The sequence below is a fragment of the Lepus europaeus genome, chromosome 2, assembly GCF_033115175.1.
Source record: "Lepus europaeus isolate LE1 chromosome 2, mLepTim1.pri, whole genome shotgun sequence".
Taxonomy (NCBI): domain Eukaryota; kingdom Metazoa; phylum Chordata; class Mammalia; order Lagomorpha; family Leporidae; genus Lepus; species Lepus europaeus.
In genome coordinates this window covers 56,724,513-56,796,601 of record NC_084828.1, presented here as the reverse complement: position 1 = coordinate 56,796,601, position 72,089 = coordinate 56,724,513, and positions in this window count along the sequence as shown.

Here is a 72,089-nt window from a genome sequence, read left to right as displayed (position 1 = left end):
CAGCAAAACGACACACCCTTTTCTTCGCATGAGAGTGGGAAAATGTAGGGAATAACTCCTGCTGGTTAGCATGTATATAAACAGGCATTGCCAGGTACTGGGGCTCAGCCTGTGCTTTGTTACAGCCTTTTTAAAATATAATTGGACAACACATTCAGTTAAGGAATCTAATACCTAAAAACAAACAAGCGAAAGAGCCCTGATATACAAAATTTTACAAAGAAGCTTAATGCAGCCTTGTTTATTAGCAATGAAGATTACCCGTATGTCTATCATCGGAGAGAAAGATTTGTGCACAGAGACCGGAGTCAGGAACCAAGGAGAGTGAGACAGAGTAGGTTGAAATTCTAAAATAAGAAAGGAATTTGATCACCCCTGAGAACAAACAGTTGATTCTGTCACCTGAATAACAAAGAATTGCATCCAGTGGAGGTCAGAAGGTAGAAACACCACCATTAGAGAATCTCCAAAAAAAGGGGGGGAAAAAGCAAAACACTCAAAAACACATGCTTGATGGAAGATACTGTGAGTCCAAGTCACTTCTACCTTTGCATGGAACTGAGCACTTCAAGTGTGGATGAAATTAGGAGTAACCCTAGAGGACACGTTAAAAAATCTCCAGATATGAGGGAGCGGGATATGGGAGGGGTGAGGGTGGAAGGGAAGTTATGGGTGGGGGGAAGCCATCGTAATCCATAAACTGTACTTTGGAAATTTATATTTACTAAATAAAAGTTTTTAAAAAAAAGAAGAAAGGGAAAAAAATCTCAGATATAATGCCTATCAATAGGTGAATGCTTGAATAAATTATGGTATATCACTTATATAAGAAATGATGCCTAAAACAAGCATTTAGCCTAGCAGTTAAGATTCCTGCCTCCCATATCCAAGTACCTGGGTTCAATTCCTGGCTCTGGCTTCTGATCCCAGCTTCCTGCTAATGCAGACCCTGGAGACATCAGTGATAACTCAAGTAATTGAGTTCTTGCTACTATATGGGAGACCTGGACTGTGGTCCTAGTTCCCAGCTTAGCTGCAATCAAGTGCTGGCCATTTTAGACACTTAGGATATGAATCAGTGGATGGGATCTCTCTCTCTCTCTCTCTCTCTCTCTCTCTCCACCTTTCTCTCTCTCCCTGGCCCCACCCCTTTCCTTTCTCCCTCTCAAATTTTTTAAATCTAAAGAAACAGAAAAGTATGCAGCCATTTAAAAATGAGTAAGATATACATCTATTGACCTAGAATGATACCCATAGTACATCAGTATGTAAAGAAAAATAAACTGTGGAACACCTTTTATTTCCTGATCTACTTTTTCAAATTGAAAAGATTTATGGAGTGGGGGGATTTATGTATCTTTGCATGAACATAGAGGAAAGTCTGGATGGATACATACCAAGTTGTTAACACTTTTTAAATCAAAGATGAGCAGTGGAAGAGAGAAAAGTATTAAATATCCCTTAATGCAATTCAGCGCTATCTAAATCGTTACCTTAAAAAAATAATCATTGCTTTTTAAAAAGATAAGTAAATGAGGATCATTAAAATCAAATAATCTATTTCTTTTTTAAAAAAGATTTATTTATTTATTTGAAAGTTAGAATTACACAGAGAGAGGAGAAGCAGAGAGAGAGAGATGTCTTCCATCCGCTGGTTCACTCCCCAGATGGCCAGGAGCCAGGAGCTTCTTGCGGGTCTCCCACCTGGGTACAGGGGCCCAAGGACTTGAGCCATCTTCTACTGCTTTCCCAGACCATAGAAGAGAACTGGATTGAAAGTGAAGCAACCAGGACTAGAACTGGCAGCCATATGGTATGCCAGCATTGCAGGCGGCAGCTTTACCCACTACGCCACCACACCGGCCCCTCAACTTATCTATTTCTAGCTTAAGCCTCAGTCTCACTCAGAAGTTTTTTCTAGAAGCACATTTCATAACTGGACAATTATATAATTTTTAATTGTTAATAAAAATAATCAGGGCCAGCACTGTGGCGCAGCGGGTTAAAGCCCTGGCCTGAAGCGCTGGCATCCCATATGGGCACCGATTCTAGTCCCGGCTGCTCCTCTTCCCATCCAGCTCTCTGCTATGGCCTGGGATAGCAGTGGAAGATGGCCAAGTCCTTGGGCACCTGCACCCAAGTGGGAGACCCAGAAGAAGCTCCTGGCTCCTGCCTTCGGATCCACACAGCTCCAGCCATTGTGGCTATCTGGGGAGTGAACCAGTGGATGGAAGATCTCCCTCTCTGTCTCTACCTCTCTCTGTAACTCTTTCAAATAAATAAAATAAATCTTTAAATAAATAAATAATCATATTTTAAGACAAAAATATCTATTTGATTTGTTCTATTTCTATTCTTTAGATTGGCACTGCTCATTATGACCAGCAGGTACAAGCCCTAGTAAGTATTTGAAATGCAGCTAGTCCAAATGGAGATGGGTTTGAAGTGTACAATATATACCACTACACAAATATACATGCAAGTGTCAAATAATATTACATATATATCATATATATACACATAATGTACATGAATTGTCTTTGAAGACTTAGTGTCCAAAAATGCAGACATCTCATTAATAAATTATGTTGGCTATATACTGAATAGACCATATTTTGTACATACTGACTCAAATAAAATACACTAAAGTTTATTTCCCCACATTCTTACTTTTTTACTAAGAGATCAGTTTGAAAAGAGCTCTTACAGGAAAAACATTAATTTACTAAAAATAAATTTAGTGTTTGGTGAAGCTTAGGTGAAAGAATTGTAAAATCATTGATGCACATTGAAAAGTTTATGAAGACAATACCCTTAAGGAAATTAGCAGTTTACAAGTGGATAACTGATTTTTTTTTTAAGAAAGGACAGATGATGTTGAATATGATGCCTATGGCAACAGACCATCCACATTAACTTGTGAGGAACAAATTAATTTCATCCATGTCAATATTAGTCAGATTTTCATTATTTTTACTAAAATGGCTGAGAGGAGAGTCTTAGTTAACAAAAAAGAAAGAAAGAAAAAAAAAGATTTATTTCAGCTTACCATTTTGGAGGTCCACAGTCTAAGATCAAGTGGCCCCACTAGGGACCAGGATTAACTCAGCTTAAATAACCAAACCTGTCATGAAAACAAACTTCCAATACTCCAATGACATTAATACCTCCCACTTGGCCAGCCTCTAAGAGGCTATAGTTAGATCAAGTATCCACCCTTAATCCATTAATGTATTGGTTATTAATATTATAGTTTGGGGGCCAAGTATACAATACATGGTCCTTTGCAGGACACCAAGACTATTATCCAAAGCATAACATGCTGTAATTGAAGAGACCAATAAATAACAGCAGAAATAATAACCAACCACATAGATATCTCAATTAGTTCAGAACACCACTGTGACCAAAAAATTAAAATGGAACAAATTTCTTGCACAATGTGTGCCAAAACTGTTACACCCAGATCAATTACAGAAAAGAGCAGAAATTTCAATGGAAATTTTCAACAAATGAAATCTAGATACTGAAGCATTTCTTTGAAGCATTGAAAGAAATGAAATATGGCTTTCCTAGAATGATCCTGAAGACAAAGCACAATCAAAACCATGGCTACCAAGAGATGGAGGAGGCCCAGTCAATTCAAAAGTAGACTAATCAAGAACAAAGGTGTGGCCACATTTTTGGGGGGTGCTCAAGGCATTTTGCTTGTTAACTTTCTGGAGTGCCAAGGAATGATAATAACTACTTATTTGGAGAGTATTTTGAAAAAGTCAACCAAAACTTTACCAGAGAGTACTTCTCCACAGTCCTGATTATTCCTTTCATTAAACAATTTTTCATGAATTTTGATGGGAAATCATTAGTCATCTACTTTACAGTCCCAATTTGGCTCCTTCTGAATTTTTGTTTCCTAATCTTTAAGAAAAAAAAAAAAACTGGAGTAAGCATTATGCTGTAACAAGTAAAGCCATTGCCTGCAACCCATGCCCATATGGGATGCCAATTTGTATCCCAGTTGCTCCACTTACAATACAGCTCCCTGCTAACGGCCTGGGAAAAGCAGCAGAATATGGTCTAAATGTTTGGGTCCCTCCCACTCACATGGGAGACCTGGAAGAAGCTCCTGGCTCCTGGCTTTGGTCTGGTCCAGCCCTGGCCATTGCTACCATCTGGGAAATGAACCAGCAAATGGAAGATCTCTCTTTGTAACTCCCTCTCTTGCTCGGACTCTGACTTTCAAACAAACAAAAATCTTTAAAAAAAAAATAAAAGAATCTTTAGGGCCCGATGTTGTGATGCCATGAGTTAAGCCACGGCCTGCGATGCCAGCATCCCATATAAGGCCTGGTTTGAATCTTGGCAGTCCAACTTCTTCTGATCCAGCTTCCTGATAATGTTTAGGGAATGTAGCAGAAGATAGCACAAGTGCTTGGGTCCCTGTTATTCATGTGGGAGATCCAATGGAGTTTCAGTATCCTGGCTTCAGCCTGGCCCAGCCCCAGTCACTAAGGCCATTTGAGAGAAAACCAGTGGATAAAACCTCTCTCTCTCTCTCTCTCTCTCTCTCTCTGCTCTCTGCCCCTCTGTAACTCTCTTTCAAATAAATAAATACATAACTCTTTTTTAAAGAAAATTTTAAGGGAATCACATTTTCTCTGACTACTAATGCTAAAAAGACTGCATTGACATGATTAAATTCCCAGGCCCTCAGATCTTTAAGAACGGACTAAATGGCTGATACCATTGCTTAAAAACATGTCTTGAATTTGGTAGAGTTCATGTTAGCAAATAAAGTTTATATTTTTATTAATTTCATTTTTCTATGTACTGCCTGAAGTCTATTTGTATGTGGCTTCCATTTTGTTTCTATTGGACAGTGTTGCCCTGGAAGAGTATTAGTTTTTCTTCATGTCAATTCATTTAATCTTTACTTCTCAGAGTTACATCTGAAGTTTCTTCAGTCATCTACCAGCTATTATCTTAGTCTTCATACCCTAGTGTAGCCGTTGAATTCTCTACAATGTAGCAGTGGGTTCGTTTCTGAGAAGAGCAGCGTGGTGGGGGCAAGAGGCGCGGAGTCAATACACAGACCCCGGGAGTCCGGTGAGAGCAGGCTTGAGGCGAGCAGCCTGCAGACTCGTTTATTACAGTTGATACAAAGCTTATATAGCCAAGACCAGCCAATCTGGTCAAGGGGCGGTCTATATCCCAACCAATCACAGCCTGTTGCCAGGCAGTTTCCAGAGCCATCCAATCACAGCCTGTCGCCAGGCAGTTTCAAATCCATCCAATCACAGCCTGTCGCCAGGCAGTTTCCAGAGCCATCCAATCACAGCCTGTCGCCAGGCAGTTTCAAAGCCATTCCTGACTAACTGACGCTCACTTGCCAGTGGCCACCTTGGCATGGCCTTCTCATTCCACTACACCCTAGGTTATACCTGACACTTAATAACTACTCAATATAAATTTGCTATTGCTGGGACCAGAGTGTGGCACAGGAGATAAAACCACTGCCTGGGATATTAGCACCCTATATAGGCACCAGTCAGTGTCCTGGCTGTTCCACTTCCAATCTAGCTCTATGCTAATGGCCTGGGAAAGCAGCAGAAGATGGTCCAAGTATTGGGCCACTGCCACCCAAGAGGGAGACCCAAATGAAGCTCCCGGCTACTGGTTTCAGCCTGGCCAAGACCCAGCCATTGCAGCCATCGGGGGAGTGAACCAACCCACTGAAGATCAAGCTTTCTCTCTCTCTGTTGCTCTCATTCTCATTCTCTCTGTAACTCTGACTCTCAAATAAATAAGTAATTAAAATATTTGTTTAAAAATTGCTGAGTTTGGAAGCTAGGAGGAGGTGTTTTTCAGGAAAGACCTGCCATATGATGTAGATGCTATAGAGAGGATTTGGTGATTAAGAAATCATGAGCATTCTTGGGAGCCACATGCTGTTTATGACGTGTATGCAGGACAGAAGTCATGCTGCATGAGGTTATGAAATGAATGGATGGTGATTACATGGAGGCTGTGAACTTAGATTTATTGGTTGACAGAGATTGTGTTCTATTTTTAAAAATAAAAACTTGTAATTCCTGAGTGTCATTCCATTATTACAACCACCCATTTCTCCTTTTGCCTTTTATTTGACTTTAAATCAGCTAAAAAAATTTTATGTGAATACCAATAATTAACAACAGATTGCTCAAAATGAAAAATATTCAATGATTTCACATGTATTCCATTTTAGGCCACCTTTCAGAATGCTATGGGTGCTGCACTACCCAACCCAAAAGGCACCATCCACAAGGCATTCCTGATTTAAGCTGGTGGGTATAAGGAATGGGTAAAGACCAAAGAAAAGGTGGGATCCAGAAATAAGGTAATGCCAATTCTGATGGGTAATTCAAAAATCTAAATGTTTACTATGGGAAAAAATTTCATGATATAGATCTTGACAATGAATTCTTTTTTATGGCACCGAAAGCATTAGAAATAGAAGCAGAAATAGACAAATGGTATTATAGCAAATTCGAAAGCTTTTTCATAGTAAAGGAAACAACTAACAGAATAAAAAGACAACCTCAGAATGGGGGAGAGGAGGACTTTCAAGTCACTGGTCTAATACATAGTTAATATCCAAAATACAAGAAATCATACAACTTTGCAAAACAGAAAACAGCGATAACCCAATTTCAAAATGGGAACATGATTGGATAGACATTGCTACAAAAAAGACATACAAGTGTCTAACAGATATATGAGAAGACACTTAACATCACTACTCATCAGGGAAATTCAAATCAAAATAGGTATGAGCTACCACCTCATACCTATTAGAATGATTATTACAACACGAACTAAAAATAGCAAGTGTTGGCAAGGATATAGAGAAATTGGAACCCTTAAGCACTATGGATTGTATTCTAAGATGGTGAAACTGCTATAGAAAAAAAATATAGATGGTTTTCAAAAAGTTACAGCTAGAACTGCCATATGATCAGCACTGACATTTTTAGATATTTATCGACAGGAAATAAAATCACTATTTCAAAGAGATATCTGCACTCACGTGTTCATAATCAAGATCTCTAAGATATGGAAGCAACATAAATGTCCATCAACAAACAAATGGATAAGGAAAACATGGTATGCACATACAATGGAATATTATTCAACCTTTTACACTATGTTCCTAAATTTATATTTATTAAATGCATGACGTTTGTGTATCTTAAGTTAAAAAATATATATTAAACTATATAAAAAGGAAATCTTGTTATATGCCATAACATAGATGATCCTAGAGGACAGTAAGCTAAGCAAAACGAGCCAGTCACAGAAGGATAAACACTGCATGCTTCTACTTTTATGAGGTTCCTAAAGTAGTCAAACTCATAGAAACGGAAAATAGAGTGGTGGTTTTCAGGACATCAGGAAGAGGATGAAATGGGAAATCACAATTCAATGGGTATAAAATTTCAGTTACACAAGATGAAAAAGCTGCAGAGATTTTCTATACAACATTGTACTTATACTTAACAATGGTGTACTGTACACTTAAAAATTCTTAAGAGGGTAGATTTCATGGTTTTTTTAACCACAATAAAAAGGAAAATAATATATCAGTTTCTTTATAATTTAACCTGTGACTTTTTCCTGATGAAATGCATTGTCCAGTGCTACTGGCATACAGTATTCAAACTGACCATGCTGTTCAATTCCTTGTAGTGGAATTGAATAAAGACTTGAATTTAAGAAATCATCATTAAAATATGCATCATAAATTCACTGACCAAAAAGCTAAAAAATGTCTACAAGCCTTTCAGTGGATAGAGAGGATAATGAATTAAATGTGAAATCATTTAGCATTTTCTGCTGATTCCAAAGTTTTGTAATGAGACAGAATTTTTTTAGTTTCCATAGCATAGTATAAGAATTCTTATTATGGGAGAAGTTGTTTTTGTTTACAAAGTGTTTTGAAAAACTCACATGGGGTATAAGCAAAGCCTCATGGTCCTTGACATTGGGTAATGAAAAATCTTTGTTGAAAGATAGAAATTGTTCTGTACAACTGAGAAACATGTATTGGCAGCTCCAGGAGAAAATCAGAATGTAGGGATGGAAAATTCAGAGAGAGAGGAAAGAAAGCAAAGCAAATGATGGGTTTGCTATATGACGTGATTCTTCCTAGGACTCACCAAATCTTTATGAAAGTCTACAAAAACATGTAATGCATATGCATTACACTCTTGTGGAGTATGATAAATTCAGCTGCATTTTAAAACCAAGATAGGTTTATGGAATAGTCATTTCTGAAATAAACTAGATACATTATTTCTATCTACTGAGTGAAATGTCAAATTAATGGAAACTATCTCAGTAATATGGGGTTGTGTGCTTTTATGTTACTTAAATTAGTCAAAAATTGAAGAAAGATAAATATTTATGTCTAAATTCTATAAACTTTCTGCCACAATTCAACTGCAGTATATTATTCACATCTTTGGGGATTTATGCTGAGTTTTTTTGTAAACACTAACTAAATTTTAGACCATTTTTATGTTTAAATTTCTTTTTGTTATTCAAAATGCCAAATTAATTTTCTGTTCCTGAACTATCAAAACTTTACTTAGCAACGATCTCTAGTTGCCAAAATCAGATACCTTCTGGGGCAGGGAGTTCAAAGTACAAACCATCCTAGATGGAGCAAGGGGTGGGCAAGATGTAAACCAGGTTGACGTTGGCAATTCCCAGCTCCCTTTCCTTCAACAATTCTTTGAGCACCTTTGCCCAATACCTTTCTCAATGAACTGATACAGTATAATTCTATAATTTAGAGAAGCCATTTTCATTACTAATCTAATTCAAGCTCACATATTTTTCTAGAAATAATTGAATTCTAAGGGAGATAACTAGAAATGGGCAGTGCTAAGCATAACAGAATGAATCATAAATAGATCATCCAGTACCAGACGGAGTCCAATGCGAGAAATACATACTGAGTAAATCCTGTATAACTGACTTTCTGGTCTCCTTATGCCTTAGTCTAATCTTTATTATTTGAGCATCCCTTATGTCTCAGGAAGAATAAGGGAGAAAATATGGAATTTTGAAAGGTCAAAATTCTCTCAAATGATCAAAAATGCTTCTTCATTCCCACTCATTTGAACAAAAGATGAATAACCCAGCAAACAGAGATCAGCTTTTGGGTCTGATCAGTGGAGAGCGGCCTGCTGTGAAACGCTTTCATGACAAATAAGTTTGGGGGGCTGGCACTGTGGCGTAGCAGGTAAAGCCAATGCCTGCAGTGCCGGCATCCCATATGGGCACTGGTTCAAGTCCCAGCTACTCCACTTCCCATCCAGCTCTCTGCTGTGGCCTGGGAAAGCAGTAGAAGATGGCCCAAGTCATTGAGCCCTGCACGCGAGTGGGAGACCTGGAGGAAGCTCCTGGCTCCTGGCTTCAGATTGGCGCAGCTCTGGCTGTTGGGGTCAATTGGGGAGTGAACCAGTGGATGGAAGATCTCTCTCTATGTCTGCCTCTCCTTCTCTCTGTGTAACTATGACTTTCAAATAAATAAATAAATCTTAAAAAAAAAATAAGTAAATTTGGTTCCCTGATTAGCCTGTCAAATAGGCAAAGCACCAGAGTTACTCCTGGAGAGCAGAGGCTATGTCCTTATATTGCCGTAAAGTACTTAACCACTAACAATGCTCAATGAAGTTTGCCAAACAGGTTATTTAGAGAATCATTTAATAAAACTTTCTACCATATATAGGAAGTAATTCCTACTACAACAAACAAAGATCTCCACTCAAGTGAAAATGTCAAGAAAATAATGTGTTCACCATTACTGGCAAAATGTCTGGAAAATAGTGGGATTTAAAAAAAACGTCAGGGCTGCCGCTGTGGCACAGCGGGTTAACGCCCTGGCCTGAAGTGCCAGCATCCCATATGGGCACTGGTTTGAGACCCAGCTGCTCCACTTCCAATCCCACTCTCTGCTGTGGCCTGGGAAAGCCGTACAAGATGGTTCAAGTCCTTGGGCCCCTGCACCCTAGTGGGAGACCTGGAGGGAGCTCTTGGCTCCTGGCTTTGGATCAGCACTGCTCCAGCTGTTGCAGCCAATTGGGGAGTGAACCAGTGGATGGAAGACCTCTCTCTCTCTCTCTCTCTGCCTCTCCTCTCTCTGTGTAACTCTGACTTTCAAATAAACAAATAAATCTTTAAAAATAAATAAATGAAAATAAAATAAAAATTTTAGAAACCTTGAATGAATAAAAAAAATTAAAATATACTGACTGGCCAGAACAACATATAACATTCAGAATTTAATATAAAATAAATTCACATATACTGTAGCCTATTCAAGAAGTAAATGATTAAAGAATAGATTTCAGGCCGGCACCACAGCTCAATAGGCTAATCCTCCACCTGTGGCGCCGGCACACAGGGTTCTAGTCCCAGTCGGGGTGCTCCTCTTCCAGTCCAGCTCTCTGCTGTGGCCCGGGAGTGCACTGGAAGATGGCCCAAGTACTTGGGCCCTGCACCCGCATGGGAGACCAGGAGAAGCACCTGGCTCCTGGCTTCAGATCGGCACGGTGCACCAGCCACAGTGCGCCGGCCACAGCGGCCATTGGGGGGGTGAACCAACGGAAAAAGGAAGACCTTTCTCTCTCTCTCTCTCTCACTGTCCACTCTGTCAAAAAAAAAAAAAAGAAAAGAAAAAAAGAATAGATTTGAGGAGTGGGCATTTAGACTTGCAGCTAAGATTCCAGTTAAGGCTCCAGGATTGTGGCACAGCAGGTTAAACCAATGGCATCCCATATCAGAGCACTGATTCTAATCCTATATACTCTGCTACTCACGCACCAAGGAAGGTAGTGGAAGATGGCCTCTAGCACCCATGTGAGAGATCCAAATGGAGTTCCAGGCTATTTCCTTCAGTGTGGTCTAGCCCTGCCTTTGAAGCCAGTTGAGTAAACCAGTGAGTGCAAGATCAGTCGACGGATTGACCAATCAATCTTTCTATCTATAACTGTACCTTTCAAACAAATAAATAAGTGTTTAAAAAATGTTTCCAAGAGTTAGCACTGTGACATAGCAGAAATCACTCCTGCAACACCAGAATCCCACATGGAAGGTAGTTCATGTCCTGGATGTTCCATTTCCAATACAGCTCCCTGCTAATGGCCTGGGAAAAGAGGTAGAAGATGGTCCAAGTGTTTGGACCCCTACCACCTACATGGGAGACCCAGATGAAGCTTTTGGCTCCTGGCTTTAGCCTGGCCCTGTCCTAGCCAGTGCAGCCATCTAGGGAGTTAACAAATGCATGGAATGTCTGTCTGTCTGTCTGTCTGTCTCTCTCTCTCTCTCTCTCTCTCTCTTCTTCTCTCTCTCTCTTCAAATAATTTTAAAAAATAGACTTTGGAAGACATGACATACTGTACTTCTAAAGGACTATCTTATGTGAAAGGAGCTGGGCCTAATCTGTGTGGATCCAGAAAGCAGAATAGAACCAATGAATATGAGAAATTTTTTTAAAAAGATTTTCTGGTAATTAAAGCCGATCAATGGAAGATACTATTTCTATTCCAATATTGTAGTTCACTTGTTGATTCTATATGGAAGAATGTCAAACTTTTGGGACAGATGCTGTGGCACAGTGAATTAAGCTACCCCCACTTGGAATGTCACATACCATAGCTGAATTCTGGTACAAGTCCCAGCTACTCCACTTCTGATGCAGAATTTCTGATAATTCATTCTGGGAAGGCAGTGGATGATGGTCTACTTACTTAGGCCCCTGGAACCCATCTGGGAGACCCTAATAGAGTTCCTGGCTCCTGGCTTCAGCTTGGTCCAGTCCTGACTGTTGTGGGCATTTGGGTATGAACTAGTAAATGGAAGACATCTCTCTCCCCACTTCACTCAGTGTGTGTGTGTGTGTGTGTGTGTGTCTGTGTGTCATTCTGACTTTAAAGCAAATGAAAATTAAAAACAATTTTAAATAACTTCAATCCAAAAGCCACTGTAATCTATAAGCTGTACTTTGGAAATTTATATTTATAAATAAAAGTTTAAAAAGGTAAAAAAAAAAACACAAAAAAGACATTACAGGGAAGTAAAAAAAAGAACTTCAATCCTTTCTCTTACTTAACTTTTAGATTATATCTGCATAATTCCAATTTATGAGTGAAAAGTTCAAATTTCATTCAGTATTACATAAAATATTAATTAAATTTTTCTTTTTATCCAGCTGCCTTAGTATCATGTACTTTCAAACTTAATTTGCCTCATTCTAACCAGATTTTTTTTAATTTCAAGAGTATCAGGATTTTAAGAATCACCTAACACAATAACCTATAAAATCTCCCTTCATTATTCTTGCTGATTAGATATTCTCCTTAATGAGTTTAAATCACTGGCTCCCAAGGCAAATCGTTCCACCTCTAAAACCACATACCTACTCTGGCAGGCAGAACAATGGCCCTCCAAAGAGTCTACATCCTATTCCACAAAACCTACAAATATGTTATGTTATATGACAAAAAGAACTTCCCATATATCTGATAAAATTAAAGAATTTGAGAAGGGGAGATTATTTTGGATTATCTAGATAAGCCCAATGTAATCATAGAGTCCTAATAAGAGACAGACAGGAACATCAGAGTTAGGGAGACTGGAGATGCTACAATGCTGGCACTGCAGATGGAGGAAGGAGTACTAGCCAAGGAATTCTGGTAGCCTCGAGGAGTTGGGAAAGGCAAAGAAACAGATGCTTTCCTAGAGTATCCAGAGGGAATGCAGCCCTGACAACACCTTGATTTTAGACCACCAAGACTTATTTCAAACTTTCACCTTCAAAATTGTAAGATGATAAAATGGTATTGTTTTCAGCCTTAAGATTCTGGTGATTTGTTACAGTAATAAAAAGAAAGCTAATATGTCTTCTATTAAACCAAAATGACCTTCCCTGATATCTCCAATCATTTATTTCTGAACCACATTTTCCTTTCCATAGGAAAGATCTTCAACAATTTGAATATCAAAATATTGGCCTCACTAAAACTTTCCTTCTCCAGCTTTTGCATACTTAATTCCTCATCCTTTTCCTATATGACCAGACTAGACTTGGGTTTGATTCACTTTACTATTCACTCTCTTCTGAAGTAGTCTCTTTAAGATTTGTAGCTTAGACGACAACCTTCCTATCCAAATAACTGACCAGAACAATGTATATGGTGGCAACAAATCCTTCTGCCACATACCACATTTACTCTATCCTCTCTTTCCCTTTTAAATTTTTATTGAGCCGGTGCCACAGCTCACTTGGCTAATCCTCCACCTGCAGCGCCAGCACCCTGGGTTTTAGTCCCAGTTGGGGCGCTGGTCCTGTCCCAGTTGCTCTCCTCCAGTCCACCTCTCTGCTGTGACCCCAGAGTGCAGTGGAGGATGGCCCAAGTGCTTGGATCCTACACCCTCATGGGAGACCAGGAGGAAGCACCTGGCTCCTGGCTTTGGATCGGCGCAGCGCCAGCCATAGCGGCCATTTGAAGGGTGAACCAACACAAGGAGGACCTTTCTCTCTGTCTCTCTCTCTCTCTCTCACTGTCTAAAAAATTTTATTGAGCACTGATACAGAATGTAGCACAACTTATTAAGTGTTATGTTTAGTAGTTTGTGTTAGACACAGAAAAAGTCATTCTTATATTACAATAAACATTCCATGAAATTCCCTAAAATATGGTCTCAGAAACAAATTCAATTAATAAATTGGTTTATAATTATTCACCCACTATTACTCATGTCCACTTTGTATTCTTGAGAGACTCAATGGCATTCTGGCTCTGATTCTTCATACATGTGACCAGCTTTTGTTCTCTGTGTTTCTCATTCTCTCTGGAATATGTAAGAGCAGCTCGTATTTTCCAGTGTTCTGGAATTTATCATGATTTAGTGTGTTATTCTTTCTGTTATAATAAGTACTTTACAAAATTTCTAAACATTGTTTTCTTATTTTTTTCTTTCTTTTTATCTTTTCTCTTCAGGAGGCCTTGGTCCACTTAGACTATCTGCCTAATTGTCTTCTTTTGTGGCTGTCCCTTGTGTACACACACCTCTGCTGTCTGTCTGTCTTACCCTCCTGTTTTTATATGTATACCAGTGATACTGGATTAGGGCTCACCTTAAGAACCATATTTTAACTTGACTGCTTCCTTAAACTCTTATCTCCAGGGACCAGCGTTGTGGCGTAGTGGGTAAAGCTGCTGGCCGTAGTGCCTGCAACCCATATGGGTGCCAGTTCTAGTCCCAGCTGCTATTCTTCCCATTCAGCTCTCTACTATGGCCTGGTAAAGCAGTAGAGTGTGGCCCAGGTCCCTGGGCCCCTGCACTCACATGCGAGACCTGGGAAAAGCCCCTGGCTCCTGGCTACAGATCATCTCAGTTCCGGCCATTGCAGCCATTTGGAGAGTGAACCAGTGGATGGAAGATCTCTCTCTCTCTCTCTCTTTCTCTCTCTCTCTCTCCCCCTCTCTGCCTCTGCCTCTGCCTCTCTGTAACTTTGCCTTTCAAACAAACAAATAAATCTTTAAAAAAAAAAAAAACCTTATATCCAAAGGAACTGGAGATTAGAACTTCAACACATGAATTGGGCTTGGGGAGGACTGGGAGACTCAGTTTATTCTGTAGCATGTACTCAACTATTCTTCTAACCCTTTGGCTTCATTTTCAATTTCTGTCATTATTTTCATATTTGAAGTTATTTTTATTCTCTTAATATTTATTTTTATAATATCCTATTCTTATTCATGGGTTTATTTTCTTATTTCTCTGAGGATCTTAAGTTGGTCTTTTTTCCCCCTGCATTGTCTTTGCTCCCACTGAGTTTATTTCTCATTAAAGTTTTTCCTCAAATATCTAGGCATGTTTGACTGTCCATTCATATTAAAGAGGTATTTAAGACACTGAAAAGCTAATTACAAGCTGCATGAAAGAACGCAAATCTTGACAGTGGCCTTCATTGTCAGATGAGTAGGCTGTAACAACTGTTGTGTTGGGTCAAAGGAAAGGAGCACATTAATGAGATGAGTGATGAGGAGTGAGCTGGGACCATGGAGCACAAGGGCGAAATCATGGTAGACTTGCCTGTGATAGTCCCTGAAATGTTGGGGCTCTCGGGTCTCAATGAGTTCAATGAACATAAAGTTTCAACAGCAATTGCATGGGACTGCTTTCTCAGATATTCCAAACAGATGAGAAGCTTCAAGCTGGCATAAATCTCATAGGCCAGCTGGAAAGTAGAAGGTGAGGATATTTGACTAGGTGAGAACATAGAGTGGTCTTCTTGACACAGCAACCAAAGTGTGGGAAGCATCACACTGTAAGCTCTTGGTGGTACTCCAATCAAGCTATCATATGGTTATTACTGATACTGTGGTACTATTCTTTACTACCCTTGTGTAATTGGAGTCAGGAAAGGGAAGAGCTCTTTCTGGATTGCAATGAAGCATTCTTCTAGCCAGAGAAGAAAAGGATAATTCTATTTTTAGAGACTATTTCAAATCAAGGCTACTCCATATAATTTCCACTTATTTTAACAATATTTTGTATTTCTTTAAGAAAATCTTTTCACTTGACTATTTTATTACTGTGTTTTGTAAACTGTGGGTCATTCTGCAATCTCTTATCAGAACTGTGCAGGAACAGCTACCTCCGTTCCTTGAGAGCACTTGATGGTAAGGACTTGTCCAGACCAGCAAGCTGGGAGCAGAGGGTGGCTCCTTTCCTCGGAACCTCTTTTGTTGTCCACCATGCAGAGTGAAAATTGAGCCATAAGTATCATCTACAGAGCAGACCTGCCAAAAATCTACCAAGGGGAAAACTCGGTCATGAAATGGCTGCCTCCAAGCCCTTTCTCATGAAGCCTGTCTGCCTTGGAGACAAGAGAAAAGATAACACTCATCCTATCCAAATTCCTTCTTCAGGTGTTCCCCTGACTTCACCTCTAATGCTCCTAAACCTGAATTTTGTTTAACCAGGAAAAAAAAATACATAGTTGAAAATGCCAATACCTTGAATTTAAAAACCACATGTATTTTACATCCCACAGAAGTACATCTAAAGAGCCCTTCATAGAAAGGAAAAGGAAAGTTCATCTTATTTGCTATTTGCATTTTATGTTTAAAAATGCAAAAGAGGCAAGAAAAAAGCTGGAAAATAGGAAGCTAGGAGCACTGAAAATATGTTTGTTTTCAAGCTTCAGTCATTTTACCATTCTGCCTGGAGCCCAGCCCAGCAAAAGGCAGTTTGTGTTTATGCAGGTACAAAGGAGTTTGACAAACAACCCCTCAGAGTTCCTCAGAATCAGGAAACCAAAAAGTCAAGATGGAAACTATTTGTGCAGACCACACTTCTGCTTTATTCTTTTTAAAACAACATGATTAGGTAACTTCTATTGACAAATGGTAGGAGTTTAACAGAGTGGAGGGTTCATTCTTTGTTAAGATAGTTCACTGGTCTCCATATTCTGAAAACAGTACAGACTATGAGGTTTCAGAGAACATTTTGATGTAGGACATGTGGTTTTTCTCTGCTAAATAGAGTACTTCATATAAAAAAAAGCAAGTTTAAGAGAAGAATGCCCCACTGGCAAAAAGTCCTTATCAAAGACAGAGCCTCTGGGAGCTTTCTGTGGTTCTTGAAATGCCCATCAAAAAGCATCAATTGGAATTAGAGATTGAACATATTATTACCAGGCCTGTAAATTATGAGCAAGACCTGTGGCCCTGTTCTGTCTTTGGCACTTACACGCCCTGCTTACTCCCACCTGGGATTTCGTTTCAGTCTCTCCTCATTGTTAAAGGGAAAAAGAAATGCTTGTCACCTACTTGCTGTAAATATGAAATAATATAGGAAAATCATGGTGACAGGCTCTCAATAAGCCATACCTGTAAATGTCATTCTTTATTGAACCACCCATTATCCTCAGTCCTCTAGGAATGTGCCATTCTGACACCGGGTATAAGGAAGGAAAGTCTTGGTCACAAGGATTTTGAAGGTCAGGCCTAGTGAATTCCCAAGAGGGGCGCTAAGCAACCAGGGCCCAGCACAAAGACACTGATGAAGAATAAGGGGACAACTAAAGGGATGCTGAAGACTCATTCATAGCACTGCCCACAGCCACTTCTGCTGTGACTCATTAGCTTAAATGTTCAGATCAATATTGCATAAATGTGATAAATACTCTTAAAATATTAAGGGTCGTGAATAAAGACAAAATCCAACCAATTGTGTAGTTCCTATACCTTTGTAATTGTTCCTGACCAGAGAGTGTGAAGAATGGCCATTCAAAACAAACCTGAATGCCAAAAACTCTATCTTCAAGCCCAGAGGAACCTCAGGGAGCTTCCTTCCATCTTTCATGGAGACATGGCAATACTAACAAAAGTAACAGAAGGATTACCCTAGGATTTCAGTGCACCAGCATGTTCATGAGGACGGGCATGACCAGGTCTCCATCCTCCAGCCTCCATACTTGTGAAACAGAGAAGTTACAGCACTCACTCACCAGCCTGGTGCTCAGAGAAAAGGAAAGGAAGCAGGGCTTCCAATGTAGACATTTTAACAGATCTGGTGGTTTATAAGACACAGTGTGTGTATCACAGGGGAATGGACAAAGGATATAGGACTCTGAAAATTTCCATTAGGTATCTGGAATTTGAATTGTTACTATGCAGAAAAATCAATTTTGGAGTACAAATACCTAGAAAACTCAGAATCATCCGTGTCTGCCTTTAGAGCCTCTCTCTCCAGCCTAGTCACTAGTTCTACCTGCTTGTTCTTACATCAGGCCTCCAGACTCTCACTCATTTTCCATGACCTTCCATGACCACTACTCAAATTCAGGTCCCCATGACCCCACTCTGCCTTAAATCCCACCTCTCACCCTCTCACATCCGAACTTTACACAATCACATCAGATGCTTTTGTCTTACCTCCAGTCTCCTTTCTCCTCTTTAGAGGAAAAGTCTCCTAAAAATCCTCCCGTATGTGAAACTCTAACAGAATTGTCCACTGGAGCACAAGAAGTATTTACCTTAGACTGTCTTGAAGACAGCTAAGGTATCCCAAAGGAGACTAGAAGAAAGGAAGTTGACTTGCTTGAGAAATTGAAAATAATTCTTGGAAAGTGACTCATTCTCAGAAAAAAAGAAGAGTTTGCATTAAAGCTTGGCTTGGTAATAAAACTCCAGTGTTAGAATGGAGGGTAGATCGCTGCTATACCAGTTATCTAAATTTTTCTCTGGCTTAGGCCCCATGGACTCATGATTAAATCCCAAGGGAGAAAGCATTAAAAATATAAACAAAAAGAATTAAAGCTAATATGAAAATTGGAGAGATTCTTGTCACATCAGGTAGCAAAACCAGTGGTTTGGGTCCCACAGAGAGGCAAGATTGGTAATGTTTGCCAAGTATATGGTGTTGGTCTAACCTCAGTGTTAGGAGTTGAAGTTGGCCTGGTAGGACAGGGTTTCCCAACAGATTCCCAAAGTCACCAGAAGGTTCTTGACACCTTTGCATTTGATTTACAAGCATCATCAGGAACAAAATATTCAGGTACAACCAAAGCAGAGATAACAATGACAAATCTGTGAGAACTGTGAGCACTGTGTGCATCAGCAGGTATGAGGCAATCCTGGGAACCCTAAACATTTAGGAAGATTTCCTTGAAAGGAATGTGTCAGGCTTCACCTGAGATGGTAAGGATGTTTCAATTGCTCTTGTGTTTCCTGTCTTACCTTAAGGCCTGAATGTCCAGATAAATAGGAGGTTTAATTATGAAACAGTTAGCCAAGGAAAAATATTAGAAACTTAAATGCTTGCTACTTGTTAAGTACCATGATAAATGTCATATATCTCTTTTAACCTGTATAACAACTCTACAAGTCAGGTAATTTTATCCAACTTTTAATTAAAGATGAAGAAACTGAGGTTCAGGCTGATTAAATTACTGGCTAAGGATAACACAGCCAGCCAGAATTGAACACAAGTCCTCTGAATGCAGATACCTTGTTTTTGTCATTCTACTTGCACTTGGGTAGGAAAAACATCTTTCACAATGACTGTTACCACATGGATAACATCAAAACATGATTGATTCACCATGACAATACATTAAGTATTGTTTCCTTAATATATTGCTTGCATCACAACTCATCACAAAATATAAACACACCAAATTTAGACACCCATTTGTTATTTTGAAAAAAACATTTTATCTGCAGGAAGGAAAACAGAGAAATAGAGAATAGTTGGCAGGTCTCAGTGACAGCTGTGAATCTTCTTATCTACACCATCAGTGAAATTTAGGAGAGATTACAGTGAATGAGATGACAACAACATGAACTTGGCCTTGTGGCTATGCAAGCTTCTTGACCATGTTCTGCATCTGGGATTCTGGTGTCCACTAGAAATACATCTGTTCCATTACATTAAGCCTTCTTTGACTTTAGGAAAATAAATCTTGTTTGAGACAAACACATGTTTGAGTAATTGCTCCCCAGAATCTACCTCTAAGCTCAATGTTGCTGACACAGTAATAATTCCAAAGTGAGCAAAATATAGTTTCTTTCGGTAAAATGCACACAGACAACCAAGAGTGGGTGTTAGTACCAGCATTAAAAAGACAGTAAAGAGGTTGCATAAAGAGATACTAGTACCTTGGATGTCTCACAAACATCTCAAACTCATCTTAGTCAAATCCAAACTCACTAGTTTGTCCCCAGAGTCTTGTTCCTCTTTCTGGGCAACCTGTATCAATAAATACAAACCACCAAAAATGATTTCGCTCTCCCTTACCATTCACATCTACTCAGAGAGTCCTTTTGTTCCTACCTGCTAACTATTTCTCAACCCCTCCCTTTGACTTCAGCTTCACAGCTTTACTAACCTAAATTTATTTCTTCCTTCAGTTGCAGAAAAATTTTCCAGCTGGCTTCTTTGCATCCTGTATTTGCTTCCATTAAAGCATTCACCAAAGTACATCAAGGAGAGTCTCCTTATTTTTATTTTTAATTTAAAGTACCATCTTAACCATTTTAAATGTACATTTCCATCCTATAACATATTCACATTGTGTTACCATAACCACCACCCAGAACTTTCATCATCTTGTAAAACTTAAATTATGTACATTAATTCTGCAAATTAAACAATAACTCTGGCAAGGGTTTTTGGCACAGTGCTTTAGCTGCACACATCCCATATTGGAGTTTCTGGTTTCAAGTTCCTCCTCTGATTTCAGTTCAGCTTCCTGCTAATTCACGCCCTTGGAAGCAGCAGATCATGGCTCAAAAGTTAACATGGGAAACCCAACTGAGTTCCTAACTCCTGGCTTCAGGCTGGACCAGTCCTGACTGTTGAAGGCATTTGAGGAGTGAAACAGCAGATGAAAAGCCTTTGCTTCCCCCAAAACTCTGTCTCTCTCTCCTCCTTCCTACCCCTTCTCTCTCTCCCTAAAAACAGAAATAACTGCATTTTTAAAAACAATCTCTATTTCTCTCTTATCCCTTAGAAATCATTCTTCTATTTCTGTCTCTATGATAACTCCAGGCACTTCACATGAGTAGATAGGATTTGTCTTTTCATGAATGGCTTATATCACTTAATGTATTGTCTTCAAGTTTCATCCATGTACAGCATGTGTCAGAATTTCTGTCCTTTGTAAAGGCTGAATAATATTCCATTGTGGGTATATGTAATCACATTTTATCATTTTATCCATGGATAAACATTGGAGTTGCACCATTGTAGTTTGATTTGTATATTCCCAATAATTAATCATGTTGAGCATGCTTTCAAATATTCATTATTTGTATATATTTTTTAAATGTCTATTAGAGCGGCAAGATGGTGGAATAGGAAGGGAGCACACTATTAGTCCGGGGGAGAGACAGGTTAATAAAAGAGGAGATACTGCAGGGTCAAGGAAGAGTAGGGGAAGAAACAGCAAAGGAAACTCTTCTGGAACTAGTGATTCACAGTGGACCTGCGTGGAGAGCGTGGGAGCCCAAGTTCGGGACACCAGCGGCAGACTCAACACACCAGCGCTGGAACGCGAGGTGAGCCAAACCTCAATAGCCCAAGACACCAGCAGGCAAGCAGAAAGAGGAGACTATAGGGAACGAGGCTTGAAACTCCAAAGGGAAAAGTTCACCAGGCTAACTAGAAGAGAGAGAGGAAAAAAAAAAAGAAGTGACCGATATGGACACGAGTTTCTCTCTCTCCGCTCACCCCTCAAAGGCGAGCAAGACAAAGAGCAGGCACCATTTTGGACATACGTCATAAGCAGGGCGACCTCAGGTCTGCACCGGCACTGAGCCTAGCAGAAAAACCTGACTCTGGGGGGAGGGGTGAAATAACAGGAGATTAGGATCTAACTTGGCAACCCACTGGGAGACTGCAGGAGAATTAGAGCCCACACTGAGGGCAGCAGAGATTCCCTGTGTGGTCCTTGGGAAAGAGCTTCCAATCTCTTGCTCCTGTGGGTATATCATTCGCCTGCTAACTACCTCCAATTACGTTAAGCTGTGCAGAATTACTTCCCTTTTGAATCAAAAAAAGAAAGAAAGAGAGATTTACCACACCTAACCTGGGAGTGTCATCTTTGACACACCCTCAACCCTGAGGAACCAAACACAGCTCTCAGGCCACACTCATCTCAAGCCTCTAAGGCTCCACCGAAAGCAGACAGTCCACTTAATCTAGAGCCATAGTGTAACAAGAAAAAATACCACAGTGAAGAAACCAAATATCTCCAACATGCCAAACAACAAACACAAAAAAACAAGCTAAAAAGAACAAGGAAGACACTATGACGCCCCCAAATGAAAAAGACACCCCAATTCAAGATTATGAAGATGATGAGATAGAAGAAATGCAAGAAGCAGATCTCAAAAAATTGATAAGAACATTAAGAAGTTCTCAAAAACAAATTCTTGAACTACAGAAATCCTTAATGGACAAGATAGAAAATCTCTCTCGTGAAAATGAAATATTAAGGAGGAATCAAAATGAAATGAAACAACTAGTAGAACATGAAACTGTGATAGTGATGAGAAATCATAATGAAATGAAGAATTCAATAGATCAAATGACAAACACATTAGAGAGCCTTAAAAACAGAATGGGCAAAGCAGAAGAGAGAATATCAGACTTAGAAGACAGAGAACAGGAAAGGAAACAGGCAAACCAAAGAAAAGAAGAAATTAGAAATCTAAAAAATATTGTCAGGAATCTACAGGATACTATTAAAAAACCCAACATTCGGGTTCTAGGAGTTCCTGAAGGCATGGAGACGGAGAAAGGATTAGAAGGCATTTTCAGTGACATACTAGCAGAAAATTTCCCAGGTTTGGAGAAGGACAGAGGCATCTTAGTACAGGAAGCTTATAGAACCCCTAATAAACATGACCAAAAGAGATCCTCAACACGACATGTTGTAATCAAACTCACCACAGTAAAACATAAAGAAAATATCCTAAAATGTGCAAGAGAGAAACATCAGATTACTCTTAGAGGATCTCCAATTAGACACACAGAAGACTTCTCATCAGAAACCCTACAAGCTAGAAGGGAATGGCGAGACATAGCCCAGGTACTAAGAGAGAAAAATTGCCAGCCCAGAATACTATATCCTGCAAAGCTCTCATTTGTGAATGAAGGTGAAATTAAGACTTTTCATAGCAAACAGAAACTGAAAGAATTTGTTGCCACTCATCCTGCCCTGCAAAAGATGCTTAAAGATGTGTTACACACAGAAACACAGAAACATGGTCATCAATATGAAAGAAGGTAAAGGAAGGAAACCTCACAGCAAAAGATCACAGGAAGCTCAATTTCTCTTTGACATAGAATTAAACTCTGATGCTCTGTTAAAGCAATGTGTTAAAGTAATCTATTATGTTCTCTTGATGTCTGTTAAATTCTAATTGTTCAAAAACAGCTGCATTTTTATTGAGTTAAGGGTTATTTAAATATGTGCTTATTTTCAAAGATTTGAATAATCACCTTGTAACAATGATCAAATTTGGTCTATGTTATGTCATGATTTTAAGGAATCTTATTTCAACCAGATATTTTGGATTTTGAGCCTTCTTGGCATTCTTCACAGGCATTCAAAAAATCAAAGTTTCAAACAATCTGGTCTCTAAAATTTCCAGTAAATCCTGGACTTTGGTTTTTCCAGTTTGGGCCCAACTGAAAAAATCGAAGGACCTATGTCTCTCATCTTATAGAGACACCAACTAATCAGGCTATTTGGATTATATTAGAAGTACTGTCAAGATGTGATGTGGTACCAGACTTTAAGTTTCTATATGTAAAATGCTATTAATACAAATGTTTGAGAATTAAAAAGTCTAATGATCTTGTGTTACTAGACATGATAGTTATCTTAATGAGAAAGCCCCAGAGGCCTAAAGGGTTAAATACTTGTAAAATCCTACAGGTGCTTTCAAAAATACTGTGAAGAAAGCAAGTGCATCTTGTTTGGTTGATGAGTTTATAATTTTAAACATGGCGACTTAAAGTCTTTTGTCATCCACAGTTATATATGATGTGCTGCTCATAAAACTAAAGCGTTATTGGTTCTGGGTTTAGCTGTCCTCCTATAGGTTCCTATGGACTTTTTCCAGCCACTTCTATTGTATTCAGTACTTTGGGATGGCTCTATAAACAGATGAAGCCAATAATGTATTAACAGTACCAACTGAGAGAAAGTATAGTTAACTGAGCTTACTAAAAAGAAAAAGCAATTCAAATCAATTGGCAATCTACAAAAAGAGTTAAAGATTTTAAAAGCTATTATTAAAATTGCTATATTGGTCTACTATGCTATGTTATATGTGTGTACATATTGTATGTCCACATGGGGAAATTTTATTAAGAGTTTTATTTTAAATGGCTTATAGATAAGATTGTCCATAAATTTAAGCTGCTAAAATCAATCAAAGATACATTTTAATTTGTGTGACCTGAATCTGTGTATCATATGTTTTAAACTTGTTGGTAGAAAGAAACTAAAAACATTTTATATGGTTGTGCTTAAGTTTACTGGTTAAACAAACTACACCATGTTAGATATTTAAGAGGTGTTTTCAAATACATGATTCTTAAAATTTATAGAAGGCATTGGACCTTCTGGTAAATGTTTTCTTAAGTTGTTATCTAATGGTTGAAACGTTTGCTCAGTATTCATGTGATATTGCTATTGTCAGCAAGCGATCTAGGACTTGCTCCCTCATTTCTCTATTCTAAGCCCAACATGTTCTTTCATTTCTCTATTCTCTTCAAGGTAGGAAACTAATTCTATTATGAAGGAATCTGTAGGACACACAATTTAATCTTTAGACCTTATAAAAGAAATGGCTAACAGTTTTCTGTAATAGCATAGGCAAAATAAGAACTTAAATAATAATCTCATAGCTAGATTCTCTTCGCCATCAGCGAAGTATACAGTAAGTAGAAAAAACCTCCCTTTCAGACCAAAGGGAAAGAAAGTTTTAAAGTGAGAATATAATTTTCCTCATGGGCATTGTCTACCTTAGAAAAACTACTACAGAACATGCCTGTGACTATAGACTTGTAGTTCAGGCCACCGAAGATTAGAGATGGGACTTGCGCACTCCCTTGACTTGCATCCTCTGGTCTGCTTTAACACAAACCAGGAGGAAAAGAAAGCTCGGCATCAGAAGCAATGGGTGGCAGGCCTATTAATGGCTGATCTGTACAGTGATCTGCCCTCAAGGAGACCCAACAGGCCAGTCCACTGCAGTGGCTTTCAATGTGGTAAGCCTGGGCTTCAGCAGAAGTCAGCTTGTGAAGAGCCCTGGCAGCTCTGCCAAGAGTTGGATCACCGGAAATGGACCTGCTCTGGAGTCGAAGGATGCCCAGGTCAGAGCCACAGATCTTATTGGCTCTAAGCTGAAAAGCCCTTCACTCAGCCCAACTTCCAAAGTGACCACTGCAGCTGAGGGGACGGCCAAGCAGGGTCAGCAACATTGCAGGCAGAACTGTAAATTTCTTGTTAGAGATGCCACCTGCCTTTACCTGGCCAGCTCTCCTCCCAGGCCAGCCAAGTAATGAAAGTCAACAGGGTGCCTTCCCCTAGGAGGTTCACACCTCCCTTAGGATATACCCCATGTGAAGAGATAGATAGGTCTGGGCCTCTTAACTTACAAGGCCTAAAGCCCAACAGATTATTATCAAGCCCCTTCTGTCAGGTTCTATTTGCCTCTCAATCAGAAAACTTAATTGTAGCTTAGAACAGCACCTTTCTTAGCTCCTCTAATAATGACTCTGTCCTTTGTTCTAGACCCTGTCTAGTGTACTTGGGCCTCATTCCTTTGTAATCATAACCTCTACTCTACCACCAATGGCTCTACTCCCAACCTGTGTGTACTGATGGTCATCTTCCCCACTTAATGCTGTATAATTGTTCAAACCTGGTAAATGCCACTCTTAGGATCATTGGTTACTATCCTCACCCTGTCTTTTATGACCTTGTCTAAATATGATCAGAGTCGGCGAACTTGGATGGCTTCCATAACCTTGACAACTCATGACGACAGCCTAGGGTGGTTACTGGCGCCATAAACTAGAGTGTCAATTTGTTGGGTCAACAACAGGAGCCACTGTGCACTTGCTCCTCATGTGGGATCTCTGTCCTTAATGTGCTATACATTTTGATTTAATGCTATAACTAGTACTCCAACAGTATGTTTCACTTTGTGTTTCTATGTGGGTGCAAACTGTTGAAATCTTTGTACTAAATTGATCTTCTGTATATAAAGAGAATTGAAAATGAATCTTGATGCAAATGGAAGGGGAGAGGGAGTGGGAGAGGGGAGGGTTGCGGGTGGGACGGAAGTTATGGGAGGGGGAAGCCATTGTAATCCATAAGCTGTACACTGGAAATTTATATTCATTAAATAAAAGTTTAAAAAAATGTCTATTAGAGACTTATGCCCATTTTTCAATTGAGTTTGATTTTTTCATAGCTCAAGGATAATCTCATTCTTGTCTTCTCCTCTGTCTTGGTCCATTTTCTGTAGCTGTATCAGAATACCACAGACCAGGTGACTTAGAAGGAAGAGGCTTATTTAATTTATGGAGGCTGGGAAGCACAATATCAAGATGCCAGCACCCGGCAAGGACTTTCATGCCTATCACATGGTGAGAGAGCTTAGGGAACTGAACTCACTTTTGTAACAAACCACTTTCATAACTAACTCACTGCCACAATAATAGTCCTCAATCCATCATGATGGTGGAGCCCTCCTGAACACAACATCTCCTAAAGTCCCCCACCTCCCAATACTGTCATATTGGCAATTAAATTTCAACATAAGTTTTGCAGGGGACATTCAAACTATTGCATTTTACATTTACATTTTTTAATTTCAAAATATAATTCTATCAGCTCTTATTTTGTATGATTTAAGGCCACGTTTAAGGTACATAAAAGTTAAGTAGTGTGGGGTCGGCGCTGTGGTGCCTGCGGCGCCAGCATCCCATATGGGCGCCAGTTCTAGTCCCGGTTGCTCCTCTTCCATCCAGCTCTCTGCAATGGCCTGGGAAAGCAGTAGAAGATGGCCCAAGTGCTTGGGCCCCTGCACCCACATGGGAGACCAGGAGGAAGCTCCTGGCTCCTGGCTTCGGATCAGTGCAGCTCCAGCCATTGCAGTCATCTGGGGAGTAAGCCGATGGACAGAAGACCTTTCTCTCTGTCTCTCCCTTTCACTGTCTGTAACTCTACCTGTCAAATACATAAATAAAATCTAAAAAAAAATGTTAATTAGTGTTAAAAGTTAAGTACTGTCTTATATTGTAGTACTCTGTTCCTCTGATCAATAAGAAATGCCAGCCTTGTCCCTTTTAGTGCATTTTCCCAATTTTTTTATTGTGTCTGATTCAAATTTTGCTATACTAGATATCTGTTGCTGTTAGCAGTGGCTGGGCATATCTATTTTCTTTATTGGATTTTCAAAATCTCAGGGAATTTCTTAAGTGCATCTATTTCTTATCAGCATACAGCTGAATTTTTAAAAATACAATCTGAGATCCAAGATGGTTAAATAGGGTATGGCCATACTAACTAAGCAGCTCCAGAGTATGAAAAGAATATTTCCAGGTGTCTGACTGACAGAATTTTCAGCAAAGAAGTGAAAAAAGAAAAAGAAAAAAACCTCATGGGACAAAAGGAGAGAAGACGGAGACACCATAGCTGTCTGCCACGTGGCACAGATAGTTGCTGGATGTGAGCCGCCATTTTAAAATGCCAAGGTAGGAAGAAATCAATACATGCTGCACAGCTCGCAGTTTCAGCTGAGAGAGAATTCCAGTCACACACTGACTTTTACTTCAGTCTAGAGAACTGACTGGGGTCTAAGAAACTGTCAGGCTTGGAATGGGGACCCCACTTGCTCACTTTCCCTCCCCCAGTGCTGCAGAGCATCAAACTCACTGCAGGAAGTTGCATAGCATATCTGTTCTGCTACCAGCATCATAGTCAGAGTCAGGTCAACAAATCCCCTGCATTGTGCAACTGTGAGAATTTTGGGGCATTAGCAACAGAGCTATGCTTACACATTCTACATGAGCAAGGGGGATTCACCTTAGCATCTGGGGGCTAATACTGGAAACAGCCTATAAAAATATACACTCTTATCCTGGAAGATCTGGGTAATGACCCCACTATACTCTGCAATGCCAATTATAACAACTCATTCTAAATTTATTGGTGTCACTGGAATCTACCCAGTTGGCATATTGAAGAACATATCTGCATTCCACCTCTCTATACTCACACCATTCAGAGTAAAATCTGCTGTATATCTTACAGTCAACCTGTAGGACTAGAGCAGAGTCCAGTTCACATCCCCTAGTTCTAGTACTAGGGCTGTTGGTATTACAAGCCAAAGCAGGAACTGAAGAAAGGTCCATCTGTATCACACAATCATAGAGCCACAGCAATTGGTGCCATAAGTCCCAACATCACTCAAGCTTGCCAGTAGGACAAGTGGGCAGCCACCCCTGTCCCCCTCAGCACCAAGAACAAGGTCTTGGCAATCACATTTGCCAGAAAGACAGACACTGAAATCTGTGAATTAGATCTCAATTCTCCAGAATTAGATCCAGAATTAAAATCTCTAGAATTAGATCCCAAACTGAAGGAATCCTATGAAATGACAGACATAAAATTCAAAATAATGATTAGAAGGAAACTCAATGAGATCCAAAAGCATACAGACATATTAAAGAAATGTGGAAATCAATGAGTGAAATGAGTGTAAATATTACTAAAGAGATAGACTCACTAGGAAGAGCCAAATAGAAGTTTTGGAGATGAAATCTCCAATCAGTGAAATAAAAATTATGATTGAGAGCTTTAGTAGTAGAATAGACCAATTGGAGGAAAGAATTTCTGACCCTGAGGTCAAGAATTTTCAAATAGCCCAATAGACAAAAATGAAGAGGAAAGAATCACAAAGAATGAAGGAAATCTACACAAAATATGGGATACCATTAAATGACCAAACATTCATATTACAGGCATTCTTTAAGGAGAAGGGGGTAAAAGGCATTGAGAACCTGCTAAATGGAATGATAGTTGAAAATATCCCAGGTCTTGAAAAAGACATTGACATCCAGACACAAGAAGCTCAAAGAACCCCAAGGGGACTCAACCAAAAAAGGTATTTTACAAGGCATAAGGTCATCAAATTGTCAAAAGTTAGACAAGGAGAGAATCCTAAAGACAGGAAAACTGATTAGATTAACTTCAGCTTCTCAGTGGACACCCTACAGTCCAGAAGAGTGTAAGATAACGTATTCAAAGTCTTCAAAGACAGAAACTTCCAAACAAGAATTTTATATCCAGCAAAGCTATCCTTTAAAAATGAAGGAGAAATAAGTATTTTCCAGATAAGCAAAACAGAGAATTCACTGCCACTAGATCAGCCTTACAGGAAATTCTAAAGGGTGTCCTGTATTAGAAGTAAATGTCAATAAAACATATGACACCACCAAATTCATTAAACGAGCAGGTAGAATCATTATTCAATCAACTAATTGAAAGGTCTTATTTCTTATCTATCAATTCTAGCCTTGAATATAAATGGATTAAATTCACCAACCAAAAGACTTAGGTTGGCTGAATAGATAAAAATGCATGCCCCTACTTTATGCTTCCTATGATAAACTCACTTTACAAAGATAAACACAGACAGAAAGTGAAGGGTCAGCATACCTTTCACCTTACACAAAAATTCACTCAACATGGATTAAAGACTTAAATCTACGACCCGAAAGCATCAAATTATTAGAGAGCATTGGAGAAACCCTGCAAGATATAGGCACAGGCAAAGACTTCTTGGAAAAGACCCCAGGAGCACAGGCAGTCAAAACCAAAATTAACATTTGGGATTGCATCAAATTGAGAAGTTTCTGTACTTCAAAAGAAACAGTCAGGAAAGTGAAGAGGCAACCGACAGAATGGGAAAAAAATATTTGCAAACTATACTACAGATAAAGGGTTGATAACCAGAATCTACAAAGAAATCAAGAAAATCCACAGCAACAGAACAAACAACCCACTTAAGAGGTGGGCCAAGGACCTCAATAGACATTTTTCAAAAGAGGAAATCCAAATGGCCAACAGGCACATGAAAAAATGTTCAAGATCACTAGCAATCAGAGAAATGCAAATCAAAACCACAATGAGGTTTCACCTCACCCCTATGAGAATGGCTCACATTCAGAAATCTACCAACAACAGATGCTGGTGAGGATGTGGGGGAAAAGGGACACTAACCCACTGTTGGTGGGAATGCAAACTGGTTAAGCCACTATGGAAGTCAGTCTGGAGATTCCTCAGAAACCTGAACATAACCCTACCATACAACCCAGCCATCCCACTCCTTGGAATTTACCCAAAGGAACTTAATTTGGCTAATAAAAAAGCCATCTGCACATTAATGTTTATTGCAGCTCAATTCACAATAGCTAAGACCTGGAACCAACTTAAATGCCCATCAACAGTAGACTGGATAAAGAAATTATGGGACATGTACTCCATAGAATACTATACAGCAGTAAGAAACAATGAAATCTGGTCATTTGCAACAAGATGGAGGAATCTGGAAAACATCATGCTGAGTGAATTAAGCCAGTCCCAAAGAGACAAATTTCATTTGTTTTCCCTGATCGGCAACAACTGAGCACCAAAGGGGAAACCTGTGGAAGTGAAATGGACAATATAAGAAACTATGACATGATCAGCTCTTGTCCTGGCTCTAGATGTACAATGTAATACTTTATCCTTTTTAGTATTTGTTGTTGTTGTTCTAGTACTAGTGGTTGAACTCTGTAATTAACACACAATTATTCTTAGGTGCTTAAATTTTAACTGAAAAGTGATCCCTGTTAAATATAAGAGTGGGAATAAGAGAGGGAGGAGATGTACAATTTGGGACATGCACAATCTGGCTTGCCGCAAATGATGGAGTTAGAAATGTACCAGGGGATTTCAATACAATCCCATCAAGGTGGCATGTACCAATGTCATCTCACTAGTCCAAGTGATTAATTTCAGTTCACAACCGATGGCTCTGATAGGTCTAAGAATCAAAGGGATCACACAAACAAGACAAGTGTCTGCTAATACTAACTGATAGAATCAAAAAGGGAGAGAACGATCCAACATGGGAAGAAGGATACACAGCAGACTCATAAAATGGCAGTTGTCCTAAACAACACTCTGGCCTCAGAATCAGCCCTTAAGGCATTCGGATCTGGCTCAAGAGCCCATGAGAGTATTGTAGGCATGGAAAGCCAAGACACCATGGAAAAGAAAAAAAAAAAAAAGAAGAAGACCTAAATGAAAGATCTCTGTGAGTGAGATCCCAGTGGAAAGAACGGGGCCATCAAAGAAGGAAGTACCTTTCTCTGAAGGGAGAAGAGAACTTCCACTTTGACTATGACCCTATCGGAATAAGATCAAAGTCAGTGAACTCTAAAGGCTTCCATAGCCCTGGCAACTCATGACTAGAGCCTAGGGAGATTACTGATGCCATAAACAAGAGTGTCAAATTGTTAAGTCAGCAACAGGAGTCACTGTGTACTTACATCCCATGTGGGATCTGTCCTTAATATGTTATCTAATGTGCAGTGATGCTATAACTAGTACTGAAACAGTATTTTTACACTTGTGTTTCTGTGTGGGTACAAACTGATGTAATCTTTACTAATTATATACTGAATCGATCATCTGTATATAAAGATAATTGGAAATGAAAAAAAAAAAAAACACCCTGGTGTTAAATTGGAAATGGCATAGAAAATTAATTAATTTTTTAAAAAAAATATTAAGTAGGATCTCTGTCTTTAATGTGCTGTACACTCTTATTTAATGCTATAACTAGTACTCCAACAGTATTTTTTTTCACTATGTGTTGCTATATGGCGGCAAACTGTTGAAATTGTTACCTAATATATACTAAACTGATCTTGTGTATATAAAGAGAATTGAAAATGAATCATGATGTGATTGGAAGGGGAGAGGGAGCGGGAAAGGGGAGGGTTGCAGGCGGGAGGTAAGTTTTGGGAGGGGGAAGCCATTGTAACCCATAAGCTGTACTTTGGAAATTTATACTCATTAAATAAAAGTTTAATTTAAAAAAAAAAAAAAAAGAAAGTGAAGGGTCAGAAAACGATATACCAGGCAAACAGAAACCAAAGGCGAGCAGGCATAGCTATCCAGATATCAGATCAGACAGACTTTAAATCAAAAACTGTAAAAAGAGATAAAGAAGGACATTCCGTTCTGATAAAAGGTTCAATTCACCCAGAAGACATAACAATCATAATATATGTACACCCAACTGAAGACCACTCAGATATATACAGCAAATACTATTAGATCTAAAGGGAGAAATAAACTCCAATACAATAATAGTGGATGACTTTGACACCCAACTCTCATCAATGGACAGATCATCCAGACCAAAAAAATCAATAAAGATACATCAGAGTTGAAACATTTTATAGCAAATGGACCTAACAGACATTTACAGGACATCGTACCCAATAGCTACAGAATACACATTCTCCTCATCAGCACATGGGACATTTTCTGGAATAGGCCACATATTAGGCCACAAATCAAGACTCAGCAAATTTAAAAAGACTGAAATAATACTTTGTATCTTCTCAAATCATAAAGGAATAAAACTAGGAATCAACAACAACAGAACACTCATAAATACTTGGAAATCAAACTACATGTTACTGAATCAACAAGGGCTATTGTAGAAATTAAAAAGGAAATCAAAAAACTTTCTTAAAATAAATAAAAAAGAAAAAACAACTTACCAAACCCTGTGGGATACACCAAAAGCGTGTTAAGAGGGAACTTTACAGCATTAAGTGCCTAGATTTAAAAAAGAGAAAAGTCTCAAAGATCTAATGATGCATCTTGAAGACATAAAAAGAAGAACAAACCAAACCCCAAATCAGTAAGACATGAGAAATAATAAGGATCAGAGCATAAACAAATGAAACTGAAACAAAAAAAAATGAAAGATCAATAAAAAGTGGGTTTTTTGATAAATAAAATAAATAAGCATCTAGCAGATTAACAAAGAAAAAAGAGAAAAAAAATCAAATAAATGAAAGTGGAGATGAAAAAGGAGACATTACAATCAACCCCACTGAAATAGGGCCACAAGAAAATACTATGAAGAACTATTTGCTAATTAACTGGAAAACCTCAAAGAAACGAATAACCTACCAAGATTAAATCAAGAAGGCAATCTAAACAAACCCATATTAAACAATGAAATTTAAGAAGTGAATCAAAAGAAAATTAAGGGAAAGTCTGGGACCCAACAGCTTTACTCCTGAATTCTGCAAAGTATTCAGAGAGGAAGTAACTGCAGTAATCTGCAAACTATTCCAAAATATTGAACAGAACGGAATTCTGCCAAACTCTCTATGATGTCAGCATAAATTCAATACCAAAACCAAAGAAACAACACAAACACACACACAAAAAAAAACCTACAAACCTATATCCTTTCTTTTTATTTTTTAAGATTTATTTATTTGAGAGGCAGAGTTACAGACAGAAAGAGGGAGAGAGAAAGAGAGGTCTTCCACCCACTGGTTCACTCCTCAAATGGCCACAATAGCCAGAGCTGGGTCGATTGGAAGCCAGGAGCCAGGAGCTTCTTCCAGGTCTTCCTCAGGGATGTAGAGGCCCAAGCACTTGGGCCATTTTCCACTGTTTTCCCAGGCCATAACCAGGAAGCTGAATTGGAAGAAGACTCAAACCGGCACCCATATAACTTATACCCTTAATAAACATAGATATAAAGATTCTCAAAAAATACTAGCAAATTGAATCCAAAAGTACATAAGAATGATACATTGCAACCAAATGAAATTTATCCAAGAAATGCAAAGGTGGCTCAACATTCACAAATCAACAAATGTCATAAATCTCACCAACAGAATGAAGAAGAAAAACCATATGGTCATCTCCATGGATGCAGAGAAAGCATTTCATAAGATTCAACACTCTTTCTTGATTTAAAAAAAAAAAAAACTCTCTGCAAATTAGGTAATGAAGAAACATTCCTCAAAATTATAAAAGCTATGTATTACAAACCAACAGCCAATAACATACTGAATGGGGAAAAGCTGAAAGCATTTCCCCTCAGATTTGGAGCAAGACAAAGATGTCCACTTTCACCACTGTTATTCAATATAGTACTCGAAGTTTCAACATGAGCAATTAGGGAAGACAGAAATAAAGGGCATCAAAATTGGAAAAGAGGAAGTCAAATTACTCATGTTTGCAGATGACATGATGTTGCACACAGAAAAACCTAAACACTCCACCAAAAAAACTCTTAGAGCTGATAACACCAATTCAGTAAAGTTGCAACTTAAAAAATCAACACATGGGAACTGTGCTGTGGTATGGCAAGTTAAGCTGCCACCTGCAGCACTGGCATCCCATATGGGCACCAGTTCTGGTCCCGCTGTTCCACTTCTGATCCAGTTCCCTGCAAATGTGCCTGGGAAAGCAGTGGAAGATGGTCCAAGTCCTTGGGCCCCTGCACCCCCGCGGGAGACCTGGAAGAAACTCTTGGCTCCTGGCTTCAGACTGGCCCAGCCCCAGCCATCACAGCCATTTGGGGAGTGAGCTAGCAAATGGAAGATCTCTCTCTCTCTCCCTCTCTCTCTCTCTCACTCACTCTCTTTCTCTCTCGCTTGCTCTCTGTAACTCCACTTTTCAAGTAAAAAAAAAAAAATGAATCTTTAAATAAATCAATATACAAAAAAGCAGCTTTAATGTATGCTAATATTGAACTCACAGAAAGAGAATGCAAGAAAAAAATCCCATTCACAATAGCCACCAAAAAAAAATATTTAGGAATAAATTTAGTCAAAAAAGCTAAAGATGTCTACCATGAAAATTATGATATATTGATGAAAGAAATCATCAAGGACACAAAGAAATTGAGATATTCCCTGCACATGGATTGAGAGAATCAATATAATCTAAATGCCCATACTACCTAAAGCAATTTAGATTCAATGCAATCCCTATCAGAAAAAAATGGCATTCTTAGGCCGGCACCACGGCTCACTAGGCTAATCCTCTGCCTTGCGGCGCCGGCACACCGGGTTCTAGCCCCAGTCGGGCACCAATCCTGTCCCGGTTGCCCCTCTTCCAGGCCAGCTCTCTGCTGTGGCCAGGGAGTGCAGTGGAGGATGGCCCAGGTCCTTGGGCCCTGCACCCCATGGGAGAACAGGATAGGCACCTGGCTCCTGCCATCGGATCAGCGCTGTGCGTCGGCCGCAGCGCACCTACCGCAGCGGCCATTGGAGGGTGAACCAACGGCAAAAGGAAGACCTTTCTCTCTGTCTCTCTCTCACTGTCCACTCTGCCTGTCAAAAAAATAAATTAATCAAATTAAATTAAAAGAAAAAATGGCATTCTTTACAGAGTTAGAAAAAATAATCCTAAAATTCATATAGAATCAGAAAAGATCTTGAATAGCCACAGTAATCCTGAGCAAGAGAAACCAAACTGGAGGCATCACAATACCTGATATCAAAGCATACTACATGTCTTGAAAAAAAAAAATCTGAAAAGTAAAGCATACTGCAAAGCTATAGTAATTAAATTTGGCACTGATGGCGGGCGCCGCGGCTCAGTAGGCTAATCCTCCACCTTGCGACACCGGCACACCGGGTTCTAGTCCCGGTCGGGGCACCGATCCTGTCCCGGTTGCCCCTCTTCCAGGCCAGCTCTCTGCTGTGGCCAGGGAGTGCAGTGGAGGATGGCCCAAGTCCTTGGGCCCTGCACCCCATGGGAGATCAGGAGAAGCACCTGGCTCCTGCCATCGGATCAGCGCGGTGCGCTGGCCGCAGCACGCTACCGCGGCAGCCATTGGAGGGTGAACCAACGGCAAAAGGAAGACCTTTCTCTCTGTCTCTCTCTCTCACTGTCCACTCTGCCTGTCAAAAAAAAATTTGGCACTGATATAAAAACCAACACATAGATCAATGGAATGGAATACAGAGCCCAGAAGTTAACCATGTACCTACAGCCAAGTGATTTTTGACAAATGTGCTCAGACCATACAGTGGAGTAAGGATAATCTTTTCTTTTCTTTTTTTTTTTTTTTTTTGGACAGGCAGAGTTAGACAGTGAGAGAGAGAGAGAGACAGAGAGAAAGGTCTTCCTTTTCTGTTGGTTCACCCCCTAAATGGCCGCTACGGCTAGCATGCTGCGGCCAGCACACCGCACTGATCCGAAGCCAGCAGCCAGTTGCTTCTTCCTGGTCTCCCATGCGGGTACAGGACCCAAGCACTTGGGCCATCCTCCACTGCCTTCCGGGGCCACAGCAGAGAGCTGGACTGGAAGAGGAGCAACCGGGACAGAATCCGGCGCCCTGACCGGGACTAGAACCCGGGGTGCCAGCGCCACAGGTGGAGGATTAGCCTAGTGAGCTGCGGCACCAGCCTAAGATAATCTTTTTAACAAATGTGCTGGCAAAACTGGATGTACAGACATAGAAGAATGAAATTAGCTTCATACCTCTCACCATATACAAAAATCAACTCAAGATGGATCAAAGACCTACAAATAAGACCTGATACGTTGAAGTTTCTGGAAGACTATGTAGAGAAAACATTCCAAGACACTGGTGTAGGGGATGACTACTTGGATAAGACCCCCAAAGCATAGGCAACAAAAGCAGAACTAAACAAATGAATTAATATCAAACTCAGTAGCTTTTGCAAAGCAAAGCAAACTAAATGATCAATACAGTGAAGAGACATCCAAGAGAATGGGAAAAATTATTTGCAAGCTACTTATCCAACAAAGGATTACTATCCCAAATACTTTAAAACAACTTCAAAAACTCAACAACCAAAAAACAACCAATCCACTTTAGGATAAGGGCAAATGATCTTGATAGACAGTTCTCAAAAGAAGAGATGCAAATGGCCAACGAAAGTATGAAAAATGCTCATCACTAGCCATCAGAGAAATGTGCTGTGCCCGAGTGAATGCTGCCAGAGAAGCGAAACACACTGATATATTTTGGAGTCCTTTATTGCTGGGGGTCAAGCGCAGGTTCATGTCCTAAAGAACTCTTGACCCCGAAGCTCATAGCAACAGAGGTTTATAAAGGTAAAAACCACAAGGAGGGGAGGGGGAATACATGGTTACTAGGGTCAAGCTGACCTAAAGTATATGTGAAATTAATATCAATCACAATCTTGATATTATTAGTCCAGGTATCGACCTAAATGATGAGGGACATATAAAAATTATAATCTTGACATAAATCCAGGTACAGCCTATCTTTTTTAAGCTTGAGCCATCATGCTAGGGGATTTTTATGTTCTGCCGAGTGGGATGTAGTGTACTGTTATTGTCTAAGTTTTAGACTATAATTAGTTTCAGACCAAAGTCTCATAGTGTGGGGTGCTTTCTCAAGATGAAGTCTTGGGTACTTTAATGGAGTCCTCCTTGTCAGGGTGTCACTTCAAATGAAAATCAAAAACATAATGAGGTAGCACCTCACCCCTGTCAGAATAGCTAAAATCTAAAACACAGACAGTGACAAATTCATGTGAGGATATGTAGAAAGAGGAACATTTATACACTGTTGGTAGGAATGTAAATTAGGGCAGACACTGTGAAAAATTGTGTGGAGATTTCTTTAAAAACTAAAAACAGACTTGCCATATGATCCAGCAACCCTACTACTGGGTATATACTCAAAAGGTTTGAACACAGTGTATCAAAAAGATACCTGCATGTTTACAGAACTGTTCCCAATAGACAAAATCTAGAATCAACCAAGGTGTCCATCATCAGATAAATGATTAAAGAAAATGTAATATATACATATATATATATACACACACATATATATACACACAATGGAAAACTATTCAGCTATAAAAAAGAATGAAATTCTGCCATTTGTAGCAAAATGGATGCAACTTGAGCACATTATGTTGAGTGAAATATTCCAGATTTAGAAAGACAAATATTGCATGTTCTCCCCTATATATGAAAGCTAAAGTTTAAAAAACAAAAATTAAGGGCCAGAGCCACGGCTCAATAGGCTAATCCTCTGCCTGCAGCACTGGCACCCTGAGTTCTAGTCCCGGTCAGGGCGCCGGATTCTGTCCCGGTTGCTCCTCTTCCAGGCCAGCTCTCTGCTGTGGCCCGGGAAGGCAGTGGAGGATGGCCCAATTGCTTGGGCCCTGCACCCCATGGGAGACCAGGAGAAGCACCTGGCTCCATGCTTCGGATCAGCGTAATGTGTCGGCCGCAGCAGCCATTGGAGGGTGAACCAGCGGCAAAAAGGAAGACCTTTCTCTCTGTCTCTCTCTCTCTCTCACTATCCACTCTGCCTGTCGAAAAAAAAAAAAATTAAGAGAAAAAAGAAGAGGACTTGAACCAGTGCTCCAATATAGGTTGTCAGTGTGGCAGGGGGGCAGCTTAATTCAGCAAGCCACAATGCCAGCCCCTCACCACATATTCTTATATATATTTTTCCAAAAAGTTTAAATGTAGTCCCTATGTCTTCTTGCTGAGCATGATTAAGAAACTTAGCTTGTTTTTGATTCCTATATTTCTGCCCCACATTGAGCATGCAAGTGTTTAGTGAGGTTTTTAGTCCTAGCTTGCCACCAAACCCACTGTTCTGCCTCTGGTGTTTTCAAAATCAATGAATATTTTCATTTACCAATACATTTCACTAATGTCTTTGCTTATAAATTCAAGGCATTATTTCTTGCGGGAGTATATATTTTAGAAGTCCTTTCAGCAAGGATCTGTACCCATGGATATTATCTGTTCCCATAACAAAATAGCAAAGACCGGGTAATTTGTAAACCATGAGGATTTATTTAGCTCCTACTTTTGGAGACTGAGAAGTACGAGAGTGTGTTTCCAGCATGTTGAGAAGGATCTTTCCCTACATCATACCATGGCAGAGGGCATCAGAGGGTAAGACAAAACAAATGTGCTAGCTCAAATCTTTCTTCTTCTTCTTCTTCTTCTTTTTTTTTTTTTTTTTAATTTTTTGACAGGCCGGCGCTGTAGCTCAGTGGACTAACACCCTAGCCTGAAGAGCCAGCATCCTATATGGGCACTAGTTCGAGACCCAGCTGCTCTACTTCCAATCCAGCTCTCTGCTATGGCCTAGGAAGGCAGTGGAGCATGGCCCAAGTCCTTGGGCCCCTGCACCCAAATGGGAGACCTGGAAGAAGCTCCTGGCTCCTGGTGTCGGATAGGCACAGTCCCAGCCAATGCGGCCAACTGGGGAGTGAACCATCAGATGGGAGACCTATCTCTCTCTCTCTCTCTCTCTCTCTCTCTGTCTCTCTGTCTCTCTCTCTCTCTCTGCCTCTCCTCTCTCTGTGTAACTCTGACATTCAAATAAATAAATTAAAATCTTTAAATAAAAAAAAATTTTTGGACAGGCAGAGTTAAACAGTGAGAGAGACAGAGAGACAGAGTTATAGACAGTGAGAGAGAGACAGAGAAAGCTCTTCCTTCCGTTGGTTCATTCCCCTAATGGCCGCTATGGCTGGCACTACACCGATCCGAAGCCAGGAGCCGGGTGCAGGGACTCAAGCATTTGGGCCATCCTCCACTTCCCTCCCGGGCCACAGGCAGAGAGCTGGACTGGAAGAGGAGCAACCGGGACTAGTACCCGGATCCCCAACAGGGACTAGAACCCGGGGTGCCGGTGCCGCAGACGGAGGATTAGCCAAGTGAGCCACGGTGCCAGCCTCTTCTTTTTCTTAAAAAGCCATTGATGCCATCATGAAGGTCCCACCCTCATGATCACATCTAATATTAACATTTAAATCTGGGGATTAAGTTTCCAACATGTGGAATTTGGGGATACATTCAAACCATAACACACTACGCATAAAAAACTCCAGTATCTTTGTAGTCTAAAATATGTTTAATCTTAATCTTGATGCATAATTCTGAATAGTAAATATTTCTGTATTAAATATTTTTCAGAATCTTAAGATATTATCCTGTTACTTTTCTGACATCTAAAACTGTTAATGAGAAATATAACATTTTAATGTTCATTCGTTTAGTCTATATTATATCTCTGGCAAAATGTAGGGTGTTCTGATTACATCTAATGTTTCAAAATTTTTAACAAAATATCTAGATATGGGATTTTTTTCAATCTTATGTAGCAGCTCATGGGACTTTTTTCAACCCAAGTATTCATATCTGTCTTTCCTTCTAGGAAATTCTCATTCATTTGGTGTTCATTAAAAATTTTCTCCTATAAAATGGCCCAGGGCAGTAGCATAGTTAGTATTAAATCAATGGCTCATAATATTACAAATATTAATGAATGCAAGAATTAATAAGAATGCATTTCAGAACCAGATGTATTTTTGGCTATCATTTTTTGAAAAGTTAAGTTACAGACAGAGAGGGTGAGGCAGAGAGAAAGAGAGGGAGGGAGGGAGGGAGGGAGGGAGAGAGAGAGAGAGAGAGAGAGAGAGAGAGAGAGAGAGAATCTTCCATCCTCTGGTTCTCTCCCTAAATGGTTGCAACAGCCAGAGCTGGGCCAGTCTGAAGCCAGGAGCCAGGACCTTCTTCCGGGTCTCCCACATGGGTTCAGGGGCCCAAGGACTTGGGCCATCTTCTGCTGCTTTCCCAGAAACATTAGCAGAGGGCTGGGTCAGAAATGGAGCAGCCAGGACTAGAACTGGGGCCCATATCAGATGCCAGGACCACAGGCAGAGCTTAACAAGCTATACCACAGCACCAGCCCCCAGCTACTAATTTCTATCCCCAAAATTCAATCTATCCTACCATGGTCTCTAAACTGTAGTTACAAGTATATAATATTTGGCAGGAGTTATTGGGATGACATGATAGTGATTTCAGTCTTTTCATTCTGTGTCATTCCTTGTTGTAATCATATAGACTGCCATTTCTCCAGAGCAGATTTTGTGTGAATGCAAAATTAAAGTAGCAAATATTCCTAAGAAATGTATAAAATATTAAAGAATAAGCAGCCATACTTCTAAAATCAAGATATAATAATTAAAAGTGAAAAATGTCTTTCCTATGTATTTTTTTTAACTTTTATTTAGTAGATATAAATTTCCAAAGTACAGTTTATGGATTACAATGGCTTTTTCCCCCCCATAAGTTCCCTCCCACCCACAACCCTCCCATTTCCCACTCCCTCTCCCATTCCATTCACATCAAGATTCATTTTCGATTATCTTTATATACAGAAGATCAATTTAGTATATATTAAGTGAAGATTTCATCAGTTTGCCCCCACACGGAACACAAATTGCCAAATACTGTTTGAGTACTAGTCATATCATTAATTCACATTGAACTACACATTAAGGACAGAGATCTTACATGGGGAGTAAGTGCACAGTGACTCCTGTTGTTGACTTAACAATTTGACACTCTTGTTTAAGGCATCAGCAATCTCCCCAGGCTCTAGTCATGAGTTGCCAAGGCCATGGAAGCCCCCTGAGCTCGCCGACTTTGATCTTGTTTCAACAAAGCTATAGTGAAAGTGGAAGTTCTCTCTCCTCCCTTCAGAGAAAGGTACCTCCTTCTTTGATGACCCGTTCTTTCCACTGGGATCTCACTCGCAGAGATCTTTCATTTAGGTCCTTTTTATTTTATTTTATTTTATTTTTCCAGAGTGTCTTGGCTTCCCATGCCTAAACTACTCTCATGGGCTCTTCAGCCAGATCCGAATGCCTCAAGGGCCGATTCCGAGGCCAGAGTGCTGTTTAGGACGACTTGATCAGCCCTTATCATCACTATTGATGTACAATTTAATACTATATCCCTTTTAGTATTTTTGTTTGTTCTACTTAATATCATTGGTTGAGCTATGTAATTAACACACAATTATTCTTAGGTGTTTAAATTTAACTGAAAAGTGATCTATGTTAAATATAAGAGTGGGAATAAGAGAGGGAGGGGATGTACAATTCAGGACATGCTTAAGCTGACTTGCCCCAAGTGGTGGAGTTAGAAATGTGCCAGGGATTCCAATACAATCCCATCAAGGTGGCATGCACCAATGCCACCTCACTAGTCCAAGTGATCAATTTCAGGTCACAATAGACCATAATGATAGGTCTAAGAGTCAAAGGGATCACATAAACAAGACTAGTGTCTGCTAATACTAACTGATAGAATGAAAAAGGGAGAGAACGATCCAACATGGGAAGCGGGATACACAGCAGACTCATAGAATGGCAGTTGTCCTATGTATTTTATTAAACGTATATTGGATCTTCTGAATTCATTCTCATTATCTCTTAACTTTTCTTTGATGTTTCTCTATTTTCTTCACACAACATTCTGGGAAGCTTTTGAAGGTTGATCCTCATGTTCAGTAATTTGCTCTTAGCTTATTTCCCACTTTGTCTTTTGGATAATAATGTAAATGTATATTTTTAGGGTTAGGGGATCCCTGATGATATAACAGAAAATACCTGATGCAGCTCAGCCTGCCTACCTAGGATTTTGAAGTTTCAGATATCCTTGCAGATTCAGGATCAACCCCAATCCTACTTTGCAGTCTGAAACTTTAAACCCAATTACCTCAGGTCATGTGAGATGGGAGATCTTTCCCTGAGCAGGTTAATTACATTTTCAGCCCTGTAAAGATATGTAAATAACTAGCACAATTATTATATGCTGTCCAGAGTTTCATGTGCAGATTTGTCAATACTTGTCTTAATCATCAGGATAACCTGCAACTCACATTATTCTCCTTGAAATAATTTGTCATATAACCCTTGTGATGGGTAATTTATACTTGAGACCTTAATCCAGAAACAAAAATATATGATTTATTTCTGAACAGCATTGGAAAACTGAGAACCTGACTTATTAGAGTTATAAATTATGTTAAGTATTCATGAGTAGTTTAAAGGCTTGGGAAGGTGGTACCATGAAAATCCTTGATACATGAGAATATCAGGACACTTATGTTTTATATATATTTGAATGCTTAAGATAATGCAATAAATTTTAATGGAGTGAAGTATTTAATTAATCAATAATCAAAGAGCAAGTGAAAATAATTTGGTTTTTTAGATTTTATTTATTTATTTGAGAGGTAGAGTTACAGAGAGTGAAAGGGAAAGAGAGAGAAAGATCTTCCATCTGCTGGTTCACTCCCCAAATAGTTACAATGGCCGGAGCTGAGCCAGTCTGAAGCCAGGAGCCCAGAGCTTCTTCCCAGTCTCCCACAGAGGGGAAGGGCGGACCAGGAGCCCAGAGCTCCTTCCCGGTCTCCCACAGAGGGGGAGGGCGGATTCAGGGGCCCCAAGGACTTGGGTCATCTTCTACTGCTTTCTCAGGCCATCGCAGAGAGCTGGATCAGAAAAGGAGCAGCAAGGATTAGAACCGGCACCCATATGGGATGCCGGCGCCGCAGGCAGAATACTAACATATGGCACCACAGCATCAGCCCCAATAATTTGCTTTTAAAAAAGTATACTAAATTTATAGAGACTACAAATTTAAAGGTTGAACTTAAAAGTTAAGGACAGGGCCAGCGCTGTGGCTCACTTGGTTAATCCTCCACCTGCAGCACCGGCATCCCATATGGGCACCAGGTTCTAGTCCCAGTTGCTCCTCTTCCAGTCCAGCTCTCTGCTGTGCCCTGGGAAGGCAGTGAAGGATGGCCCAAGTGCTTGGGCCCTGCACCCATATGGGAGACCAGGAGGAAGCACCTGGCTCCTGGGTTCGGATTGGTGCAGCACCGGCCATAACGGCCATTTAGGAAGTGAACCAACAGAAGGAAGACATTTCTCTCTGTCTCTCTCACTGTCTATAACTCTACCTGTCAAAATAAATTAAAAAAAAAAAGCTTAAGGACAACAAGGTTTCTTTTTGATAATTTTAAACACTAATGTAACCACAAATGATCCTTTCTAAACACAAAAGCCTCTCCCAGAAACCAAACATCTTTAATAAGACTATGATTGTGACTTCACTCTAACAGAATCAGGACAGTCCTAAAAGGATTCCTCTTCCACGGAGAAGCTCAGAGGGGAATTTCTAGACCTCACTTCTTCATGAAACAAAGTCTGTTGAATATCATGATAAGCAAAGAATGGAATAAAAAACACATTCTGTTGTCTTACAGAAGTAATGAGAAATAAATAATTGGACAAATAAGTTTTAATTTTCAGGATTAGGTAGACAAATTTAGAAAAACCAATAGATGAGTGTTTTTAACATGCAAGTAAAGCTCTATTAGGGTAAAATCAATTTAATGAGTCACTATACCACAAAAGAAGAATAAATAATATTTTATCAAACTTTTATTTCAGTTGATCTTATTAGGTGTATTCCACATATATTTTTTTATTTTACTAGATATATATTTACCTAATAAAATATATCTATCTTTTTCTTACCGGTAATGATGTTCAAAAGAGTTTGAAAGCAATTGCTATTGATTTCTAACATATTTTCCGGTTCCTTCATATTTTTCTCTACAACATACATATGTCATTTTTTCAACTATAAAATATAAAACGAACAATTTTTCTCATTGTTCCATTACAAAAATGTATAATAAAGATTGTCCAAATCACCTATAATCTCATCATTCATTTTGTGGTATAAAAAGTGGTAGACCTCCTGGGAATTTACCCAAAGGAAAAGAAATCAGCATATGAAAGAGTCATCCATACCCCCATGTTCAGTACAGCTCAATTCATAATAGCTAAGATATTTAATCAACCCAGAGGTCCATCAACTGATGACTGGATAAAGAAAGTATGGTATATATACACTACAGAGTACTAGTCAGCTGTAAAAACAAAAAATGAAATCCTGTCATTTGTTGGCCGGTGCCACGGCTCAATAGGCTAGTCCTCTGCCTGCGGCGCTGGCACACCGGGTTCTAGTTCCAGTTGGGGCACCGATTCTGTCCCGGTTGTCCCTCTTCCAGGCCAGCTCTCTGCTGAGGCCCGGGAGTGCAGTGGAGGATGGCCCAAGTGCTTGGGCCCTGCACCCCATGGGAGACCAGGAGAAGCACCTGGGCCTGCCTTTGGATCAGTGTGGTGCGCCGGCCACAGCGCACCAGCTGCGACAGCCATTGGAGAGTGAACCAACGGCAAAAGGAAGACCTTTCTCTGTGTCTCTCTCACTCACTGTCCACTCTGCCTGTCAAAAAAGAAAGAAAGAAAGAAGAGAGAGAGAGAGAGAGAGAGAGAGAGAGAGAGAGAGAGAAAGAAAGGAAGGAAGAAAGAAAGGAAGAAAGAAAGAAAGAAAGAAATCCTGTCATTTGCAACAAAATGGATGCAACTGGAAACCATTATAGTTAGTGAAATAAACCAGTCCCAAAAAGACAGATATCATGTTTTCCCTGATCTAGGGTAACTAACAGAGTACCTAAAATGTAATGTATTGGAGTGAAATGGACATTTTGAGATTTGATTATTGTTTACAGCCCTTGTCCCTTCTGTTGAGGAACAGCGTTTTTTACTTAGTACTATTTGTTGAACTCTTTACTTAGTGTAGGGTTAAGCTTACAAGTATTAAGTAAACTGAAAACAGACATTTGTAAAAATTAAGAGTAGGAATGTGAAAGGGAAGAGAAAGAAGGGTTGGAGCATGGGAATGTAGAGTGGAAACTATTACTATGTTCCTAAATCTGAATATAGGGAATACGTGAAATTTGTATAACTGAAACAAAAATTTTTTAAAAGTAGTAGGTACTTTTATCTACCAAGATTTCTCAAAAGAATTGTTTATGGGAGAAATAAAATACTTGATGGGTCTTAAAATAAAAGGCAGAATTTGAGCAACTCTGGGTTCAGTTGACCTATTCTGTGTGAGACAAGAGAAAGAAATTTTCTGTTGCTCAGAAAAATGGAAGAATTTAATAATAGAATGAGAGCAAAAGCAGAAAGGTGGTAGAGGGTGAGTGTTCCACATGTACACACTTTCCTGTGATAGCCTTGGGGCATTCTCACACAATGTCTGGATTCATGGAATGATTGAGGATAAGGGAATGTTTATAGGATCCAATGAAACTATTAAATTGCATGTCACTGAACCTAAGATAGAACATGAAAAAGTAGTAATGCAGAGGCAGAAAAGAGCATAAGGAAATTATCCCCCAATATTAGTAAATGTTTGGAGATAGTATCTGACTCTTTCAAGGCCAAGATATTATATTTCAGATTATATGTAATCATAACTTTAAGAGGCAAGGAATGTATAGTGTCACAGCCTTCCAAAATGGACATGTGGTAGGTGCATAAAATGTATGTGTACACAGCCACATTTTGTAACAAGGAATAATTCTATAGTTGCTTTGCTATCTGCCTTCTTTGCTGTCATTGTATCAGAAAAAGTACATCTCAGGTCGGCGCCACAGCTCACTAGGCTAATCCTCCACCTGCGCCACTGGCACCCCGAGTTCTAGTCCCGGTTGGGGCGCCAGATTCTGTCCCGGTTGCTCCTCTTCCAGTCCAGCTCTCTGCTGTGGCCTTGGAGTGCAGTGGAGGATGGCCCAAGTGCTTGGGCCCTGCACCCGCATGGGAGACCAGGAGGAAGCATCTGGCTCCTGGCTTCGGATCGGCGCAGCGCAGCAGCACAGCAGCCGCAGCGTGCCGGCCGTAGTGGCCATTTGGGGGGCGAACCAACGGAAAAGGAAGACCTTTCTCTCTCTCTCTCTCTCACTAACTCTGCCTGTCAAAAAAAAAAAACAAAAAAAACAAAAAAGTACATCTCTTGGGGCAGGTGTTGTGGTACAGCAATTTAAGCATCCACATGAGATGCCTGCATCCTATATCAGAGCACCTGTTTGAGTCCTGGCTACTCTTCTTCCAATCTAGCTTCCTGCTAATACATCTGGGAAGCTCAAGTCCTTGGGCCCCTGCCACCCACAGGGGAGACCGACAGGGAGCTCTGAGCTCCTGGCTTCAGCCTGGCCCAGCCCAGGCTATTGAAGACAACTGGGGAGAGAATCTATATATGGAAGGAATCTTTCTTTCCCTTCTTTTCTCTCTCTCTCTCTCTCTTTTTCTCTCTTTTTCTCTCTCTTTCTCTCTCTTCCTCCCTCCCTCCCTCCTTATCACTTAGCCTTTCAAATAAATAAATATCTTTTGAAAAGAAATGTTTCTGTATGAATAAATGAACTATTTACAGTGACACACTGAGATGGAGCAGTATTGGTGGGAGGCAAGCATCATTATACAGGTAGCAGCCATACCTTGGGGCCAGGTATGCAGAAAGAGTTCCCCATACCCCAGTATCCACCATCAGCATGTGCATGAAGGGCCCAAATCCAGAGCCTGTGCCCAAGGCAACACTGATACCATAGGTGAGGAGAAAAGGGCAACCCTATGACCCTACTACAGCAAAAAGAGTGTTGGCAGCACCTCCAACACACTTACTTTTCCTTAATGCTCTACAATTATTTAATTCAGCAATCATATTAAACTTTAGCACATATTATATCAAATCAAGAAGAATAATTCACTCACACAAAAAGATGAATCTCAAAATGCCTCAGTAAAATAAATTAGAGCCTGATTTTAAAAAGTTCAATGCCAATTACACTAATATTGACTTCAGTGATATTGTTACTGGCAATATAAAGAAAAAGAAAGAACTAAAACAAAAGTCAAGGGAGCAGCTACCTCTGAAGGGAAGTGCTCAAATGTGATAAAAAACATAGAAAGACCTGGCAGCATGGAGCTCACAATGGTGGAAGGCAGTACACTGGGCTGGAGTCACAACAGCCTTTGGGCTGGAAGTATTTGCTCAAAGTCTCACTACACACTCACCACTTCTTAGTCTCCCTTAAATCTTGGGAGATTACCTGAGACTGGGTAGGTTACAAAGGACAGAGATTTATTTCTCACAGTTCTAGGGGCTATGAAACCCAAGGGCAAGGGTCTCACATCCAGTGAGGGCCTTATTGCTATATCATTCCATAGTGGAAAGAAGAAAGGCAAGAGAATGTGAGCATATGTGTGTGAGGGGTGTGGTGGAATGAGAAGGTGAAAAGGTCATGAATGTGGTGGAATGAGAAGGTGAGAAGGTCATGCCAAGATGGCCGCTGACAACAGAAACTGCCTGGCAACAGGCTGTGTTTGGATGGCTTCAGAAACCACAGACAACAGAGCCTGACTGACAACAGGCCATGATGGCTTCAGAAACCACATGATAACAGAGCCTGACTGACAACAGGCTGTGATTCGACGGTTTCAGAAACTGCCTGGCAACAGAGCCTGCCTGGCAACAGGCTGTGATTGGATGGCTTTGGAAACTGCCTGGCAACAGGCTGTGATTGGTTAGGACATAGACGGCCCCTTGACCAGATTGGCTGCCTTGGCTATATAAGCAGCTGTAGCAACTGAAATAAACGAGTCTTCAAGCTGCTTGCCTCAGGCCTGCTTTCATCCAACTCCTGGTATCTGTGTGGTGACTCCGCGCCTCTTGCCCCCACCATGCTCCTCCTCTCAGAAATGAATCCACAGCAACAGAGGGGGAGGGGTCTGAGCACATCCTTTATGAAGAACCCTCTCTGTGGTAATTAATCCACCCTTACAATGACAATGACAGCATCAATCCATCCAGGAGTTCAGAATCTCCATAACCTAATTAGCTCTTAAAGTTCCCTCCTCACAATACAGTTACACCAGGAATTACATTTCTAACACATGAACTTTGGGAAATACAATTAAATCATGGCAAATATGAACCCTGGAAGCATGCAATTTTACATCCCAATACCATGACTGTAATTTAACATTTATACAACAAGCAATCTAATTATAAAACTTGTATAAAACTTTACAATTACTTTCTTAGACATATAACATATAGGTCAAAGGATATTCTCATTTAAAATTTAAATGAGTGTTATTTTCAATTTGTATCAATTTTTTTTAAAGATTTTATTTATTTGACAGGCAGAGTTACAGACAGTGAGAGGGAGAAACAAAGAGAAGGGTCTTCTGTCCGTTGGTTCACCCCGTCCCCCCATGGCCGCAATGGTCAGAGCTGCACTGATTGGAAGCCAGGAGGCAGGTGCTTCTTCCGGGTCTCCCATGTGGGTGCAGGGACCCATGCACTTGAGCCATCTTCTACTGCTTTCCCAGGCCACAGCAGAGAGCTGGATTGAAAGAGGAGCAGCTGGGACTAGAACTAGCGCCTCAGGTGGAGGATTAACCTACTGCACCACAGCGCTGGCCCCTCAATTTGTATCAATTTTAATTCTCACTAACATATATGAGAATGCCTGTAATCTCTAACTACAACCCAGAATACTAGCAATTAATATTTCCCACTCTAAAAGGTGAAAACTAATAGTTAATTGTTCTTTTAGTTTACATTTATTTAACCACAAATAAGATTATTTCTTTTATCATGAGTATGGCCACTTCTATAATAAATTAATATAGCTATTAATATCTGTAGACTTTTTTTTATCATTTTCCTAGTGATTTATACAGTATTTTGTGTATTAAAGCTCCTAATTGGTAGTCTCAGTTTGTCACCTATATTTAAACATTGCTTATGGTGAAGGCAAAGGAACAGCTGTCACAGAAAAAATTTAATTGGCTTTAGTCTGGCCTATTATTATCTAGAAGGGTGAATTTAGGAAAAAATATTGACTAGATGATTGTTTTCAAACATAACAAATTTACTTTTTATTATAAAAGCAATATATTCGTTATTTTACAGATATATGAGGAGTATGAGTACAGGAATATGAGAGACATTCAAAAGTTCATGGAAAATATATAAAATATTTTAATTTAATTTTTCCTCAAACTTTTTGAAGTACCTTCCTATTTAAAAAGAAAGTGAAATTAACCATGAATCCTATTGATATGGATTCCAGGGGGCCCAAGAAAGGAAAGAAAAATAGAAGAAAGAAAATGCACATGATGTCACCCTCCAGGAGCACTGAAGGAGGGAGAAATTGGAGATGGGGGAAACATATACAATGTATATCATCAGATGTTGCTGAATCTCCAGTACCCAACTGAGCACTCTACACACTTCTGTGCAAAACAGGCTACTCCAATATTGTTCCTGATTTGTTCACATAGCAAACCTAATTAACATACACTTCCAGTTCTCTAATTGGTTGTTATCCCTGCCTTCTGGTTGGTTGATATCCCTTCCCTCTGATTGCTTGTTATTCTGGCCTCCTGATTGGGTATTATTCCTGCCCACTGATCTGTTGTTATTCTACCTTTCCCCTGATTTGTTAAATCTGTATCCAGTTTTGAGAAAGAGACTAAGCAGAGAAAGCCATTTTGTATATATGAGCCAGAACTTGCAGGCTCCCTTGGTAACTCTTCCCTTGCAGTCTCCTTGACTGCTGCAGGTTTCTTATTTTCGATAAATTTTGCTTTGTTTGCTGTCCCTGTCTGTGTGAAAATTCTTCTTCGATGTGACACAAGAACCGAGATAGCCCCATCATTCTTCAGCACTACCATCTACAATGGTCTATATTTTAAATATCACCAAAATAATCCACTTAATTATCAGTTTACTGAGCCACTTAGAGGAAAACAAAAATATATGTTCTTATAACAGATGTTACTCACTATCTTTCCTAAACAGAGGACTTTAGCCAATAAAACTGGGTACAATCTTTAACCATCATGATGTAAACATCTGGGTTTCTTTACAAAGCAGGATCACAGAGGCAGCTTTCTAATCTTTCATCCTGAAATCAAGTGGCACGGCTGTCCTTGAAGCTCACTAAGCTGCCAGAAATGATTCATCAGTGACCAAGTACACAAGCAACACGGGAACCCCCCCTTAACCCAACGGACTTTCAAGGCTTACACTCAAGGGATCTTAGTCTATCTGCTTCTTCCTCAGTCTTTTTAGCACAGAATGAGTGGGCCGCATTATGGAGGAAGGTGAGGCACAAGTATTGAAGAATAAAGAAGGGCTACATGGTATATGAGGATAATGAGCTGAAACTCAGTTTTGGCCTTCCTGAATTCATTTGTAAACTCAATTTCTATTACTCTAAATTCATTTTTTCAGTGTTATACATACTTGATTGTAGGTGCAATTGCATAAGCATTCCATTTTGTGTTGTGTATTATTCACCTAAATAATCTCCTATAAGCTTTTCACGAACCCAAAAACAAAATAAAAGAGCTTTTACTTCTAGTGTCTTTGTGACATTCCACATTCCTATGATACCTTTTTTTATTTGCTTAGCTAATTACTTTCTCATTGAACACTTGATCATTTTAACTATAAAGTCTCAATTATAAATTTGGAAATCTTTCATGTTTCTTTGGCCTCAGCCCAAGGTTAAAAGTTACAACCAGCTTTACAGCTCAACTTAGTGGCACTTTCGGTGAAACAGCTGTGGTCTTGTCATGTGATTTCCTTCACCAGGCTTAGTTTCATTAGTACTAATGAAGAAACAAGATAGAATTCCTCTGGTGGGAACTACCCAGCTGTGGTCTACTGCCCTTGGCCACTGCTGAAATCCCACTGACATTTTTCTCAAATTCCCTCAGACCTGGGCCTGCAGAAATTTCTCAAAGATGAGTCTGATCCGTTCACGTAGGAAGACAGAGCTCCTCTGAGAGCAGTTCTTCCTTTTGGTACCTCAACACATTGTTCTGATCCCAGGGCCTGCAATGAAATAGCTATCCTAAATCCAAAGCAGACAGCAAGTACTGCCCTGCAAGTCCCAAGCCCATACTCACCAGACCATAATCATTCTCTGGAGCATGACGTTGTTGCTACAGTTATCCATAAACATCTTGCCCAGTGATCTGAATCTTTGGAATCTGTGTAAATTCATATTGTGAAAGCTATCAGCTTTGCCCACCCTTCATATAACTCCCAAGTCCAAACACCATGAACTGCATTCCTATCAATGACTAAATATTTTTTGAAGAGTCTTCTTCCACCTTTGACTCCTAAAGTCTGTTCTCAACACTGTAGTCAGTGATCCATATAAACATAGTTCAGATCCTGTCTTGATTCAATTTCAAACTTACTTTCTGCCCTTCCCAATGGCTTCCCAAACCAAAGGTCGTTCAATGGCTACAAGGCCTTGTGCAGTCTGCCTGCCTGTTCTGTATCTGACCCCTTCTCATACCCCACTCCTTGCCCACTCTGTTGAAGATACCCTGGAAGTCGTGCTGTTGTCCAGCATATAGACACATGCTTCCTCCTAAGGCCCCTTGTGCTGTGCTGTTCTACCTAGAAGACTCTTCCTCTAGAAAGCCACCAACAAGACTTACTCCCTTGCTTCCTTTAGGTCTTTAGACAAATGCCACATCTCAGTGAGATTTCCTTGAACCCAGATGGAAACTGCAACCATCCCCTTCCTACCACTTAACTCTACTTCTTGCCTAACTTACTCTTTTTCCTCCACATTCATCATCTGTTACACGTACAGCACATCTATGTGTCTATACCCAGTTCTCCTCTGTATACTCTAAAGTCTGTGAGGACAGAGATGTCTGTCTGTCTTGTTCACTGACATATCTCTGTGATTTCCAGGAGGAGGGGTTGGCACCACACATGTATTACTGAATGTAGTCCTATGGGCCCTGCACAATACCAAGAAAAATTTGCAGAAATAACCCCTGTCCTTTAGAAACTTAGTTTAGTTGGAGAGTTAATGATTGCTAATTCTCTGTGATGTCAGATTTCTAAGGCTAGCACCCTAACAGCTGCTAAGCTTCTCTTGGATTCTGGTTGTCATACAAAGGGAAGATGGCTTCATGAGGAGTGTAGTTTATGAACTGTGGTTTTATGGCCAGACCACCTGGTTTAACATAGATATTGCTGGGTTGTACAAATATATGAGCTTATTTTTCTACTCCATTGTGCTTTTCCATGAACATTATTTTTTTATTAAAATGTCAGAGGGTAATACCCACCAGTCTTGTATTATATGTAACACTTGAGTCTGGGAGGTCTATAGTACAAAAAAAAAAAAAAACCTAAATGATCTTTTAGGGAGAGTCCTCTTGATTCAAAAATCATATGTCACATATTCATTATGATGGCAAAAATGCAACAAGTCTTAGAAAGGATACAGAGAAATTGGAACTCTTGTATATTATTAATACGAATGTAAAAAGGTACAGCTGCTATAGAAAGCAGTATGGTAGTTCCTCAGAAACTTAAATAATAAAGAATTTTCATGTGATTCAAGAATTCCACTTCTGGTTGTATATCCTAAAGGACTGAAAGCAGAGACTTGAAGATCTATTTGTATGTCCAGGTTTATAGCAGCATTATTCAAAGTAGCCAAAAGGTAGAAGCAACTCAAGTGTCCATCAAAAGATGAATGGAAGAAGAGGGGTATACACATATTATTCAACTTTAAAACAGAAGTAAATTCTAACACACACTACAACATGAATGGAACTTTCAGGACATTATGAAAAATGAGATAAACCAGTTTTAAAAGACAAATGCTGCATGATTCTATTTATATGATATATTCAGAGTTATCAAACTCAGAAACAAGTAGAATTATGTTTGCTGGGGTCTAGGAGGAGGGGAGACTGGGGAGTTGTTAATGGTTACAGAGTTTCAATTTTACAAGATAAAGTTCTAGAAATTGGTTATCCAAGAATACAAATAGACTTAACACTACTGAGCTGTACAAATTAAAAATTGTTAGATGCTAAACTTTGTTATATGTCTTTTACCACAATCCAGAAAACTTTAAACTTAGAAAATATGAGAAATCTCTCTGTTGGATATTTGAATACTTAGGCACCAACTCCTTCTTGTATGAACACATGGGTCTCATTACATCAAAAAGAATTGTTTTTAAAACAATAAAAATAAATAGCAGAAATTGGATAACTATGAGGGTATATCAAAAATTCATGAAAATAGAATTTAAAAATAATGTATATTTTTATGAACTTTTTGAAGACCCTTTATATAGTAGCAATGTCACAGTAACCTAAATTTCCTTTATGTTTTATTCTTCCTCAGTTTCCTGAAATGATTGTCATTAAATGGAATCAGAAGTCCAGGAATAATAAGTGAGCTGAGAAGGACACTTTTCATACCTGGAAATCACCATCTGGTGAGGTACCATGCCCGCAGAGAACGTCTGGTTCACAAGACAGAGTGTATCTCACCAACAAAGTGTTAAACAGAGAATGGAACAAGTGATTACTTAAAGATTAAGCAGTGAGTAAGACTTCTCACTACAGGCAGCAGATCCAGCAAGAGGAAAGTTACACAGGTGTGGAAGACAGTGGTGTACAGTTCAACTCTGACATCAGTGAATACTTCAGGGCTTTGGTTACACGAAGTTGTGTATAAAAGATTGGTGGTAGATGAGAATATGCTATTTATTATTTTAGGGAAGATTATTTAACCTTTCTAAGTTCAACTTTCTCATTTAAAGAAAAAAACAAGAGGAAATGTTTAGCTGAGTGATTAAAATGCCTTCATCCTACATTGGAGCTCCTGGTTCCAGTTTCTGACTCCAGCTTTCTGGGCACTGTAGATGCTGGAAGGCAGTGGGAATGACTCCTATAATTGAGTTCCTGTAACCCATATAAGAAAATGAAATTGCAACTAAATAGAGTCAAAAGTATTTACCTTGGGGCCAGCGCTGTGGACCAGTGAATTAAACTGCTGACTAAGAAGTCATTATCCCATGTGGGCACGAGTTTGAGTTCCTATCTCTCCACTTCTGATCCAGCTCCCTGCTAACATGCCTGGGAAAGTAAGGGAAGATCGTCCAAGTCCTTGTTCCCCTGCATCCACATGGGAGATCAATCTGAAGCTCCTGTCTCCTAGTTTCAGCCTGGTCCAGTCGTTGCAGCCATCTGGGAAATGAACCAACAGGTGGGAGATCTCTCTGCCTCTCTTTCTCACTTCCTTTCTCTCTGTAACCCTGCCTTTCAAATAAATCTTTAAAAAAACAAAACTACTACTTCACAGTATTGTTGTGAAGGTTAAATGGGGTTAATTGAAATGTCCTGTCATATTGACTAGCTCTTAAGATAACCATAACAATGTTAATTACAAGTCTTAGTCTGGATATCATTAAATCTCATGATCCAAAGAACAGATTCCGAATTATATCCTATAAAGTTGCAAAGCCAATAAAGGGTTTTTAAATCATTAAAGTTTATAATCAGTTGTATAGTTAAGAAAAAGAATACTCATGTTAGACATGGACAAGATCAGAGAGCTATAAAGGAAGGGAGACCAGTTTGGAGATTGGTAATAGAGCACAGGCTACAAAAGAACAATGGTTATACTGCAATTGGCCCAAACTTCCAAACTGTGTCCCTGTCTGTTCTTGGTGAGCAGGAAAAGCAATGTTCAAGTGGCCAAAGGAAAAGGTGGTTTTTTTTTTTTTAAGATTTTATTTATTTATTTGAAAGTCAGAGTTACACAGAGGGGGGTGGGGAGAGAGAAGGTCTTCCATCCGATGGTTCACTCCCCAGTTGGCTGTAAAGGCTGAAGCTGTGCTGATCTGAAGCTGGGAGCCAGGAGCTTCTTCCGGGTCTCCCATGTGGGTGCAGGGCCCAAGGACTTTGGCCATCTTCTACTGCTTTCCCAGGCCACAGCAGAAAGCTGGATGGGAAGTGGAGCAGCCAGGTCTTGAACCGGCACCCACATGGGATGCCGGCTCTTCTGGCCAGGGAATTAACCCGCTGCACCACAGCGCCGACCCCAGGAAAAGGTTTTTTGTCATTTTCTATGGACTTCCAAGAGGAAAAGAGATAGCAGTGAAATTAACAAATAAAACTTTTTTACTCCAGGCCCTAAAATAAGCATCCAAAGTTATAAATGTTATACAGAGAGCAAAGACCAAGATGAAGCTGTTTGCTAGGCCTTCAGATAACAAACTTCCCAGGGCTGAAATATACTGGCACCATAAATGAATACTTGGAAGATTTTGTCACTGGGTTGAAGATTCTGGATAAATTTTCACTCATAACTGAAAATAGAAGCTGACTCTGGTGAAATCGCTTCCTAAATGGACTTGGGTATTTGAAAAATCACTTGAATAATCCTATGAATTACACAAAAATCTACAATGTATAAGAGACATAAAAGGCAGAATTATTTTGATTAAGATGAGTGTGGTACTCAGTGTTTGAAGCTGGCATCTGGGAGATGGGTGAGAAGGAAAGAAATCGCAGCTCAGCAGCCTCCTCCAGGCTCCTTCAAGAAGCCTGTTGGCAAAACACATCTGCAAGGACAAATAAAACCTCTGCCTTTGTGGAAGAGCAGCTTTTGCAGTTTGGGGTTTGAGTACTCCACATGAGCATACTGGTATAGTAGATGACCTAATATACCAAGCAAGTACTTCCCACTCACCCTGCCTCCCGTCTATTCTTTGTCTTCTACCCTTTGCCCATGAGTCAGCATTAGTTCCTCAGGGACAGAACCAAAGCAATCCCAGACAGAGCAAAGAATTCTAGTCACATATGTTTTAGTTACACATATTTTAAGCTCCAAAGAATACTTATGCAAATCCATGTCATTTATTTAACCTAGTGAGATGTGGCTTCTTAAATGTCAAAAACTGAGTGAACAGCCCAAAAATAAGTTTAGTAGAATTACTGCCCAGTCGGCCGGCGCCGTGGCTCAACAGGCTAATCCTCCGCCTTGCGGCGCCGGTACACCGGGTTCTAGTCCTGGTGGGGGCACCGGATTCTGTCCCGGTTGCCCCTCTTCCAGGCCAGCTCTCTGCTATGGCCCGGGTGTGCAGTAGAGGATGGCCCAAGTCCTTGGGCCCTGCACCCACATGGGAGACCAGGATAAGCGCCTGGCTCCTGCCTTCAGATCAGCGCGGTGCGCTGGCCGCGGTGGCCATTGGAGGGTGAACCAACGGCAAAAGGAAGACCTTTCTCTCTGTCTCTCTGTCCACTCTGCCTGTCAAAAAAAAAAAAAAAAAAAGAATTACTGCCCAGTCACTTGAAGAAGAAAATGTAAGTGAGTTGATTTATTTTTTCAAGTAGACAGGAGGAATAACTGTTAGCATTCTAATCACACAGTAGGGTACCTATAGTTAATATTGTATTGTATTTATTCCAAAATAAATAAAAAAGTTTTTCAAATGCTCAAATGTATGAGGTGACACATATGCTAATTACCCTGATTAGTTCATTATATGATGAATAAATAGATCAAATCAAGACATTATACTCCATAAATATATAAAATTAGGTCATTTTAAAAAATTTTAATGAGAGGCTAATGTTGTGGCACAGTAGGTTAAACCACTGCTTGCAATGCAGGCATCCCATATCAGTCAGATAGGCAGTTCCAGTCCCAGCTACTCCACTTCGAATGCAACTCCCTGCTAAGGTACCTGGCGAAGCAGCAGGTGATAACCCAAGTACTTGAATCCCTGACACTCATGTGGGACACCCAGGTAGAGTTCCTAGCCACTGGTGTCAGCCTGGCCCAGTGGTGGCTGTTGCAGCCATCTGGGGAGTGAACAGCAAATAGAAAATATGTATCTCTCTGTCTTGCTTGCTCGCCCTCTCTTGCTCTGTCCTCTGCCTTTTGAGTGAATGAATTAACAAATGAAAAAGTAAATCTTTTTAAAAATAGTTTTAATGATTCTTTCTGGAGTCAAAGAAGATATAGGAATTCCAAGATTTCACCATATCCCTACCCTTTGGGAATGGGGAAGGAAGAACAATTCAAGTTCCCCTAATTCTGGGAATTCTGAAAACTGGGTCTCATTTCCCAAGGCACAGATCAATAAAACAAGCCAAGAGCAGATTTCAATACCCTTACCCTACATCAGTACAGTCTAGCAATAGTAGAGTTAAAACTATGGACAGAGGCTGGTGCCGTGGCTCAATAGGCTAATCCTCTGCCTAGTGGCACTGGCACACTGGGTTCTAGTCCTGGTCGGGGGCCAGCACTGTGGTATAGTGGGCTAAGCCTCCACTTGCAGTGCCATCATTCCATATGGTAGCCAGTTCTAGTCCCAGCAGTTCCTCTTCTGATCCAGCTCTCTGCTGTAGCCTGGGGGGGCAGTGAAAGATGGCCCAGGAGCTTGGGCACCTGCACCCACATGGGAGACCCGGAGGAGGATCCTAGCTCCTGGCTTCAGATCGGCTATTGCAACCATTTGGGGAGTGAGCCAGTAGATGGAAAACCTTTCTCTCTGTTTCTCCCTCTCTCTGTCTGTAACTTTACCTCTCAAATAAATAAATAAATTTTTGGCCGGCGCCACGGCTCACTAGGCTAATCCTCCGCCTTGCGGCGCCGGCACACCGGGTTCTAGTCCCGGTCGGGGCACCGATCCTGTCCCGGTTGCCCCTCTTCCAGGCCAGCTCTCTGCTATGGCCAGGGAGTGCAGTGGAGGATGGCCCAAGTGCTTGGGCCCTGCACCCCATGGGAGATCAGGAGAAGCACGTGGCTCCTGCCATCGGATCAGTGCGGTGCGCTGGCCACAGCGCGCCAACCGCGGCGGCCATTGGAGGGTGAACCAACGGCAAAAGGAAGACCTTTCTCTCTGTCTCTCTCTCACTGTCCACTCTGCCTGTCAAAAATAAATATAAATAAATAAATAAATTTTTTTAAAAAAAATTAAAAGTTTGCCACACATTGGTTGTATATATATTCTTACTTGAGCTGTGCATATTATCCACATCGTGGTTGATAATGAGAATCTCTTCTATGCAAATCTTTGAGACATGGATTACATGAAAGTAAAATAATTTAAAAGACGACTTATAAAAATTTTACATTATCTTGTGAACTGTATGTTTGCTTGGATATCCCTCAACCCAAGACTTTTAAAGTCAACTGCTTTATTTACTAAGAACTAATATTTATTAATTAACTTTCTTCCAGTGAAGAAAATGTCCAAGGAAAATAAGGTAGACATATGATTTTTTTTTTCATTTTCTCAGATAGGAAGAAAATTCAGTTCTGGCAGGGGTTAAGAATAGGCATTATCCTGATAATTGGAACCATGATCTAGGAAGATTAATCTAAAAGAGATACTTGTGTGCCAAATGGGTTGAAGACTGTAAGCAAAGAAAGTTTAGCTTTCCCAAAAGTCAGTAGTAAGGTAATGACGACTGTGTTCTGTTTCACAAAAGAAATATGCATGAATAGAAGAAACCTTCTTTCAGCCAAGACACTCTGGCAAAAAAAAAAAAAAAAAAAAAAAAAAGACCTAAATGAAAGATGTCTGCAAGTGAGAGAGTGAGATCCCAGTAGAAAGAACGGGGCCATCAAAGAAGGAGCTACCTTTCTCTGAAGGGAGGAGAGAACTTCCACTCTGTCTATGACCTTGTCTAAATGAGATCAAAGTCAGCAAACTCAAGAGGCTTCCATAGCCTTGGAAACTCATGACTAGAGCCTAGGGAGATTACTGACGCCATAAACAAGAGTGTCAAATTGTTAAATCAGCAACAGGAGTCACTGTGTACTTACTCCTCATGTGGGATCTGTCCTTAATGTGTTGTCCAATGTGAATTAATGCTATAACTAGTACTCAGACAGTATTTTATACTTTATGTCCTGTGTGGGTGCAAACTGATGAAATCTTTACTTAATATATACTAACTCAATCTTCTGTATTTAAAGATAATTGAAAATGAATCTTGATGTGAATGGAATGGGAGAGGGAGCAGGAGATGGGAGGGGTGCGGGTGGGGGGAAAAAGCCATTGTAATCCATAAACTGTACTTTGGAAAATTATATTTACTAAATAAAAGGTTTTTTTTAAAAAAAAAAAAAAAAAAAGGAACCTTCTTTCAGACAGAAGCCAGGGACAACCCAGACTATAATTTCTAAACTTCTTTAGGACAGAAGTTACCATGCACAGATGATGTCTCAAAACCGCTGGATCTTCCAATTTTCCCTTCCAGTCCATCGGTGCCTTCCTTTAAGTCAGGAGAAATAAAAGTCAGCTTCTATGGCTGACTTTTGCCACAACCACAAGCCCTGACTCACACTATTGGTAAATAGAGCAGAAGTAATGTCAGAGGCATGGGATTTACTGAGCTGGATTATTTGCCTGAAATAACAAATCCTAGAGCTTAATTTAGAAGAGAACTTAACAATGTCAATCTTATTAAACAGAGCTTAGCTGTCATTTTAAAAAGGAGTTTGGTAATATTTCCAAAAAAATACCATCTATGTAGTCTTCTCTATTCAAGATCACTTAAAGAGAAAAGCTTTAACTTGGAGAAAAGCCCTACTGTTAGGGTCTGTGGAACTGTTAATTTTTAGCATAGGCATCATCATTTCTAATGACTTTTGTCAAAAACAAGGTTTAAAACATTCAAGCTTTCAATTATGCTTCCTGCAGTTTGGAGTAACCATTGGTTCTTTTGGGACTGTTTTTGTTTGTCTGCTTACTTAAATTTTTTTGAGTTGGCCTTGAAGTCAACATGCTCAAGGATTTGCAACACAGAAAGTAATTCAATGAAAGCAACAGATTCTTGATTTTCTTTTAAGTCTGTAAGTTTTCCCCATTAAAAGTCTATATTCTGGCATGGAAAGCCAAGACACTCTGAAAAAAAAAAAAAAAAAAAAAAGAAGACCTAAATGAAAGATCTCTGCGAGTAAGATCCCAATAGAAAGAACGGGGCCATCAAAGAAGGAGGTACCTTTCTCTGAAGGGAGGAGAGAACTTCCACTTTGACTATGACCCTGTCGGAATAAGATCGAAGTTGGCAAACCCTAAAGGCTTCCATAGCCTCGGCAACTCATGACTAGAGCCTAGGGAGATTACTGATGCCATAAACAAGAGTGTCAAATTGTTAAATCAACAACAGGAGTCACTGTGTACTTGTGTCTCATGTGGGATCTGTCCTTAATGTGTTGTCCAATGTGAAGTGATGCTATAACTAGTACTAAAACAGTATTTTACACTTTGTGTTTCTGTGTGGGTGCAAACTGTTGAAATCTTTGCTTAGTATATACTGAATCGATCTTCTGTATATAAAGATAATTGAAAATGAAAAAAAAAAAAAACAACCTGGTGTTAAATTGGAAATTGCATGGAAAATTAATCAATTTTTTAAAAATATCATGTAGGATCTCTGTCTTTAATGTGCTGTACACTGTTACTTAATGCTATAACTACTACTCCAACAGTATTTTTTCACTTTGTGTTGCTATATGGGGGCAAACTGTTGAAATCTTTACTTAATATATACTAAATTTATCTTCTGTATATAAAGAGAATTGAAAATGAATCCTGATGTGAATGGAAGGGGAGAGGGAGCGGGAAAGGGGAAGGTTGCGGGTGGGAGGGAAGTTATGGGGGGGGAGGGGAGCATTGTAATCCATAAGCTGTACTTTGGAAATTTATATTCATTAAATAAAAGTTAAAAAAAATAAACATTAATGTGCAGACGGAAAAAAAAAAGTCTATATTCTGCCCAATAAAAATTAGAGGTAGGAATAAAATTGAAGAGCAAACTCAATACGATAAAGTTCTAACTCTATTTGTTATATTCAAAAAGGCTAGATCCCTTAACACTTTCCAAGACTTCAGACAAGATAGGAGGATAAAACCAAAGCCCTGATCTCTTCTCCAGCCCTTTTTCTTAAATTTCCATTAGAAGTAGGCAAATATAAATAAAATATTCCTTGCGTTTCCTGTACTTCACCTATGCCTTCCAAACAGGATAGGAAAGAATCTCAGGAATCTGTAATGAAATGCAGAGAAGGTTAGCTGTCCCAGAGAACTGAAGTAAAGCAAATCACAATCTCCATTTTCAAAAGAAGAATGAAGTCAGATTTCACAAGCTCTACATAGATAATGAAAACATTTTCAAAGACATTAATAAACAGTTTGTGAACTTAGAAAAGAGAAGTGATGGCTCACTTGAAGACATCATAGACAAGTCATATGAGATGAAGTTCATTTTCATTTTTGAGAGCTAGACCAAGAAAAGGAAAATCCCATAGCTATTGTGCATCTGTATTCTATAAAATATGCTTTTTCAAAATCTCCATGAATATCAATGAAGAAGTGTACTCTGGATGCCACTGCAGTTTGGTGACTTTCTTAGAGTTGAAGGCTAAACTCCCCAGTCTCAGACTCCACACCCACCCTCGCTCGTTCCCTAGCAGTTTCCACAGGACTCATTGTCTTCTCTGATATATAAGTCATTGACCAAGAGCTTCCATAGGGACCTAGACATCATGCATATCAAATTTGACAATATGGGCCGGCGCCATGGCTCAACAGGCTAATCCTCCGCCTTGCGGCGCCGGCACACCGGGTTCTAGTCCCGGTCGGGGCACCGATCCTGTCCCGGTTGCCCCTCTTCCAGGCCAGCTCTCTGCTGTGGCCAGGGAGTGCAGTGGAGGATGGACCAAGTGCTTGGGCCCTGCACCCCATGGGAGACCGGGAGAAGCACCTGGCTCCTGCCATCGGAACAGCGCGGTGTGCCGGCCGCAGCGCACTACCGCGGCGGCCATTGGAGGGTGAACCAACGGCAAAAGGAAGACCTTTCTCTCTGTCTCTCTGTCCACTCTGCCTGTCAAAAAAAAAAAAATTTGACAATATGAAATTCAGTGGCTTGTCAATAATTCACTCTACAAAGACCTCAGCAAAATGAAATAATGAGTTATATCTTAAAACATGTATATCCAAAATAAAATCTTGCTTTAATATTTCTCTCTTAAAAGGGAAGGAATCTTTAAAGTTTAATCCTTCTCTATCATATGTGTCTCTTAGTGTTTTACAATATGTAGTTTATACCTTTATAGTTCTTTCTGTCTTAAACTTTTATATATAGTGAAATCTGAATATTTTCCTTTGCATCTTTTCAGTGGTTTTATGTTTAGAATGACTCTTCTCAGCTAAAGTATAAAAACTCAGTTATTTTTGTTAGCATCTTATAGTTTATATGCTTATATTTAATTTTTAAGCTATTTCTAATTTATCTTTATGTATGAGACTAGGCTTCAAATGCAGATATCTTTTATTGGCTAATCTACCCTGCCCTTTAATTTCTCATACTTTTTTTATCATCTCTTATGTTGCTTCTTCTCATAGGGTCTGCTTATTAATTATCTGGCTAAAATGACTTTAAAGCTTAATTTCAAAACAGGAGAGGAGGCTGACCTGAGATAGGTAGGAGGAAAGAAAACATGATAGAAATATATGGTATGAGTCTACCAAATTCCACATTCTGTATTAAGATCAGCAAAGGGAGCTGTTTTCGTTTTGCCACACTTCCCCTTATTGTTCTTAAAGCTTAAAGCCCTTACTTTTATTTTATTTATTTATTTATTTATTTATTTATTTATTTTTATATTTTTGACAGGCAGAGTGGACAGTGAGAGAGAGACAGAGAGAAAGGTCTTCCTTTTGCCGTTGGTTCACCCTCCAATGGCCGCCGCGGTAGCGCGCTGCAGCCGGCGCACCGTGCTGATCCGATGGCAGGAGCCAGGTGCTTCTCCTGGTCTCCCATGGGGTGCAGGGCCCAAGCACTTGGTCCATCCTCCACTGCACTCCCTGGCCACAGCAGAGAGCTGGCCTGGAAGAGGGGCAACCGGGACAGGATCGGTGCCCCGACCGGGACTAGAACCCGGTGTGCCGGCGCCGCAAGGCGGAAGATTAGCCTAGTGAGCCACGGCGCCGGCCTAAAGCCCTTACTTTTGGGACTAGTGTTATGAAGCTGCCACCTGCAACGCCATCACACCACAAGGGCACCAGTTCATTTCCAGGCTGCTCCACTTCTGATCCAGCTCCCTGCTGGTGCACTGGAGAAAAACAGCAGAAGTGTTTGGGCTCCTGCCACCCAGGTGGGAGACCCAGAGGAAGCCCTGGTTCCTGACTTCAGCTTGGCCCAGCCCTGGATTTTGGGGTCATTTGGAGAGTGAATCAGCAGATGGAAGATCTCTCTCTCTCTCTCTGTCTGTCTGTCTGTCTCTCTCTCTCTCTCTCTAACTCTTTCAAATAAATAAATATTTTTTAAAAAACCCTTACTTTTAAAGCAAGTTAGAAAACTATCAGACTGGCAGCTATCACCATATAACCGGAGGGCTGTCCAGTAGCCAGAAGAAACTAGTAGTCCTGCCTAGGAGTTGTCCTATCATAACAATATACCCCCAGAGTAATAATGATGGGACCACTACTATCAGTTGCTCAGATCATATTTGTATCCTAGTTCTGTCACATCTTGAGTGTGGCCTGGGAGTGGTTCTAAGAATCTATTTTCTCACCATAAAATGAGATAATGGAGTGCCTATACCACCAGATTCTTGTAAGAATTAGATGAGGGGCTGGCTCTGTGGCATAGCAGGTAAAGCCGCCACCTGCAGTGCCAGCATCCCAGATGGGCGCCAGTTCAAGTTCCAGCTGCTCCACTTCCAATCCAGCTCTCTGCTATGGCCTGGGAAAGCAGTACAAGATGGCCCAAGTCCTTGGGCCCCTGCACCCGCATAGGAAACCAGGAAGAAGCTCCTGGCTTCAGATCGGCACTGCTCCGGCCATTGCAGCCATTTGGGGAGTGAGCCAATGGATAGAAGACCTCTCTCTCTGTGCCTCTCCTTCTCTCTGTATGTAACTCTGACTTTCAAATAAATAAATAAATAAAATCTTTGAAAAAAAAGAATTAGATGAAATAACCTGTGATAGCATTTGACAATGTCAGTGCCTAGAAGGTAAGCCAGGAGAGAGGTTCCCTCTTCCTCTCCTGTCTTCCACAAGGAGCCCAGTGGTATGCAAGAGTGAACAGAGCAGGTAAAACAAGACTTTTACTAGAGGTGATAGCCACACAAGCATTTAGCCACCTTCTCCGCTGATCTTTGCACCAACTTAATTTCTGTAGAAACTACCCAGAAGGTTTAAGAGAATAATAACTGGTCTGAGGCCGTCCTCCACTGTGATCTTTTCGAGTGGTTCTCTTACATTCTTCCTTTCTCCTGAAGTGTGGTTTCAGTTGAGTAAGGGAAGTCACTGACTTCCTCATGATAACCCCCTTCGAGCATCACTAGCATAGACTACAGGGCAGTGAGGAAAATACACAGCACACAATGGCCTGGATAAAAACACACTGAGATCAATGCCTGTCCCACAGTCAAGTAACGGGGCTGCCATACAGGTAAATTACCCAGCTAAGGGTTGCTCAGATAATCTGGGAATGGCCCACTCATGAGGGAAATCACCATTCTCCCTACTTCCTCCTTCAGACAGCCCATGTGCTCTCATTCTGGTCCTGAGATGTTGGAGATGCAAGCTCTTCTTGCCTGGGTCCCAGACCACATTAAGGCTTCAAGTTAACCTTTATGAACCAAAATGGTTTTAGACTCTGCCTTAGAAATCTCTCCTAGACCTTTGCCCTGGAATCCAGCACATACATTCTGATTCAAATCCCTCAATCAGGGCCCAATGTCTCCATCAACTTTTCCTGCTTGTCAAGTCTCTAGCGTCCACATTTCTTTTTTGGAGAATGGGGTAAGAGGAGAACAGGGCTCTTTAGCTACCTGTTCTCTCAGCCCTAATAAAGTAATTCCACCCAGCATTGTAATTTTTCTCTGTAAATTAATTAATCAGCTGATTGATGTATAAGCTGATAAAGGTGGAGGAATTGGTCTGCTTCCATCAGTTCTGCTCACTGCAGTATCTTGAGAATACAGAATAGTGCCTGGCATCTAGTAAGCTGTTGACAGATATCATACTGAGCTAATGAATTCACTTCACTAAAAATTCCTTTCCATAACATCTCTTTTATCAGCAGACATCCTTCAGTGAGAAGGTCTCCATCCCCATGCCTTGGTCAACTCAGCTACCTCAAGACCTTGAACACTATATTTTTATTTTAAAGAGAATCAACCCTTGGAAGAGCTGGGGGGTACACATTTTTAAATACCTAGGCTTCATATTTATATATTTTATAAATAAATATATCTTATCAACTTTCTTTACTTTTAGTCTCTAAGCATTTTGGATAGGAAGTAATACTTGGAGAAAAGACATAGTCTGTTCTGCTTGTATAAACTCAGAGAGAGTGAATTTTTTAAATGTTTGTCAGCACATTCATTTAACTACAAGCAAGGGAAAAAGACGGGAAGAATTTGAAACTAAGGATGGGCATTGTGGCACAGCAGGTTAAGCCAGTGCCTGGGTTGCCCACATACCATATCAGTGTGGGTTCCAGTGTGGCTGGTCTGCTTCCAATCCAACTTTCTGCTGATATACCTTGGAAGGCAGTGAATGATGGCTCAGGTATTTGGATCTCTGCTGCCTATATAAGAGATCTGGATGAAGTCCCTGGCTCTTAGCTTCAGCCTGGCCTAGCCCTGGCTGTTACAGGCATTTGAGAAGTAAGCCAGCAGACGGAAGATCTCTCTGTCACTTATTCTGTCACTCTGCCTTTCAAATAAATAATCATCTCCTTAAAAAAAAGTAATTTGAAACTCTTAATTGGTTGTAAGTAGTGTTTGATGCTGTAACTCCACATTCAAGGTTATAACAATGACATTGCAGTAAGTTGTCTTTAAATTCCATTGAACTCAACAGTTACATCACATTTCACAATTCATCAAAAGCACCCGAGCTTCAAGTATTAGTGTGTAATGTAGTAGCAACTAGATTCACCTCACAAAATAGCTTGTTTAAATATCAATATATAAAGCAAATAATGCAAAACACTGATTATATAATAGGTGCTCAATTTATTATTGTTAATATTTTCTATCTTTACTAAAGAGGTTATTTATATCCTAATGTACTATGCTTGCAACTCAAATTATAAAAGGCCATAATAAGATGTTTATATCTTTACAACCTGAGTAATAATAACCTGGTCTCCTGTTTTCATTTTACCAAACCAAAGAATGATTTTGCTCAATGTCCCCCAGATTTCTTGAAATTCAGTCTGCTACCCATGTGTCAAATACAGTTGACCTGAGATGCAAGTAAGCATGCTTTTACTTTGTACAATTAAATAAAGTTCTGTTTTAAAATAAACAAGGTATTAATATACAGAACATACATTTCAAAGGTGATTTCTAGCTAACAGTCTAAAAGAAAAGAAAGGAAATTCCAAAGAGCAACACTTTGGTAGCTTTTTCATTAATACTTAATCATTAAATCTTAACTTGAGAGTGTTTATTTCAATACCAAATCTTGATAACTCTCTCAAATTCCATTAATTTAATTTGCTTCCTTGAAATTATGACCAAGAGGCCAGTGTTCTGGCCTTGCAAGTGAAGCTACCACCTGCAACACCGGCATCCCATATGGGCGCCAGTTTGTGTCCCAGCTGCTCCGCTTCCAATCCAGCTCCCTGCTAATGTCCTGGGAAAAGCAACAGAACATAGTCCAAGTGTTTGGGCCTCTGCCACCCTCATGGGAGATCTAGAAGAAGTTCCTGACTCCTGGCTTCACCATGGCCCAGCTCTGGCCATTGCAGCCATCTAGGAAGTGAACCAACAGAGGTAAGTGCTCTCGCTCGCGAGCTCTCTCTCTCTCTCTCTCTCTCTCCCTCTCTCTCTCTCTGTAACTCTTTCAAATAAATAAATAAATCTTAGAAGAAGAAGAAGAAAAAACTATGATCAAAACAAGAATCTCAAGCCTCAAGAATTCTTGATATTTTTAGTCTTCAGATCTATTTTTAGTTTCTAGAGAAACCTCCATACTGTCCTCCAGTACGGCTGCACTAATTTACATTCTCAAAATTGTGTAGGGGTTATCTTTTCTCCACACACTCACCAGCATTTGCTATTTTTTGTCTTTTTGATAATAGTCATTCTAATTGGAATGAGAGGATACCTCACTATAGCTTGATTAGTATTTTCCCAATGGCTTGTGATGGTGAACATTTTCATGTATTTCTTGGCCATTTGTATTTCTTTTTCTGAGAAATGTCTACTCAGATCATTGGCGCACTTCTTAACTTAATTGTGTAGGGATTTGTTGTTGTTGTTCAGTTTCTTGAGTTCCATATATAATCTGTATATTAATCCTATGTCAGATGAACAGTTTGTAAATATTTTCTCCCCTTGTGCCAGTTGTCTCTTCACTCTGGACTGTTTCCTTTGCTGTGTAGAGGCTTCTTAGGATAAAATCCCATTTGCCTGGTTTTGCTTTTGTTTCCTGTGCATTAGGGGCCTTAGCCAAAATAATTTTTTGCATATGCCAAGATCTTGAAGTGCTTCCTCTATGCTTTCTTTGAGTATTTTCAGTTTTGGATTTCACTTTTAGGTCTTTGATCCATTTTAAGTTGACAGTAAGAAGCTGGGGATGGTGGGGTGAAGTTTTAATTTTCTGCATTATAGATATCAAGATCTCCCAGCACAATTTATTAAACAGACTGCCCTTTCTCCAGTGTATGTTTTGGTGTCTTTGTCAAAGATCAGTTGGCTGTAGGAAAATGGATTCATTTCTGGAGTCTCTGTTCCATTGATCTATGTGTCTGTTTTAATGCCAATGCCCTATTGTTTTGGTTACAGTAGCTTTGTATTGTGTCTTGAAATCTGGCATTGTGATACCTCCAGTTTTGCTCGTTTTGTTCAAGATTGCTTTGGCTATTTGGAATGTTTTGTGCTTACACATGAATTTTAGGATTGTTTTTGTATTTCTGTGAAGAATATCATTGGTATTTTGATGGGGATTCCATTGAATCTATAAACTGCTTTGTGTAGTATGAACATTTAAGTAATATTAATTCTTCCAATCTATAAATGTATAAGGTCTTTTTCATTTTTTGTGTATCTTCTTCAATTCCCTTCAGCAGTGTTTTATAATTTTTATGTAGTGGTCTTCATTATTTTTATTGAATTTATCCTAAGTTATATTTTTTGTAGATATCATGAGTAGAAATGCTTTTAAGTTATCTTTCATGAAGTTTATTATTCATATGTTAAAATGCTACTCATTATTGTGTCCTGCCACTTTACCAGTTTATCAATTCCAATAGCTTTTGTAGCGTCTTTAGATTTCCCTATATATAGAATCATACCACCTGCAGAGATAATTTGAGTTCCTCTTTCTTATTTGTATGCCTTTTATCTCTTTCTCCTGCCTAATTGCTCTGACCTCTTAGATCTTTTGATGATGATTTTTTTTTCATTAACTTCTACTTTCAATTCTCTAGTTAACTCAAGGATAATGTTTAATTTTTTTTATATCCCCTCTCTCTTCTCTGGTGGCAGAAGCACAACTTCCCATGTCCCTGCAATAGTTACAGTCTAGTGGCTAAATCACAGCTGCTTCTAAGGATTCCTACAGAAATCATACCTCTGCAACTAATGGAGCTGTGCAGCCAGCCCTGGGATAATCTTGTCATCTCTCTAGGATTCAATGATCTCATTTCTAGAACTATGTGGCCTCCAGAGCATATTGAAATTCTAAAATCTTCATGAGTCCTTGTCATCCCAAGTGTCATATATAAAAATGAATTTAAAGATGGTCAACTTTGAGGATGGCATTGTGGCACAGTGGGTAAAGCCACCATCTGCAACACTGGCATCCCATGTGGGCGCCAGTTAGAGTCCTGTCTGCTCCACTTCCAATCCAGTTCCCTACTAATGTGCCTAGGAAAGCAACAGAGGATGGCACACGTCTTCAGCCCCTACATCCGTGTGGGAGGCCTAGAGGAAGCTCCAGGCTCTGGGCTTCAGTCTGGCCCAGAATGGGCCACTGTGGTTGTTCGGGGAGAGGCCAGCAGATGGACAATTCTCTCTCTCTCTCTCTCTCTCTCTCTCTCTCTCTCTCTTTCTACCTCTCTCTCACTCTCATTCTCACTCTCACTCTCACTCTGTCTTTCAAATAAATAAAACAGATCCTTTTTTAAAATAGTCAACTTTGAGATTCCAAGATGGCAGAAGAGGGAGGGAGCCTACTGCTCTAGGGTAGGGGAAAATAGTTTTTAAAAAGTAAAGAGAGCACAATCTCAGGGAAGAGTTAGGGGAAAAAACTGCAGTGGAAACCCCACAAAGGAAAAGGAATGCTGTGGCTCTATGTGGAGGGTATGGATGCACAGCACAAGCACAGACACAAAAAAGGGCCCCAGCAGCCAGAACCTCAGCACCTGCATTGGAGAGTGAGGTGAGACCAGACTGAGCACCCCAAGCCACTTACAATATAGCAGCAGGAGAGTTTGGTGTGAGTTACACAGGGAGTCCTATGGAAAACAAGGCACCTGCCAACCTAGAGGAAAAAAAGAAGCACATTTCTCTCTCCCCACACCCCCGACAATAGCACCCTGCAACTGGCTGGGGGGGGCACAATTTTGGACATATGTAACAGCTGTGCCAGCAACCAGCCAAGAGGAGATGCCTGAGTTTGGCTGGGAGGATTGATAAGGGGGCTGGGCAACCATATAAGACTGTGAGGTGCCCCCCTCCCAACATATCACAGATTCTGAGGCTCAAATTGCCTTGGCTGAGCTCCTACAGGCAGCTAGCTCTGGAAGTGACTCCACCTCTCTGTGGACAGGACAAACTGGCAAGGTGGAGTGGATCCTTGGTTCCCCATGACTGTGGGAGCCCGTGTATGCTGGGACTGTGGAAACACTGTGGCTGCATGGGAGGGTTCAGGGTGTGGGTGGGTCTCTTAGCAGTCACTGGGGGCAGCTCCACAGGCTCAGGGCTCCCTGACTGCCTGGTGTGGGTCACTGAGGAAGGATCCATGCTCACATTAAGGAATGCACAGATCCTTTGTGTGGTTCTTGTGGCAGCATGGAAGAATATTGTACTCACTTTGGTTGGTGCCTGTCATTGATCACCTCGGAAGAGAGGAGGTAAGGGTCAGACCGTGCCAACAAAGCTCATCAAAACCCCCATTTTGATTAAAAAACAAAAAAGAATAAATTTACTATGCCCAACATGGGTGTCACCATGGATACTTGCCCCATCCTGGAGCACTGAACAGAGCTCCCTAGCCACATCCAGAACATACCACTAGATATTCACTAAAAAAGCAAACACTCCAAAAGCCACATAGCATAGCCCAAAGATAAAAGTCATCAAGGGAAAAAAATCCAATGAGTATCTCTACAAATGCCTAAAAATAAACATAGAAGTTCAAGAAACAAGAATAAGGAAGACAATATGATGCCCCCAAAGACACACAAAAACATCCCAATATTATAATATGAAGATGTAGAGATTAACGAAATTCTAGAAATGGAATTCAAAAGATTAATCATAGAATTACTCAGAAGCAATCTGAAGCGAATCCATGAATTAAAGAAATCCATACATGACATGAATGAAAATTTTCCCATGAAATTTAGATTTCAAAGAGAAATAAAAATGAAATATTAGAAATTAAGAATTTGATAGATCAAATAAAAAATGCAACAGAAAGCCTTAATAACAGACATGATGAGGAAGAAGAATATATGAGTTAGAAGACAAATTTATGGAAATGTTTACAGGTCAGATAAAAAAAAAGAAATTAGAAAAAATAAACACAGTGTTGGACACTTATGGAATACTATCAAACAACCAAACAAACTATTCTAAATGGACTATTGAAGGTGTGGAAAGAGAGAATGGATGAGAAGGCCTTTTTAGTGAAGGTAGTGTCAAGAGGGAAGTTTATAGCAATTGATGAAATATAGCAATCAAGAAATTGGAATGGCACCAAATAAATAAGCTATCAATGCATCTCAGGGACCTAGAAAAATAACCAACTAAACCCAAAAATAGTGGGAGAAGAAAATAAAAATTAGAAGAAACAAAATTGTTTTTTAACTTTTATTTAATGAATATAAATTTCCAAAGTACAGCTTATGGATTACAAAGGCTTCCCCCCACCATAACTTCCCTCCCACCTGAAACTCTCCCATCTCCTACTCCCTCTCCCCTTCCATTCACATTAAGATTCATTTTCAATTCTCTTTATATACAGAAGATCAGTTTAGTATATATTAAGTGAAGATTTCAACAGTTTGCCCCCATATAGCAACACAAAGTGAAAAAATACTGTTGGAGTACTAGTTATAGCATTAAATCACAATGTACAGCACATTAAGGACAGAGATCCTGTTGTTGACTTAACAAATTTACACTCTTGTTTATGGCGTCAGTAATCACCCTAGGCTCTTGTCATGAGTTGCCAAGGCTATGGAAGCCTTTTGAGTTCACCAACTCTGATCATATTTAGACAAGGTCATAGTCAAAGTGGAAGTTCTCTCCTCCCTTCAGAGAAAGGTACCTCCTTCTTTGATGACCTATTCTTTCCACTGGGATCTCACTCGCAGAGATCTTTCATTTAGGTCATTTTTTTTTTGCCAGAGTGTCTTGGCTTTCCATGCCTGAAATACTCTCATGGGCTTTTCAGCCAGATCCGAATGCTTTAAGGGCTGATTCTGAGGCCAGAGTGCTGAAGAAACAAAATTTAAAGAAAAAAAAATGAAAAAATCAGTGAAATGATAAGTTGGTTTTTTTTGAAAAAATAAACAGAATATATTGGCCCAACTAACCAAAAAAGGGGGAAGCAGACCTCAAATCAATAAAATCAGAGATGAAA